Here is a 72,089-nt window from a genome sequence, read left to right as displayed (position 1 = left end):
GAATAGTAATTTTTACCCCTACGCTATCCAACCCTTTCCCTACTGTTACACCCTCTGGAGTTGGAATAGTAATTTTTACCCCTACGCTATCCAACGCTTTCCCTACTGTTGCACTCTCTGGAGTTGGAATAGTAATTTTTACCCCTAAACTATCCAATGCTTTCCCTACTGTTGCACTCTGTGGAGTGGGAATATTAATTTTTACCCATACGCTATCCAACGCTTTCCCTACTGTTGCACCCTCTTGAGTTAGAATAGTAATTTTTAGCACTACACTATCCAACGCTTTCCCTACTGTTGCACTCTCTGGAGTTGGAATAATAATATTTACAGCTAAGCTATCCAACGCTTTCCCTACTTTTGCACCCTCTCGAATTGGAATAGTAATTTTTACACCTTCGCTATCCAACGCTTTACCTACTGTTGCACTCTCTGGAGTGGGAATAGTAATTTTTACCCCTACGCTATCCAATGTTTTCCCTACTGTTTCACTCCATGGAGTTGGAATAGTAATTTGTACCCACCCGCTATCCAACGCTTTCCCTACTGTTGCACTCTCTGTAGTGGGAATAGTAATTTTTACCCTATGCTATCCAAAGCTTTCCCTACTGTTGCACTCTCTGGAGTGGGAATATTAATTTTTACCCCTACGCTATCCAATGCTTTCCCTATTGTTGCACTCTCTGGAGTGGGAATAGTTATTTTTACCCTTATACTATCCAACGCTTTCCCTGCTGTTGTACTCTCTGGAGTGGGAATAGTAATTTTTCCCCCTACGCTATCCAATGCTTTCCCTACTGTTGCACCTTTTGGAGTTGGAATAGTAATTTTTATCTCTACGCTATCCAACGCTTTCCCTACTGTTGCACTCTCTGGAGTTGGAATAGTAATTTTGACCCCTAAGCTATCCAACGCTTTCCCTACTGTTGCACTCTGTGGAGTGGGAATAGTAATTTTACATTCTACGCTATCCAATGTTTCAATTACTGTAGTTTTTTTGGGACTTTAAATAGTAGTTTTATTTATTTATGTATTTAATATTTTTTGTATTATTTTAGATAATGTTGTATTAAATTAAGTTTAAAAATATTGTAAGTATATAATTTTCTTTAATTTAATAAATATCATTGTTTATTTTTATTTATGTTATTATTTTGTGTGAAGCTATTTTTGTAATTTATAGTATATTTTAATAATTTATAAGTAATTAAAATAATTAATAAAATGTATTATTAAGTAAATATGTATTATATGTTATGTTTATTTTTAATTAAAATTTTATTATTCAATATGTATTATTTATTAATTTTAAACATTATTAAATATGTTTAAATATGTTTATTTTATTTATAAGTATTATTTACTTTATTTTACTTTTTTTTATAGAAAAAAAATACGATATTTGTAATTACGATAGTTTTAACATCTATATTTTGGTTTCGATATTTTTGTACTTACCATGTTGTAGATAGGGTGTCGATATACTTGCCTTCGATATTTGAGCGTCAATGTTTTGTAGGTCGATATTATGTCCGTCCATATTCTGTCAGAGATTCATTTTGGAAGTATCATTGTAACTGTATACCTCAGTCACCGATTCTGACTTACATTTTATACTCAATCCAATGATTTGCAACCTCCCCTCTGTCTTACACATTTAAATGTCAGCCTTAACCCCCACCCCAGAACCAAAAACCTCTGTTTCATCTATCAGAGTCTTGCTTCGATCTGCTGGTCAGTTGTTCTCATTGAGCTGAAATGCTTCTGCAACGTGGTCAAAAAAATATCACTTTCCATATAAGTCCACTTAGAGTCATGTAGGGGGTAACTATGTGTATGTCAGACTACTTTCCCTTAGTTTTCTTTTTACCTCTGTAAATGATCTCCTTTTCTTGTGTTTCATTACGCCAGGGTCAGGATTGAAAGAAATCCAGTTTCCGTTGAATTGTACATTCCTGTGTTGCCAAACTATTGCTAAAATGTTCATCTTGTCCTTATATCTTAGTAAACTTGAAATAAGTATGTGTGGTGGGGCTCCCAACTTGGGTTCTCCCGTAGTTCTGTGTGCTCTGTCAAATTGCAATCCCCCATTTCCTCCCAGCCCTGGCAGAATTTTTGGCAACCAAGTCTCTAGAAATAATTCCACTGGTGTGGATTCTGTCCCCTCCGGGAGACCTAATACGTACATTATTGGGCTGCGATCTCTCCTTCAAGTCCGTAAACTGTGGGTGTTTTTTCTGCTCCACCAGCTGGCTGCTATGGGTCCCCAATATTTTCCCTGCACTGTCAGCTCTTGTACCCAGATCCTTAATGCCCTCCCTCATTTTTTCCATGTCTTGGCGTAGCAGGGCTACTGAGATACCTATATTATTTGTTCTGGAATAGCTTTATTACCTTCCAGTATCAGGTTCTTGATGATCATGATTAATGGAGGTGTAGTCTCACCCACCATCAGTACCGCATTCAGATTTGCATTCTGAGCCATCCTAGCTAGGCCCTCCTCTAATAAGTAGTGTCCTTTATGGACAGTGCCCAGGCCTCTCCCTTGGGTTTGGGGAGCATTTGTGTCAATGATATGTTTAGTTCCGTTGCGGGGCTCAAACACTCTGCAGCAGTTCTCTCATCAAGTCACCTTACCACATCCTTCGAAGTGTGCTAAACAGCCTCCTGTACCCGGGCACCCAGGGCAGGAGTAGTACGTACAGTGCACCCTTCCCTAAATGGTCTCCTGCGCTCCTTAAGAATCATGTCATTCCTGTGGTAATAATATCTTAGAGTACAGGAGGAATCTAATGTGCACACTTTTCTCTTCAGTTGGTTGCTTTAAAGATCTGTTATACCTAGGGTATATTTGTAAGTGTAGTCATTTATGGCTTCTGTGTCTGCCCTCGATAACCGTGTAAACTGCTCTCGATGGGACCTGCACTCTCATGGAATGCCAAAGAGACGAGTTATTCTGTGGGCCGGTCACTACCTACACTCATCCCAAGTATGGTTTAGCAATACCATAATGTGCCTTTAAATACTGGCCCTTGCAAGCAGTGCTTGATTTGAGTAGGTGCTCTCAGGTGCTCAGCACCGGCACTTCTTTCACAGGGAAAGGGCTACGCTTTCTGGTCCTGCAGGTGGTGGTCTCAATATAAATTGCCCAACTTAAAATAAAAAGAACCACATACCTTGCATGTTGACGGGCTAGTATGTTTTCATAGGCAGGCATACATCTGTTCAGGCAGGCATAATTGTGAATCATCACTTTAGTGATGATAGAAAATAGGTGTGGGAGCACACTGCTTCACCTCCCAGCAGAGTCGCCCCTAAGCATCATGGTTGATGCAGTCCGACAAGCGAGTACACTTGCAAAGTCTTTAGAGTGTTTCACCAGGTGGGTGCAGATTAGTGCTGGCCATCTCTGGACACGTGTTTCTAGATTATTATCTGTCATCAGCAGAGATTAGGCATTATTTGGGGTTGCTGAGCAGGCTGCCGTATCCTTGGAACGTAGTATCTCTCCAGGCGCGCAGGTGCCTCTGCACGAGCTCGTCAGCCCACAGCGGCTCGAGGGAGCCTTTAAGTAGAAAATAGGTGTGGGAGCACACTGCTTCACCTCCCAGCAGAGTCGCCCCTAAGCATCATGGTTGATGCAGTCCGACAAGCGAGTACACTTGCAAAGTCTTTAGAGTGTTTCACCAGGTGGGTGCAGATTAGTGCTGGCCATCTCTGGACACGTGTTTCTAGATTATTATCTGTCATCAGCAGAGATTAGGCATTATTTGGGGTTGCTGAGCAGGCTGCCGTATCCTTGGAACGTAGTATCTCTCCAGGCGCGCAGGTGCCTCTGCACGAGCTCGTCAGCCCACAGCGGCTCGAGGGAGCCTTTAAGTAGAAAATAGGTGTGGAAGCACACTGCTTCACCTCCCAGCAGAGTCGCCCCTAAGCATCATGGTTGATGCAGTCCGACAAGCGAGTACACTTGCAAAGTCTTTAGAGTGTTTCACCAGGTGGGTGCAGATTAGTGCTGGCCATCTCTGGACACGTGTTTCTAGATTATTATCTGTCATCAGCAGAGATTAGGCATTATCCAGGGATGGCGAAGACAGCGAAGATAGCAGAAGATCGAAAGATGATTCATCGCGAACACTTTCCTACATTGACCAGAGTCCTTAGGGGCGACACCGCCGGTGTGTGAGTAGTGTGCGACCCCACCCCCATTTGTAACTTTAAAGCTCCCTTGAGCAGCGGGCTGACGAGCCTGGGATCCCGCACCTACGCGCCGGAGTGGTACTATACCTGGCAGATATTGGCAGCCATCGGCAACCCCAGAACACTGCCTATCCCTGCTGATGAGGGGTAATACCCCGAAACACGTGTCCAGGGATGGCGAAGACAGCGAAGATAGCAGAAGATCGAAAGATGATGCATCGCGAACACTTTCCTACATTGACCAGAGTCCTTAGGGGCGAAACCGCCGGTGTGTGAGTAGTGTGCGACCCCACCCCTATTTGTAACTTTAAAGCTCCCTTGAGCAGCGGGCTGACGAGCCTGGGATCCCGCACCTACGCGCCGGAGTGGTACTATACCTGGCAGATATTGGCAGCCATCGGCAACCCCAGAACACTGCCTATCCCTGCTGATGAGGGGTAATACCCCGAAACACGTGTCCAGGGATGGCAAAGACAGCGAAGATAGCAGAAGATCGAAAGATGATGCATCGCGAACACTTTCCTACATTGACCAGAGATCTTAGGGGCGACACCGCCGGTGTGTGAGTAGTGTGCGACCCCACCCCCATTTGTAACTTTAAAGCTCCCTTGAGCAGCGGGCTAACGAGCCTGGGATCCCGCACCTACGCGCCGGAGTGGTACTATACCTGGCAGATATTGGCAGCCATCGGCAACCCCAGAACACTGCCTATCCCTGCTGATGATGGGTAATACCCCGAAACACGTGTCCAGGGATGGCAAAGACAGCGAAGATAGCAGAAGATCGAAAGATGATGCATCGCGAACACTTTCCTACATTGACCAAAGTCCTTAGGGGCGACACCGCCGGTGTGTAAGTAGTGTGCGACCCCACCCCCATTTGTAACTTTAAAGCTCCCTTGAGCAGCGGTCTGACGAGCCTGGGATCCCGCACCTACGCGCCGGAGTGGTACTATACCTGGCAGATATTAGCAGCCATCGGCAACCCCAGAACACTGCCTATCCCTGCTGATGAGGGGTAATACCCCGAAACACGTGTCCAGGGATGGCGAAGACAGCGAAGATAGCAGAAGATCGAAAAATGATGCATCGCGAACACTTTCCTACATTGACCAGAGTCCTTAGGGGCGACACCGCCGGTGTGTGAGTAGTGTGCGACCCCACCCCCATTTTTAACTTTAAAGCTCCCTTGAGCAGCGGGCTGACGAGCCTGGGATCCCGCACCTACGCGCCAGAGTGGTACTATACCTGGCAGATATTGGCAGCCATCGGCAACCCCAGAACACTGCCTATCCCTGCTGATGAGCGGTAATACCCCAAAACACGTGTCCAGGGATGGTGAAGACAGCAAAGATAGCAGAAGATCGAAAGATGATGCATCGCGAACACTTTCCTACATTGACCAGAGTCCTTAGGGGCGACACCGCCGGTGTGTGAGTAGTGTGCGACCCCACCCCCATTTGTAACTTTAAAGCTCCCTTGAGCAGCGGGCTGACGAGCCTGGGATCCCGCACCTACGCGCCGGAGTGGTACTATACCTGGCAGATATTGGCAGCCATCGGCAACCCCAGAACACTGCCTATCCCTGCTGATGAGGGGTAATACCCCGAAACACGTGTCCAGGGATGGCGAAGACAGCGAAGATAGCAGAAGATCGAAAGATGATGCATCGCGAACACTTTCCTACATTGACCAGAGTCCTTAGGGGCGACACCGCCGGTGTGTGAGTAGTGTGCGACCCCACCCCTATTTGTAACTTTAAAGCTCCCTTGAGCAGCGGGCTGACGAGCCTGGGATCCCGCACCTACGCGCCGGAGTGGTACTATACCTGGCAGATATTGGCAGCCATCGGCAACCCCAGAACACTGCCTATCCCTGCTGATGAGGAGTAATACCCCGAAACACGTGTCCAGGGATGGCAAAGACAGCGAAGATAGCAGAAGATCGAAAGATGATGCATCGCGAACACTTTCCTACATTGACCAGAGATCTTAGGGGCGACACCGCCGGTGTGTGAGTAGTGTGCGACCCCACCCCCATTTGTAACTTTAAAGCTCCCTTGAGCAGCGGGCTAACGAGCCTGGGATCCCGCACCTACGCGCCGGAGTGGTACTATACCTGGCAGATATTGGCAGCCATCGGCAACCCCAGAACACTGCCTATCCCTGCTGATGAGGGGTAATACCCCGAAACACGTGCCCAGGGATGGCGAAGACAGCGAAGATAGCAGAAGATCGAAAGATGATGCATCGCGAACACTTTCCTACATTGACCAGAGTCCTTAGGGGCGACACCGCCGGTGTGTGAGTAGTGTGCGACCCCACCCCCATTTGTAACTTTAAAGCTCCCTTGAGCAGCGGGCTAACGAGCCTGGGATCCCGCACCTACGCGCCGGAGTGGTACTATACCTGTCAGATATTGGCAGCCATCGCCAACCCCAGAACACTGCCTATCCCTGCTGATGAGGGGTAATACCCCGAAACACATGCCCAGGGATGGCGAAGACAGCGAAGATAGCAGAAGATCGAAAGATGATGCATCGCGAATACTTTCCTACATTGACAAGAGTCCTTAGGGGCGACACCGCCGGTGTGTGAGTAGTGTGCGACCCCACCCCCATTTGTAACTTTAAAGCTCCCTTGAGCAGCGGGCTGACGAGCCTGGGATCCCGCACCTACGCGCCGGAGTGGTACTATACCTGGCAGATATTGGCAGCCATCGGCAACCCCAGAACACTGCCTATCCCTGCTGATGATGGGTAATACCCCGAAACACGTGTCCAGGGATGGCAAAGACAGCGAAGATAGCAGAAGATCGAAAGATGATGCATCGCGAACACTTTCCTACATTGACCAAAGTCCTTAGGGGCGACACCGCCGGTGTGTGAGTAGTGTGCGACCCCACCCCCATTTGTAACTTTAAAGCTCCCTTGAGCAGCGGTCTGACGAGCCTGGGATCCCGCACCTACGCGCCGGAGTGGTACTATATCTGGCAGATATTAGCAGCCATCGGCAACCCCAGAACACTGCCTATCCCTGCTGATGAGGGGTAATACCCCGAAACACGTGTCCAGGGATGGCGAAGACAGCGAAGATAGCAGAAGATCAAAAAATGATGCATCGCGAACACTTTCCTACATTGACCAGAGTCCTTAGGGGCGACACCGCCGGTGTGTGAGTAGTGTGCGACCCCACCCCCATTTTTAACTTTAAAGCTCCCTTGAGCAGCGGGCTGACGAGCCTGGGATCCCGCACCTACGCGCCAGAGTGGTACTATACCTGGCAGATATTGGCAGCCATCGGCAACCCCAGAACACTGCCTATCCCTGCTGATGAGCGGTAATACCCCAAAACACGTGTCCAGGGATGGCGAAGACAGCAAAGATAGCAGAAGATCGAAAGATGATGCATCGCGAACACTTTCCTACATTGACCAGAGTCCTTAGGGGCGACACCGCCGGTGTGTGAGTAGTGTGCGACCCCACCCCCATTTGTAACTTTAAAGCTCCCTTGAGCAGCGGGCTGACGAGCCTGGGATCCCGCACATACGCGCCGGAGTGGTACTATATCTGGCAGATATTGGCAGCCATGGGCAACCCCAGAACACTGCCTATCCCTGCTGATGAGGGGTAATACCCCAAAACACGTGTCCAGGGATGGCGAAGACAGCGAAGATAGCAGAAGATCGAAAGATGATGCATCGCAAACACTTTCCTATATTGACCAGAGTCCTTAGGGGCGACACCGCCGGTGTGTGAGTAGTGTGCGACCCCACCCCCATTTGTAACTTTAAAGCTCCCTTGAGCAGCGGGCTGACGAGCCTGGGATCCCGCACCTACGCGCCGGAGTGGTACTATACCTGGCAGATATTGGCAGCCATCGGCAACCCCAGAACACTGCCTATCCCTGCTGATGAGGGGTAATACCCCGAAACACGTGTCCAGGGATGGCGAAGACAGCGAAGATAGCAGAAGATCGAAAGATGATGCATCGCGAACACTTTCCTACATTGACCAGAGTCCTTAGGGGCGACACCGCCGGTGTGTGAGTAGTGTGCGACCCCACCCCCATTTGTAACTTTAAAGCTCCCTTGAGCAGCGGGCTAACGAGCCTGGGATCCCGCACCTACGCGCCGGAGTGGTACTATACCTGGCAGATATTGGCAGCCATCGGCAACCCCAGAACACTGCCTATCCCTGCTGATGAGGGGTAATACCCCGAAACACGTGTCCAGGGATGGCGAAGACAGCGAAGATAGCAGAAGATCGAAAGATGATGCATCGCCAACACTTTCCTACATTGACCAGAGTCCTTAGGGGCGACACCGCCGGTGTGTGAGTAGTGTGCGACCCCACCCCCATTTGTAACTTTAAAGCTCCCTTGAGCAGCGGGCTAACGAGCCTGGGATCCCGCACCTACGCGCCGGAGTGGTACTATACCTGGCAGATATTGGCAGCCATCGCCAACCCCAGAACACTGCCTATCCCTGCTGATGAGGGGTAATACCCCGAAACACATGCCCAGGGATGGCGAAGACAGCGAAGATAGCAGAAGATCGAAAGATGATGCATCGCGAACACTTTCCTACATTGACAAGAGTCCTTAGGGGCGACACCGCCGGTGTGTGAGTAGTGTGCGACCCCACCCCCATTTGTAACTTTAAAGCTCCCTTGAGCAGCGGGCTGACGAGCCTGGGATCCCGCACCTACGCGCCGGAGTGGTACTATACCTGGCAGATATTGGCAGCCATCGGCAACCCCAGAACACTGCCTATCCCTGCTGATGATGGGTAATACCCCGAAACACGTGTCCAGGGATGGCGAAGACAGCGAAGATAGCAGAAGATCGAAAGATGATGCATCGCAAACACTTTCCTACATTGACCAGAGTCCTTAGGGGCGACACCGCCGGTGTGTGAGTAGTGTGCGACCCCACCCCCATTTGTAACTTTAAAGCTCCCTTGAGCAGCGGTCTGACGAGCCTGGGATCCCGCACCTACGCGCCGGAGTGGTACTATACCTGGCAGATATTGGCAGCCATCGGCAACCCCAGAACACTGCCTATCCCTGCTGATGAGGGGTAATACCCCGAAACACGTGTCCAGGGATGGCGAAGACAGCGAAGATAGCAGAAGATCGAAAAATGATGCATCGCGAACACTTTCCTACATTGACCAGAGTCCTTAGGGGCGACACCGCCGGTGTGTGAGTAGTGTGCGACCCCACCCCCATTTTTTACTTTAAAGCTCCCTTGAGCACGGGCTGACGAGCCTGGGATCCCGCACCTACGCGCCGGAGTGGTACTATACCTGGCAGATATTGGCAGCCATGGGCAACCCCAGAACACTGCCTATCCCTGCTGATGAGCGGTAATACCCCAAAACACGTGTCCAGGGATGGCGAAGACAGCAAAGATAGCAGAAGATCGAAAGATGATGCATCGCGAACACTTTCCTACATTGACCAGAGTCCTTAGGGGCGACACCGCCGGTGTGTGAGTAGTGTGCGACCCCACCCCCATTTGTAACTTTAAAGCTCCCTTGAGCAGCGGGCTGATGAGCCTGGGATCCCGCACCTACGCGCCGGAGTGGTACTATACCTGGCAGATATTGGCAGCCATGGGCAACCCCAGAACACTGCCTATCCCTGCTGATGAGGGGTAATACCCCGAAACACGTGTCCAGGGATGGCGAAGACAGCGAAGATAGCAGAAGATCGAAAGATGATGCATCGCAAACACTTTCCTATATTGACCAGAGTCCTTAGGGGCGACACCGCCGGTGTGTGAGTAGTGTGCGACCCCACCCCCATTTGTAACTTTAAAGCTCCCTTGAGCAGCGGGCTGACGAGCCTGGGATCCCGCACCTACGCGCCGGAGTGGTACTATACCTGGCAGATATTAGCATCCATCGGCAACCCCAGAACACTGCCTATCCCTGCTGATGAGGGGTAATACCCCGAAACACGTGTCCAGGGATGGAGAAGACAGCGAAGATAGCAGAAGATCGAAAGATGATGCATCGCAAACACTTTCCTACATTGACCAGAGTCCTTAGGGGCGACACCGCCGGTGTGTGAGTAGTGTGCGACCCCACCCCCATTTGTAACTTTAGTGATGATGTTGTCACGCCTGTCATGAATCCAAGAAGTCATCATTAACTAATGGCTTGCATCCTATTCCCCGACTCTGCTGCACCCTGCCACTGCAGAGCCTAAGCCTCCCATTGGATAATTGTAGTGGGGGGCCTGCAGCCCTGCATTGCTACTATCCTCAACGTGCTTGATGTGCCAGTGGCCCATCTAAACTTTTCGGCGCTATGGAGTCACCTGCAGTTTCCGTGCGCTGCCTCCAAGCATGCTAATTGCTGAGTGTGCTTGAGCCCAGTAGGTGCAACAGCCATACTCACGTCCCACAGGCACTGCAGCATTGTGGCTGGGGTCAATGCTTGTGCTGTAGCAGACAGGGTAAAAACACGCTGAGCAGTGGATACTGATGCCGTCGTCATAACTGGACCAGACTCATTACAGGCAGCACTAGCCGTGACATGACCTGCTGTGCTCAAGCAGTCTCCTGACCTGCAACAAACCCAGTCAGACCGCACTGATTAATATGTTAAAAAAAGCATTTTCATTTGGTGTTTTTTTTGTTTTTTCGCACTCATTTGTTGGTGTAGGTAAAGACGTAAAACACATGTCTTAGGGGACAGTCAGCAGAGCATTGTTAAAGGATAGAGACTGAGGCAGTGCGGGTGTTTAAAGTTGGGCACAGCGGAGGTAGAAGTGGACTGTAGCCTCCTTGGCAGCATTTTCAGCCCTGGCACTTCATTTTTCACAAATTAAGCACTGCTTGCAAGCCCCGTTGCTTATTAGATGAGCCTACAGTGCTTTCTGCTTCGAGACACAGCTCCCGGCCGGACTGAGAACCCAAAGCAGCCCTGGCAATTTTGTCGGGCCAGCCCCCGGGGAGGGGCCCAAGTGTGCACTGCTGTTTTTGTTAGTGGGGGCCGATATTGCAGCATCACTGCAAAACCAACCCCAGTAGCAAAACCAATCAAACACAGCTGAAATACTGAAATACTGACCCCACCAGTCCAGCCTCCCCCCTGGAAAAAGCCAGATGCCCGGCCCTAAACAGCTACTCCTTTTCACACACAACTCAACTTGTCTCCGCCCCAGTATTAGAATTGTCCTTTTCACAGCAGCTCATATGCATCAGTGAACGCTGCTTGTGTTAACTGCTTTGTTTGCTCACGACCGATTCACATTTCTTCATCCGCGGAAACGTGCTCTCAGTCTCCTCACTCTCCTTGCCTTCAGTCACACACTGAGGACACTTCTACCGAATCCCTGCAGAACCTCTTCTTCAGGCTCCCAGCTGGGCTAATTACTCGTTAGTGCTTAGCATACATTTTATTCAGTGATTAAATTCTTAAATGGGTACAAAACCAGGGGCGCCCGCCTCTGGTTTTTTTTCTGCACTCTAAAAGTTGTTTTTTTTTAAATTACATCACGAGCAAAAATGTATCCCATTGGGCACCACCTGGGAGAGCGGTCTGTAGATCCCCAATTAGATGAGATGGTCATTTTAGCAAAGTGTTTGTTTGTGGTTATTATGGTTATGCATTCAGTATAATGTGTCTTCAGCCTATTTTGTTAGACCATTAAAGAAGAACTTTTTCCCTCACTCTGAAGGTCGGAATCCAAGGACTTTCTACAGGAACAACCTTTCCTGCCCAGGCGTGAACTCTACGTGCAAAGAAGACGAAAACAGCCAATTAAAGTATCCCTGGGTCATGTGCAGCTTTTTGCTGCAGTCTTGCACGATACAATGTAAATACTGACGATGCTGAACATATAGATAAGAAACCTTATTTGAACAAGCAAAATATTTTTCTGTCAAAAGAGAGCGAAGTATCATTCTCACTCCAATGTAAAACTACACTGATATCAGTGTCCCTTACCTATAAAAAAAAAACACGATTCATTCATTGTATTATAGTCCAGGCTCTGCAGAACATGTGACATTGTTTACAACCAGATTTTTTCCACTCAACGATCCACATCGCAGTTTAGTTTCTTCAACTGATGGATTCCCTTTTGTAGACCAGTCTCTACAGTGCATCATTCCCTCTTGCAATTTTGAAGTTCTAGCTCACTAGTCTCCGTTTCGGATCAGTTAATGCAAGTGAGACCACGAGCAGATCAGCTCAGATTGTAGATGCTACAGGCCAAGGCTTTCTGTTGCAGAACTGTTTCCATCACCAGACTCAGTTGAAGTGAAAACACTACATATTCACATGGCCGGGTTCACACTGGAATGGTATGGGGAGCAAAAAAAAATGATGAATTTAGGCCCAGATCTCTGGACTGGGGTGAATGTATGACAATGTTCTGCATTCTGTTCATCAATAGTTCTTTTTGCAGTTATCTAAAGGTGGCATTTTCAGAATTGTGCCGTAAAAATTTGACTTTACCATTACAGAAGGGCTTAAATTACAACTCAACTCATTAGAGACCAAATATGACATTTCCATCTGTTGCCATGCAAATGTTATCATTAAGGTAACCCAATGTTATCCTATGAGAGAGGCAGGCCGTGAAAAATGAATTTAAGTGTTTTCTCATTACCAGTACATGTAAAACTTAAAAATACATGCTCAACTGTTAACATGCATTGCACCCTGACCTGTGGGATGTTTAGGACCTAAAAAATGGGGTAACATATGAATAAAAAAGGTTTGGGTCTAGTAAAAGGTAAGTTTTGCCAGGTCAAAATAGCAGTGTAAGACTGCACACAGGCTGCAATTGCAGGCCCGAGACATGTCAGTCTGTCAGTCTAAAAATAACTTTATTTGGTTTTCACAAACCATAAAGCATATAAAACATAAATCATATACAAAACTTTTTCAGTTCATAAAAATTCTACTTAGTTCCTTTGTGGCACTGAGCCTTCAGTCTTTGCCCATTTTTATAAGTAAGCTTTCTACCGCTATCATAAATTTTATCCCCCTACATATTAAAATGTTTGATGCGGCGCCCATCCAACTTGTCCCCGCCTGTCTGCAGGTGCGGATATTTAAATCGTTAAAAACCCTTCTCAGCAGTTTCCTTCTTTCTGATTTGACAGACTCACAGACACACAGCAGGTGGGTCAAAGTTTCAATGTGATAACCGCATAAACGGCATGCCTTTGTTTGATGCTTATTCTTCCAGGTGGGCGCCAAGTCTAATGAACAATGATCTCCAAATCTGTATGCCATGAATCTCCTTTTCAAAGACAATCGGAAGTGAGCTGCTAGATAGGGTTGCGGTCTTAGCCGTTTGTAAGAATTTGTTATGATCCATGCGTGGTGGCATCTTAGTAATCCCCTTTTATCCTCCACGAAGGATAATGCTTTTGCTTTGTTTTTGCAAGCTTTTTTGAATGTAGACTTTTCCATCTTGCTGTTCCAGAGCCCATTGATCTCTAATTCTTTCAGTGCTATCCGCAGTTGGTCCCCCCACGTGTTTGGGATTCTTTGCTCTAGTTGTTTTATTTCCAACCCGCATAAGTTATTCAAAGTTCCCGACTCTGCTGCTCTGAGTTTCCACCATAGGTTTACCATGGTTGCCTTCCTTTGGAATTCCTGGTTCTGTAATCCGAATTCCAAGCGAATTTGTGCTGGCGAGGAACCTTTACACAGATTGAATACTAATTTATAAACCTTGGTTTGTAATTTGTTTTAGATGTTACTTTCTTGGCCATGCCAGGTTTCCAAACCGTAGGACAGGGTTGGTAGCAATTGGGCTGCCATGATTTTTAAAAGATGCCCATGTGAAGGGCTTTCCAGTTTCTTGGACAATTGTTTGTAGGCAAATATTAAGGATTGAGCTTTTGCTGTGATCTCCTTTTTCTGCTCAACCATTGACAGATTTCTTGCCATTCGGATGCCCAAGTATTTATGAACTCTTGCTTCCTCTCTTTGACAGTTCTTTGCATACCATTTGTAGTTTCCTTGTCTTGGGCCCGCTAATCTTACCACCTTGGTTTTGGATTTATTCCATTCTAAACCTTGGGCATCCAGGTAGTCTATCAGTTTGTTTATTGTCCTTTGCAGCCCTATCGGAGTTTGACTTACCAGGACAATATCATCTGCATACTGTAAGTATTGAACCAATAAGCAACTAAGGGTTGGCTCTAATCAGTATGGCTGAGCCGTCATAGTAAATAACAAAAGGGAATTGCCAGTACTGATAACACAGAAGTAATATGAATTCAGACACAGTACTTGAGAAAACATTCAAGACTGGGGGCTAGTCAATAGCTTTTATTCTTATTTATGATTTTATCATCAAGGAAAATTTACAATTTTTTGGTAACTTTTGTAGCTCTCTTATCTAGTGTACCCCCTTCTCCCCATGAATGGTTGCATGTTGTATGGTTGTGATATGTTTGATACGATGAATGACTCCCTTTTTTGACTTCTTGTCAAATATGTTTTATATGTTTGCTATTTGAATATGAAAAAAAGTTTTCCTTGATGATAAAATCATAAATAAGAATAAAAGCTATTGACTAGCCCCCAGTCTTGAATGTTTTCTCAAGTACTGTGTCTGAATTCATATTACTTCTGTGTTATCAGTACTGGCAATTCCCTTTTGTTATTTAGTAAGTATTGAACCGGCTCCTTTGCCAGATTCGGTGGGTGTCCATTTATTTGTTCTAAGTGACTGTGCAAATCTGCTAAGTATAAATTAAATAAGCATGGCGAAAGGACACAGCCCTGTTTTAGACCATTTGTTATGTTTATTTTTGAAGAGACTCTTTGTCCGTCCCCAAGTTTAACTGTGGCCCATGTTTCGCTGTATAGTGATTGTATTGCATTTATCAGTGGCTGTGACAATCCCCATGCGTTCAGTTTCTTCCACAAACGGTCCAGCGGCACTCTATCGAAAGCCGCTTTTAGGTCGATGTAGCTAGCCACTAAAACTCCCTTTTTCCTTTCAGCTTTTTCCGTAAGAATTGTCAAGGCTGTTAGATTTGTGATGGTGCCCATTCCCCGTCTGAAGCCTGTTTGATGTTTAGGGATAATGTTGTTTTCTTCTGTCCACTCTTGTAGATGTTCCAAAATATATGAAGCATAGAGTTTGGCCTCTACATCGATCAGGGCGATCAACCTATAATTCCCGGGTTCTGTTCTGATGCCGCTCTTATAAATTGGGTGGAACACGTTACCGCTCCAGGACTGTGGGATCTTGTTGTCTCGGAAGACCTGGTTAAAAAGAGGTGTTAGATATTTTGCCCAAACGTCCAGATCTCGTTTGAACAGGGCATTAGGTAGCCCATTTGGGCCTGCTGCTCCTTCCGCTTTCAAATTTGTTATCAGTGTTTTTATGCGTTTAACGGTTGTCAGGGTTTGATCATCTGCTTCCCAGCTAGACTGGATTTTTCCACTTTCTATAGTAGTACTAGTTGACTCGAGGTAAGATTATTTTTCCTTTTTGTTCAGTTTCCTTACTGCATCCGCCTTTTCTAATCCTAGTTTGGGGTTGTACAATTTGTCAATGTATTCTAACCAGGTGTTTTCACTTATTCCGATGTTATTTTGCTTTCCGTAGCCTTTCGTTAATTTATTGATTATACCCCAAGGAGACATGTTTAACAAGGCTACTTAAGGGGGTGGCATAATACGTACAGCAGGCCCACTAGTAGCATTTAATTTACAGGCCCTGGGTACATGTAGTGCTTCTTTAACCCCTTCCATGCTCATGACGAGCTCAGCTCGTCATGCAGTACACTGCTTGTGTGCTCATGACGAGCTGAGCTCATCATGAACAATGGGATTCAGAAATCATCAGCACAGAGGGGGAATTGCTGTAGCAGCGATGGTGTTAATAGGGACTTATAAGTAAATTAAATGTGCTAATTGGGTGTAAGCTAACTTTGCCATGTTTAAAGAGGAGAGCACGCGCATTTTAGCAATGGTTATCAGTGGTAAAGTGCACAGACCCCTAAAACCCAACAAAAATGGTTTCAGAAAACATGAAGAGTGAAGGCAAAATGTGTGGGGATGACCCTGCAGAGAGGGCCATTTCTAACATGATCCCCTCAGCCTAAACCCAGTGTAGACTTTTGAATACCTTGATTGGCTTCCCTGCTTTGGCAATCAAACATGGACAATGGTCCTTTTCTGCAGTGGTACAGGTCAGTTCTATGCCTCTCTGAACTCAGGTGGATCCCTCTGTTAACACTCGGCCAAGGCACTAGACTGACCGAGTGGACCCCTACTCTTCCCCTGAGGACCCCATCGGTGAAGATCATAACCCTAACTTACTAAAAGATGCATACCAGTCATCAGACAGTACTACCTTTGCAAACAAAGTGATGATATCCTATCCACCACTTGGAACAGGCTTTTGTCCCAAGTCTAAGGAAAATTCTGCCCCTAAATACAGCAACCAAAAGAGGTCACTGACATCTGAAGGTGCCAACAGCCAGGCCCCAGGCCATTCACTCCGATGTGAAGGCTCCAAGCAGGGGCCTTGGGCATGCCTCACTTCTAGTCTTGGTGCTGGCAAGGAGCTCCATTACTACTCTTGAGCGTTCTCTGACCTTTGAGGTTTTGCAGAGAGGGGCAACAGCCCTGTGTGTTAGGCACCCTACTTCCACTCTCCCTCCCACCAGTCGAGTGGTGGTATATTGTAACTGGACACTCAGCCCAGGGTTGATACCCTAAAGCTGAACAGGTGGCTGGCAAGACAGGACTTCTAGGGAGGAACCCCCCTCACATCAAGAGTGACACACTCTGTTGGTGTCATGCAGGGGTCTGCCTAGTGCAGGTCTCCCGCCCTCCGTATATGTCATAGGTGGCATCACCAGGGTCAGTCTTTGGGGTGCTCTTTCTCAGACCTGGCAACCATTGATCTACTGGTCCTCCCATTGTGAACTGTCTCCATCGCTTGCCCTTCAACCTGGGCCTCCGTGCTCTCCTGTTAGGAGAAGCACCCCCAGAGACCACAGCATTCAGAGGACCCTGGGCAGTCACCCCTCCCAGCTCTTCTGACACTGTTGGTAGCTCATTACCCCGAATGCAGTCAATGAGGACCTGGGAGCTAACTTTGACCCTCCTCTGGGTCACCTTGCCACCTCATTGCAGGGACACCAGAGAGAAATAGGTTGGAAGAAGTCTTGCACATCGGCCTGAGTTACCCTACACACCTGTCCATTGCATTGCTCCAGGGAAACCAGTCTTTCCACCACCATAGTCTGACTGGTACAGGTATCTCTTAGGGCAGTGACAGGGACCCCACTAATTTTTACCTAATGATAGTGCTGACTCCCACTCTTAGGGATCACAAGTTTACCATTTGAATCCACCTCCCAGCCAGAGAACACCAGAGCATGCTCTACCCTCTACTCTACTCCTGAGGACTATCTACATGTAAAACCATTCTGGCCACTGCTGTAGAGTTTCCTCCAGTGGGTGGTTTCTTGGGACAGATAGAGTCCTCTGCTTGCGTCCTAATTGGGATCACTCAAAGCAATGCAGTCATTAATGGAGTGCCCTGGGCCACCCCCGCCAAAACCTCCTTCCTGTTTCTCAGAAGGGGCGTGGGGACCCTTTCCCTCCACTTTACTCTGGGACGTGTCTGTGTCAGCTTGGATCTCCCCCTCAGTCTGCAGGGGGAGAACCTCAACTATCCTTCTTGGGGTCACTCTAATGTACCTTCTTATGGACACTGGTGCTGAGCCAGTGGTCCGACTCATTGCCAAGCTCCCTAGGGCTAGTGAGCTTGTTGTCTATCAGGTACTGGCATATCCCTAGAAAACTATGACTGAGCATGCGCTTTTTGGAAAACAGTTTAAACTTCCCTCAGCTATCTAGTTCCGTGCCGAAATACTCCACAAAGACTACCCAAGACTGGTGGGGCAGTGTCTGTCTGTCCCTGAACTTTAGCTTATACTTTTCAGGCCTGCGTCCCTACTTTTGGATTAGTGGGGGCTTTTGGGGGAGTATGTCATCCTGTCACCCTTTCCTACGGCCATCAAAGAAGCTTTCCCCTCTGTAGGTATATGCCTCCAAAGACTTTCTCCCGAATCTCCCTCTGGGGCCCTGTGCATTTCTAAGGCTACCTCATATGCCTCAAATCACTTATCTATGTTGTTCCCCCATTGTAAAGGTATGCACCGTGTTGTTATGTGAAGTCTTCTTTCCTCACGAGACACTGTGGTTTTGCTACAACCACTGTTGTTGGACCCTGTGCTTTGTTTGGCCCTGAGGTTCGGCTCTTTACTCTTTTCCTGAGTCAGCAGAATGTATTTTCCCTCCGGGCCAGATTATTTTATTATATGGATCTTTGGGCTTCTGTCTTCTCCCTGGCCAAGGCTCTCTCTGCCTTAGCCTTCTCCCTTGCCAGCCTCTCTGTCTCATCCTTTCTTTCCTCTGCAGCCCTCTGGGCAGCTGCTTCCATTTTAGAAACCTCCCTGTTTGCGGCTTCCTCCTCCATCCTGACTGCGGCTATTTGTAGCCTAAACTCGCTTCCTGCTTTCTGTCTGACAGTTTCTCAGGGGACAAGTTGTGGGCAGAGATGCAGCTGCATTCTCTTGTGGACCCTCCTCTCTCCTCTGCGGCCACCAGCAGGTGGTTGTCATACTCCCCTTTCTTTCCTTACTCTTGTTCCTCCTCAAAGTCCACCTCTTAATACTCCTCCTGTGCTGTAACTTGTAACTGGTTGGCCTCCTCTCAGGATTGCGGTCCTTCTGGAGGTTCTGCTTCTTGGAACTCTTATTTGCCGGAAGCCCCCTCTGCCTGCAAAGCCCATTGAGCTCAGCCACAGTGTAGCACTCCAGGTTGTTGAGCTCAATCTCCATACTTGCAGGTAGTGTCACAGACTTGCAAAGTCAAGTGCAATGGGAGTGAATTTGGAAACAGTAAAAGAATTTGACAAAAGGTTGAATCTTATGTCAGATTATTTAGAGGATTGTTTTGTGTTACACTAATCACTGTATGGTACTGCACAAATACAAGTACTGGATCCCACCACTGAGCACCAATACGAGAAATTGGGTTGCATCTTGAGGGGAGTGTGAGACTTTCTAAGCAGCAACCACAAGGTGAACCACAAAAGCTACTAAAGTACCCTGTGCTTAATCCTCTGGTAGCTAGGCACAAAAGCAATCAGGCTTAAATTGGAGACAATGTATAAAGCATTTATACAGCACATAAACAGCAATTAAGTAAAACCACAACACAAGAAAAATCCCACATAAATTTAGAAAAAGAGTAACATTGAATAAACTAATTGTCACAAAAAATCAACCAGTAGACCCAGAAATATGCACTTTCAAAGATCAAAAGTAATTATAGCACCTAAAACAACAGAACGTCACTTGCGCTTATTTGAGCATGCTAGACTGTGGGAAAGTCACAAGTTCAGTCCAACCACGATGAAGCACGAGACAGATACAGGTGGCAGGTTTGTCCTGCTGAGAAAGTTACCCCTCCAAAGTCTGGTGTGAAGAGTCCAGTTTGCGCTAGGGAGGTCATGAAGAGAGCATCACGGATAGTCGGAGCTGTAGCACGAACATCGCGGACATTGCGGTTGGTTGTTGCTCGACCTTTTAATTGGCATTCACCTTGGGCGGTCATCGCTATACCGCAAATTGTAGATTTCACTTTGCAGGTCGTCATTGGTAGTCGTAGTAGCGTGAGGAGCCGGGTCCATGGTATTTTTGTGGTGGCGGTCATAGTGAGCAGCAACATTTCAGCCCTTTCTCCACTACTTACTTTGCCCAGGTGAGACTGCCACTGCTTCAATTCTCTCAGCACGCTATGAAGGTGCTAGCCCTCTGTCGCAGCCTCCCTTCTGAACTTGCCCATCATGATCACATGATCCCTTATGGTGATAACATGGTCGAAAAGGTCATGTTGATGCTCCAGGACATCTTACATATTGCGTTCCCATGTCCTTGACATGTTAGGCATGAGGATTGTCTAACGTATAGACAGTTTTATTAGTAATACGGTGAAACCTGTGTATATGCTGAAAGGGCATGTGTGTAAAATACGCCCCCGTTTATCCATCATGTTAAATTTGGATGCCATCTAAAAATAAAAAAAGAAATGGTCTTCATTACATATATGACAGCTCCATTCTTATTACTAAGTGAGAAACAGAGCTACTATTTATTTATTTGCATGTTTAAAATTTTTATCATAGCATATCCTCGATATTTGGGTACATTATTAGTGTTTAGAGGGGACCAATTTTTCCTCATTATTGAGCTGATGGCCTGCCCTATGGGTGCACCACTATACAATAAGATGAATAATAGTACAGATGGTCCAATTTTTATGGAACCGTAATAGATTTCCTCTCACAATGCTCACATTCTGTTCTTTAAAGTAAATTCCACTTCTATGGTATGTTTTCAAAAGTCCCTATCTTACTCTGGGGTTGTTCTTCAGTTATTATTCAGTTATCTTTGGGGAGGATATCAGGCCGATTGATCTACCCCTAACCCTCAAATTCCATGCTCCCTTTAGGGAAATGGGGGGAAGGGTTAGTATATGGGATCTTATTAGGGGGTCACAATCTATTCAGTAAATTCCACTGGATGTCACCATTCAGGCCTTTCTCATTGCCACAGAGCCTGTATATCCATTTCTGTTCTCTTAGTAGTAGGTACTTCTTGGTATCTCTTACTGTGCATGGGATATTTTGTGTGTCTAGCACTGCCCAAAAAATGTCATCCATGTGTGCTGTTTCTCCAAGTATTGTGTAGTAAATTTTGTCATACTTTCTGACATCTGATGTTGTTCCTATGTTCCATGATCCATAGTTTAGTATTTTGACTTGTCATCCCTATGTACCCCAATCCACAGGTGTATATAATCAGTTAGATAACATTCTCCATGTTACAGTTTGCATGTTTCTTCTGAACCCAGGGATATTTCAGTCTTACGTTAATGCATTTGGTCTACTTGGTCAGGTTGCGTACATCACATGATCCACACCTAGGGTGGCCTTTCACTGGTGGAAGCTTGTTGTTGGTGTTGTCCTGATTAGATGCCCCTGAGGATTGTTGTACACATAAACTAGGTGACTAGTTAGCCATAACCACAGTATGGTAGCACAAGGAGAAACAATGAGTGTGTGGCATTATCGTGTTTGCGTTCAGTATTTACATCATGTTTTGTTTGATGTAATACACAGAGATTTATATCTCTCATATGTTCAAATAGCGTGTGGTCAATATTATTAATTTTCCATTTGCAGGTACTACTGCAGCGCGTATAGAAGTCCACAGACCAGAATGGATCAGACCTCAACCTACAAGCAAAGGAAGGTAAGAGTAAAGGGGAATTAGGGGAGCTTAGGTCCAAATGGAGGGTGAAAGACTCTTTCAGTGCTAAAAGAAATCTTTTGAAACATGTTGACAGAGATGTAGATAGAAGGGGTGTGAGGCCATTCATTCACCCGGACACCACCATCCTATACACATCTAATTTTGGCACTACAATTCATTTTTTATCTCTAGAACGTTTTGTTCGTATTATCTTCCCCTTTTCCTCTGCTCTTGCCCAGGCATTGGTCTGCGCAGGGGTGTCCACAGCAAGCCCAATGATAAAGCATGCCACAATTTGTGGGTGAGGGCAGTTTTAAAAAACAAAGCATGTGCTATACACTACATATTTTATGTTTCTCTGTTCTCCTACTCCTTATTTGTATGTTTGGATATTTGATGGGGATATTGGTGTACAAGTGAAACCTCTTTCACCTTAGTTGTGTGTGATTTAAATCCGGAGCTCACTTCAGCAGAGGCCAGCAGGGCCCAGGCAGATCCTGTTACACGTCCAGTGCAGCAGGTCAGCTGGGCAGTTGCAGGGAGGCCTCTGGAGCTTGTTATTTCCCTGTATCCTGTACAGGAGGTCAGCTAACTGACTGTTTCTGTCACTTCAGGTAGCCTGGGATGAAGAGAGCAGGTCCAGTCTTCCTTCTCAGACAGCAGAGCAGGCCTCAAGCAACATCAGGGCAGTCCTCAGGCAGCAGGGATGTGCTTCCTCTACAGTATCCACAAAATCAGGAGTATACTGAAGAGTTGGTCTGAAGGTTCAGTTTGTTTACCTGGTGCCAGCTTTTAAGTGAGATAAACTTCTAGACTACCCCCCATATCTGGTTCTGTTAAAATTATGTGTACGCAACCCATCAGTCCATCAAACCAACAGCGGAGGACGATCTTTTTTGCACCTGGCACTCATAACATGGAATCCCCTCCCCCTGTACCTCAGGACTGCCCGTCATTCCAGCAATTCAGGCAAAAAGTCAAGACCTTGATGTTCGAATGAAAATCCACCATGCAGCAGCCAACATCTCCAGGAAGACCTTCACGGGTGAGTTGCCGCACTTTACAAATGTTTGATTGATTCATTTATTGATATTTGCAAGTGTTGAGGCAACTTCTTTGAAGTGGCAGTGTGGTAGGTGACAACTCCTCTCCGTCCATTAACGAAGGATGGCCCACCCTAGCAACACTCAGTCCCCCTTTGTGACACTGTCTGGTAGGAATACATGAAGGCCAACTATTAACCACCCCTGGTCCTGTGATCAAGGATACAGGCTGGAGGCACCACATGGTTAGGACAAGAAAATGCCAAATTTCTAAAGAAACAAAGTTTATCAGTTCTTAAATTTAATAAGGTAAGCCAATGGTATCCGATGGGAAAGTAATGAAAAAAATAATGTAAGAGTTTTTCACTGCCAGGAAATTTTAAATGTAAAAGTACATTTCAAAACATCACTGCACCCTGCCCTAATGGCTATATAGGGCTTACCCTAGAGGTGACACATGTATAAAAGGGAAGGTTTAGGCCTGGTGAAAGATTTATTTTGACAGGTCGAAATAGCAGTTTAAAACTGCACACAGGCTGAAATGGCAGTCCTGTGACATGTTTAATAAGTCGGTGGCACAATATGTGCTGCAGGCCCACAAGTAGAAGTTAATTTAAATGCCTTGGGTATATGCTGTTACACTTTACCAAGGACTTACTAGTAAATTAAATGTGGCAATTAGGTGTAAGCTAATTTGTCACCTTTAATGAAGCGAGCACAAGCACCTTGATGATGAAAGGAATTCATAGTGCACACAGTTACTCTGCACAAAAAGCATAGATCAGAAGGTGAATGACACAAGTTTGTCTTGTACAAAAAGCCACGTTTTAAGCTTTTTAACCCTTTCGCTGCTGATGACGAGCTCAGCTCGTCATCACCCACGGGTGTCGTGTGCTGATGACGAGCTGAGCTCGTCATGATAGCAGCAAAAGAGCAATTTGCAGCACAGGGGAAAAATCCCCGCAGCAGCCATGTGGTTAAAGCTGTTAAAGCTTTTTCTTGAACACTGCAACATCACTCACTGCATACAGCTCAAGAGGTAGCTGATTCCATGCCACTGAGCCCAGAAAGGTGAAAGACTTTCCACCCAATCATGTGCACTGAATTCTGGGAATCGCTGCAAAACGTTTGTTAGCAGGTCTCAACTTTCTGGGAGGCTTATGAGATCCAAATCTGGCTCTTCCCAGTGCCTGGCACTAATTTGAGTAGTGACAATCTTAAGTAGGGATCCCTCAGATCAACTGTGATTCCCCAATAGCAGCACTCTATATATTGGAACAGGAGGATGGTATTCTGATTTCAGGTTAGCACTCTAGCACTTCTGGACCCTGCAATGCAAGGCCTCGGGTGCAATTAATCCCACCTCAGACTATCGAGGGACCCTCCACTTGCAGTCTCAGAATCCGGGAGGGCTCACCGATGTTTCTGGGGAGGAGGGAGGCTTCCGACGTCAGCAGCACTATGTCTCCAAAAACAAGTGCCGATTCTGCTGCCTGTCCTACCCCCTCAAGGATAGAGACCCACTGCACCCACCACGGGGTCCCCACCGGCCTCCCCCAGATTCCGACTTACCACCGAAGAACTGGTTATTCAGTTAACCCTGAAGGGACTCTCACCTTTACTCCAGCCCAAGCCCTTGGATACCCTCACGGGTGATTAGCAGGCTCTACAAAATGACATAACAAAATATAACACTGTGGCAGCAGCAACATGAGGGAATACAGCTGCAATAAGGGGAGGTCTTGAACTACTAGGTCAAAACCTACAAAGCCAAAGGTCCAGCATCTGACTGTCGCAGAAACCTACCTATGCCGATAGCCCCCAGTGACCTAGGTGGGCCTTACAATTATTCGAAGCGGGAGGCTGAGGCCCACAAGGGAGAGGCCAACTTCATCTGCTGCTGGATCCCCAGTTCTCCTCAGATTTCAGGCACCTTTGGGCAGCCGCAGCCCATGCAGGTAAGATCAGTGGGGTGGTGGGGCTGGGTCAAAGGGCATTCTGACAGACAACGATAAGGAAAACTTCATTATTTCATTTCCACGTGTGATCGCCTGATCAATAACCCCCAACCTGGCCCCAACGCCCCACGCTCTTACCTGCACAGGCAGTGGCTGCCTCTGGGGAAGCGGCGCCATCAGAGAATCCAGGATCCATGAGGAAAGGCCGGGCTAATACTGCAGGCCCCTGGCATCCCTTCACTTGGCATGAAAACATATCTTTAGTTATTAGGTATTCTGGCCTCAAGATCAGTGGAATTTGAATCAGAATTGATTTCAGCAGTCCCGCAGTTTGTCAGTATTAAAACTGCTGGATCTCTCAGATTATGGATGGATTTGAGAGCGGTGAGCTGTGAGAGATCGGCTCATAAGTTTACCATGACAATCATCCAAGCCAAGCCCTCACTTCTTCCAAAATGAGGATAATATTGTCTACATGTTCCTGTTCGTGGCTGGGGTAATAGCTGTCTCTGCTAAATGGTATAGCTAAGTGTTAATACACAAGAGGTAAAGAAGATTGCAACCAAGAAAAATGTTACTGCCAAGAAAATGGCCAGTGAGAAATTGAAGCTTGGCACCACTGGGGACAACACTGGCTTCAAACACTCTTCCTTTTTTCACCAAGGTGAGCAGTGTGGCGTACCTGATATGCCCTCTTTCTGCCAAAAGGATTTTGGGCTCACCCTTGCATCAACAGTAACACCATCAAAATCAAAGACTTTGACTCAGTGCAGCATGACTGTAGTCACTGCAAACACCAGTCTGTCAGAAATTGCAACTGTAATTATATTTACATAGAGCTAACTACCGATACTGAGGCAATGCAATGCTTTATGGCATGTAGCACACTACTCTGGAACCCAAGATTAGAGGTTAATCTGGTATTTATTGTTGGTTATTGTGATTAAGCATGTGCTCTCAAGAAAATTGTGCAGGCATTTACTCCAGTTATTTTCTGACATATTATATTAATATCAGTTAGGTGTGATCATTAGTGGGAGTTTTGTGTTGTCAGGTGAATGGTTGATGAGATAGATAGGCTGGGGTATATTAGGTAATGTTAGGTCACAGAGATGGGGTTTCAAAGAGAAGAGTGTGCAATCTATGAAATGAGGTATCAACCAATTGTAGAATTACAGAAGAAGGATTAAGGTAGGCAGGTATGAGACTGAGAGGAGGCTATACTCAGAAATAAAAGGTAAGAAGAGGGTAACTCTGAAGATAGAAATGATGGAAGTCCCATGGAGGCAAGTCAAGGTCAATTTTTCATGTAGGCATTTAAGAGTGTAGTGGGAGAAGGCTTTCTGAGATAGCACGCAACCGGAGGATGTGCGCTGTAGAAAGAAACAACATTATACATTGTGCTCCATATCCGAGGCAGACACCTCAAACATGTGAGTCTGACTGTACACATCATTAAGAGCCCCAAGCCTGCTGTATGCCAAGCCTATGGCAGCACTTTCGAATATGGTCTGTAGTATCCTAACATTGGTACAGGGAGTATATGATGCACAAGGAAAGTTGGCGTAGAAAATAAAAGGTCTAATTTAAAGCTCTCTCCTCACTATTCTGTAATTAAAGCTTTTTTCACTAACTCCGTAAACTTTCGTCATTATTTGGCACTTGGTGAGAGTGTCCCATCCATGTGTATGTTGTGCATGTTTGTGTATATGGCCATTGTTGTATGTGCATTGTACATATAAGTAAAGCAGAGTGATGAAGGCCTGCTGGTTCTATCAAAGGCTCCTATAGAATAGGTCCTTCCTGAAGCACTGCTGCTTGGTAGGTGGAGGATGTGAAGGGATCTTTAGTCTCAGTTTTTCAGTGAGAAAGGGGTCCTTTAGGAAAACTCATTTGTTTGTCTCTTTCCTTATCACTGTGTTTGTGGCTGTTCATAGCCAGGAGCACATAGTTCAGAACTCGTTGTGCCTCTGTTGTGGGGGCTCCATGCTGAAGACTACCCTGCTGTGAGGAGCATCACCAAACACAAAGGATGTGTGCAACTGCAAAGACAGGCACTTAAAAAAGAAAGCTGTCTGTTCTACTTCCTGCGGATTTTTTTTTTAAATTGCACTTCCATGTTTTCAGAAAAGGTTGATGGAAAGCAGAGGAAGGCACACTGTTATGTGTTTCAAGGCAGGCACAGCTAGTAGCTCTTATCAAAAGTAAATCCTGTTCTCTGCACTCCTTTTTCACTGCCATTTGCCATGTTTGCCTATTCATGTTTAACCAAATTTGCTATATTTAAAAAACAACAGCTTGACTTCATTGCTGGCATCTCTTTTGCAAATGGTACAGGCCATTCCCTTATGCTCTCATGGTTGAAATGCGAAACAATAATGGTGATAATAATAACTATAACAAATAAAAAATATGCATTGAAAGACTTCCGAAATTATCCAATATGCTTGTAGATATTCCTTTGTGTGTGGTTTGAGCCACGATTGGAGAAGCAGCATGGGCTGTAAAGGGGTGGGTGCCTGCATCATCACTTGACCCTCCAAAACCACTCAGACAACTTGGCGTGGTGACTAAGGGGAGGGGTGTAGTGACCTGCGGCTCACCGGTCCAGTGTTTCTTGGTACCATTCAATCCACGAGGGCTGGCTTACACCCCAACCCATACCCATCCACCACAGGCGTCACAGGGCATATCACCCTGGAAATAAAAGGGGCCAGACACACTTGGCTTTGGCCATTTCTACCCAGTGATTACCAGTGTCTGTGTGGTCATTCCGAATACATGGTGGCCTAGGGCCCCGCACTATTACATTGGTAATGAGTGGGTGAGCCTGTGTGTGCAGCTGCCTTGTTAGTGGTGGATGGAGGAGGGTGCAGCCTGTATCGAAGGCACCCCCTGCTAGCAGGTGCAGGAAGCACCTGAGTGCCTACAGGGCATGAAAAAGCCTGTGGAGAGAAGGAGGTGATCGGGAGCCCACCCCACACCGGAAGTACCCGAAAGTGCATGGCGGTACCCAACAGAGAGAACGAGGGCCCAACTGAAGAGAGAGCAGAGTAGGAGCCCACCCCGCATCAAAAGAGCCCACTGAGTTGTGCACGCATAGTGAGACCAGGAAGTAGTGAGGTTAAGGGTGCTGGAAAGTGAAAGGCTCTGCGGGCCCATGTGTGACAATCATCCAAGAAGGAGAACTCCATGCACAGTAGGTGGCTGCATCAGGGGGAGTGGCCTGGCGTGTGTAGCTGGCTGGTACAGGCTGATGATTACCTGCCTGTCGGATGTAAGTGCCAGCGCGGGTAAAGTAGCTCATTGAGGCAGGTGCTGCAGCGAAACCGGGATGCCTTGAGGGCAAGCCATGGCAATCATCAGGGACGATAACCCAGCCGGCAAAGGAACCGCATGGCCGCTCTGGTGCCTGGGAGCAGAAGCACCCTGCAGCATGAGTAGCCAGCAGACCAAAAGTAAAAGAAAGCGCCCATGAGATGCCCGTTACAGCATGAGTGAGGCACCAGCAGCAGACGTGAGGAGGCTGCAGCAGAGTGGAACTGGCACACAGCCTGTGATGTAGAGGTTGAGAGGCGGAGCCGTTACACTCCAGCAGCAATGCTGAATCATGTGTGTGGGTTTCACCCCTCCCAGCACTGCCCGTCTTAAAAAAATAAAAAATTGAAAATCGTACTGTGAAGGGGAGGAAGTCCTGCTGCCTTGCAATAGTCCGGTTTAACAAAAAGGGGTAACCCTGTGTCCCTCAGAACCTGGGTATGCGCAATTAAACAAAACGTGGTTCTGTCGGGTGGCTAGACCAAATACTTTGAATGAGGCTGTGTTATGCTCATAAACAATTGAAAAGAATGATAATAAATTACATTCAGATACACCTCTCAAACACCAGATTTTAGTTCAAGGTTTTTATGTATGAAACAATCAACATTGTATTGTACTGGAATTACTTCATCCCAATTTAAATACAATAACATTTAAAAACATGTGAATAAGTGACTGTAGGTGAACATAGTGAATAGTGAAACAAATTGAGTGACACTTATTTACAAATATATACAATATTATACAAAGGTGAGTAGGAGAAGGGAGGGTTGGGGCAAAGTCTTTGTTTATGGTGGTCAGAGTTCTAAATGAGTGCTCCAAGGACACAGATGGTCACTACGCCTGTTCCTGGAGATTTCTTGACCAACGTAGAGCGTCGACGTTTCGACCCTATGGTGCCCCAATTGGTGGTCACGGCGGGTCTTTATCAAGACAGGGAGAGGGGGGAACCTAGAACAAAATGAAGGGGGGGAGGGTTTTAGAGAGGTGTCCAGTCCAAGTGTTGTAACAAAGTGGACAAGGTGAATCCGAAATACTCACAGAAGGTCGGGGAATCGATGGATGGAGTAATCACACCCTGAAGGAGAGCCTGTGGTCAATCTGGGGAGAAGGTAAACTGGATTTAGTACCCTAACAAATAAAACGGAGTGCAGGTGTGCCTTAAATTGCTAGGCATGCATCTAAGAAGTGGCCCCACGAATCAAGCGCATAGTGATTGTTAAATGCGCAGATTAAGGGATGGGGGGTCAGAAAACCAATTATCTTAACGCCTGTGTGAATGGCGTGCAGTTATGTGCTGGATTGCAGTAAAAACACCTCTCTAAAACCCTCCCCCCTTCATTTTATTCTAGGTTCCCCCTTTCCGCCGTAGTGACCATCTGTGTCCTTGGAGCACTCATTTAGAACTCTGACCACCATAAACAAAGACTTTGCCCCAACCCTCCCTTCTCCCACTCACCTTTGTATAATATTGTACATATTTGTAAATAAGTGTCACTCAATTTGTTTCACTATTCACTATGTTCACCTACAGTCACTTATTCACATGTTTTTAAATGTTATTGTATTTAAATTGGGATGAAGTAATTCCAGTACAATACAATGTTGATTGTTTCATACATAAAAACCTTGAACTAAAATCTGGTGTTTGAGAGGTGTATCTAAATGTAATTTATTATCATTCTTTTCAATTGTTTATGAGCATAACACAGCCTCATTCAAAGTAATTGGTCTAGCCACCCGACAGAACCACGTTTTGTTTAATTAAGCCTTGCAATAGTCCGGCAGAGTGGATTCGGGTGGCAGCCATCAGAGAAGGTGCCCTGCCCATGAGAGTGGGGAGTCCATGACTGGCAGGATTCTTGGGGCAGACCTCCCAGTACTCCCAGTCGAGTATGAGTCAGGTACTCGGCCGGTAAGGCAGATGCGTCTGGCGAAGGAAAAGTATGAGTGTGCGTTTGCTGCAATATTTAGGAGCCCTTACCGAAGTGGAATACTACATTTAGTGGTTAACCTGTCTTTTTATAGCATTCGAAGACTATTTATGCCAATTTTAGTATTCAGTAGTATTCTTTTTGGGAAGGCTAGTGCATGAAGACTACTGATATTTGAGTGGTAATTCTTGAATACTAACAGAATACTAAGCACATGCTTATTTGTAATCGCATAGTCTTCATTTACAATGCAGAACATTTAGTGAATACAAACAATGTGAATACTACTGGACTTTATCAAGACTACTATTAACATTCTGTTCAAGCTGCACGCTGAATGGTAGATTAATGGTGCCTTATTTATTATACTATTTGTATGCCTTATTTAGTATACTATTGTGATGTTTGTGTAGTATAGGGTAGTGTTTTAGTGTTTAGATTAGTGCTGGGGGATCGTGTAGGGTAGTGTTTGAGTGTAGGGAACAGACTGGGGGTCTGGGAGGGTCATGCTGGGGGTAGTGTTTTCGGGTTTAAAGTAGTGTTGTGGTGTTTGTGTAGTGTAGGGCAGTGTTTTAGGGTTTAGTGTAGTGCTGGGGGGTCGTGCAGGGAAGTGATTGAGTGTAGGGACTGGACTGGGGGTTGGGGGAGGGTCTTGCTGGGGATAGTGTTTCAGGGTTTAGGGTAGTGTTATGGTGTTTGTGAAGATTAGGGTAGTGTTTTAGGTTTTAGAGTAGTGCTCGGAGTCATGCAGGGTAGTGTTTGAGTGTGGGGACTGGACTGGGGGTTGGGGGAGGGTCATGCTGGGGGTTGTCTTTTAGGGTTTAGGGTAGTGTTGTGGTGTGGTACTCCACTCAATGCCACTCTGATTTACTCCATTTAACACCACTCTGCTTTACTCCACTCCAGTTTGCTTTACTCCACACAACTCCACTCAAAGCCACTTTGCTTTACTCCACTCAACAACGCTCTGCTTTACTCCATGCCACTCTGCTTTATTCCACTCCACTCAACACCACTATGCTTTACTCCACTCACTCTGCTCAATTACATTGTTTTACTCCACTCCACTCTACTCAACGCCACTCTTCTTTACTCCACTCAACGGCAATGTGCTTTACTCCACTCCACTCTGCTTTACGCCACTTACTCCACTTCATACTGCTTTACTCCACACCATTCCATGCCACTCTGCTTTACTCCGCTCTGCTGTACTCCACTCAACCCCATTCTGCCTCACTCAACGCCGCTCTGCTTGTCCACTCCACGCCGCTCTGCTTGACCACTTCACACCAGTCTGCTTTACTCCACTTCAATCAACATCGCTCTGCTTTACTCCACTCTGTTTTACTTTACTCCACTTTGTTTTACTCCACTCCACGCCACTTTGAATGCAAAGCATTGCAGTGTTCACAAGCATTCTGTCTGCTGTACGACAAGAAATCCGAGCACAAACATATAATTACCAACTGGGGGCTCAGGCCAGCAGAATTTCGAATTGAAAGACAGAATGGTTGTGACCACAGCAAAGTAAGCACTTCAGTTTCACCCCACACAATTGCTTGCTTGATGGATGAACCACCTATATTAAATACTTCAGCTGTTGTCAAAGAGTCATCGTGTTGGTGTAATGTGTGCCAGATGTGAAGTGCCCTGACACCCTACATTGGTATGAGCATAACTATTAAGCAAATGAACTGTTGGTGAGAGAGGGACCGAAAGATGTTAGAGTGCTTTAGGAATTAAATAGATGATATAATGCATATAAATGATTGGTACTACACAATGGTGTTGGGCCATATATGATAGACAAAGAACATTACAGTAGAAATTAGAGCAGTCACCAATAGTGAGTAACAGCAAAGCCATAGGTCAAATGCAGCAGTTTTAAGATGTTCTTAGAGTTTCTCGTTGCTCAAATGTGTGTAATTTCTGATATTTATATATGCTTCCCTAGTTTTCATTGCTTAATTTTGCTTGCGCGAAAGTGTCACTCAGTCATTGAAATGTCACTCATAATTACAATGAAATATGAAAATGTCACACTTAGGCAATCTGAAACCTTGGCAGCTATGTGAGTGGAGGGGTCATTTTTTTCATACTGCTGCCGGCTGTCAGCGACAGGTGTGCCTCAGTTACTATAGTGCTTACTTCTTGCCCAATCAATGCCTGTGCCTGTGTGTGGCGATGTCCACGTGCTGTGTTGACTGACTCTTAATTTTAAGTGCAGGCAGCTGATCTCACGTGCTCTCTGTGCCTGCAGCCTGGTTGTCCCCTTAGAAGTGTGAGAGGTACAGTAGGGCAGAGAGAGCGCCATAGAATTAAAGAAGGGCTAGAGGTCCTGATTAGTAGTGGTATTTAAGAAATAGAGCACATTCACACGTATAGCACAACCCTTGCATTAGCCCAACAAGGTGCAACAGCAGGAACAAGTCCCGCACCAGTGGCTCCGTGCAGCTTGTAGTTGTGGAGAAGCAGCAGCCCTACGGAACAGTGTGAGAAGCCGTAGCAGCGCTACCTACAGGACGCAGGAGGCACTGCGACCTGTCCCAAAAAAAATGTGTGTAATGGCCAGTGCAAGGAACACATAGAGCAGCATAGGGACAGCTACTGAGCCCAAAGTTAATGGAAACAGGAGGGGGAATGAGTATAAAAAAAAACTGGAGTGATAGACACCCCCAAAACCGATTAGTACCATGGATGCTAGACACATTGAATGCCAGCCAGCAAGTGAGCCCATAAGGGAACTTTAAGAGGGAAGGCTCGGCAACGGTAAATAAAGTATACAAAAGTGGGCTGCAGCAAAGGAAGGGCTGCTGCAACCACCTCAGTGAAGTTGAGTTTTACACAGGCAAGAAAGAAATTTAAAGAGAAAAGGCTGCTGATATTTGTGAGGAGGAAAGCAATGATACCTAGTGGCTTTGGGTGATCGCTGCTACCGTAAGGACGCAGGTGGCTAATGCACCAGAATGGCATGTGGTGTACCGTGCAAGAGCCCCAGCCAACAAGTCCACACAATACTAAAGAAAGTGTGCAGCAGGTGCATCCAGTAACGTAAGGGCAGCAGCGCAAGAGGAGAGACCGGGTGCGCAAGCAACACAAAGCACGAGTACCATAAGATGAAGGATGGAGCACGCAAGTAGAGAAGGGCGCATAAGATCGTTCCCTAGACACTAACAGTAAGGGCTGGAGCCTGAGATCTACTAATCAGTGAGGATGACCAGCAGGTCATACAGAGAAGATGACCTATGTGAGAAAAGAGATGACCTGCAAGAGGTCAGAGAAGACAACCTGCCAGAGGTCAGCAAAGACAACCTGCCATTGGTCAGCAAAGATGACATGCCAGAGGTCAGCAAAGAATACCTGCCAGAGGTCAGAGAAGAGGTGACCTGAGAGAGGTCAGGAAGATGACCGAGGAGTAGTTTGTGACGAGAACCAAGGAGAAGTCAGTGAAAAGGACCAAGGAGAGGACATTGAAGAGGACCAAGGAGAGGTCTGACAAGATTGACCGGCAGTCAAAGTATGAAAGCCTACGAGAAGTAGTGAAGGGAAGAAGGTCTGGTCACCGAACGAAGGGAGTGCATTGTCCTGGGAGTAGGACAGGGCCAGGGACACCCGTGTAAAGTGCACGTCACATGGAGAGGCCTGGTCAGAGAAGAAGTGCAAAACCTGATGAGACTAGACTGCATCGCAAAGTGAAAGAACCAGAAAGAGGAAAACATGAGGCATGAGGCAACCGCAGAAGAAATTTCAATAAAATAAAAAAGAGAGGAGTGTGTGATCAGACAACTCGCACATCAGAAGATAAAGAAGATGACTGAGTGCAAGAACATCTAGACTGGAGCACAGTACCTTGGAAACATTGGTGGCACCAGGTGAAGCTAGCCACCCAGGACTCTTCATAATGCCAAAAAAACCCGGTGAATGCAAAGGTGAGCAAGCTGAACCATTTGTGACATCAACCTTAGGGGACCCGCGGGAGAGTGGATGGTGAGACTGCTCAGACGTCCTGAAGAAAAGGATCGGACCACTCCACACCACACCGTGGTGACCCAGGGGCAAAGGCTTCAGGGATGCAGGTGAGAGCATATCCCTCTACGAGAGATGAGTCTACAGTCGCTCCCCCGTGCATCCCAGGAAGACAAAGATCTTGTATTAGGTGGAAGGAGTAATCCTATTAGGAAACAACTACCCTCCAAGTGTAGCAAGGGACTTGGAGATGGGACCCGTATCACTTCCTCAATGAACCTAGAGGGTGGCATTCAAGTGACACTGTGAAGTACTCCCAGTCCAGTAGAAGCCGGGTTAAGAGGGCCTCCGGAACATCCCGTGAGAGGGGAACACCCAGGAGAGGATCATCCAGATGAGAGAGGGATGTTTGTAATTACTCCACCATTCTGTAGCTAGAAGCAAGACTGCCTTGGTGAAGATGCAACAACAACCAGGACTGACTAGTGAAAACATGACATCTACCAGGTTACTATCACTCCACCTGCACAGTCACAGAAAACTGGACATAGCGAGACTTTGGTGACAACTTCCACACCTTCAGTTAGAAGAGAACCAGACCCACAGTGAACCACTGAACTGTGCTAAGCCGAACTGGTGATCTTAGCTGCAGTTGTACCATTGTCTTGTTTCTGCAAGAAGCTAAACAGACTCAGTGGAAGTTTCTGTAATTTTTTTATTCTCTCCCACTGGCTGGACTTTGTTGTCCCAGTTTGAATAAAGTTTGGGAGGGATGTAATGACCTGCTTGTCAATGGGCCAGTGTTTCTTGGTACCAGCTGGCTTATACCCCATCCCACACCCATCCACCACAGGCATTACATGGCATGTGACCCTGGCAATAAAAAGGGCAAACCTGCCCTGGGCCCATTCTACCCAGTAATTACCAATGTATGTGTGGTCATTCTGATTACATAGGGCATAGGGCCCTGCACTATTACAGGGGACACCACTTAAGACACAAAACACTTCACTTTGGAACTCACTGAACCACCAAAGAACCTGAAGAGACCAAGCCCAGTCCGAGAACTGACCACAGACTCTGACACACCCATCTCTGCCTTGCCTCTCATCAAGGACTGGCTCTCCACCCAGCACCCCCTGCATGGCCGGCAACATAACACAAGGCTCCGAATTCAGATGGTTAGACAACACATGGCAGACCTCTCTCAGCCCCCTTCAATTGCAGTGTTTCACAAGTACGAACTTCATGGGAAAGTGCATAATTACTAAGTCTGCCATTAAAGATAATCGGGCAACCCAGTAAACCTCAGAACCTGGGTAATTACAATATACAATACCAGTGGTTCTGTTGGTAAATTTAACTGATTTGTAATAGGTATTAGATACTGTTGGGCTTGGCCCTTTTGGCAGGTTCACCCCTGAACTTTTTGCCTTTTAATATTACTTAATTACAGTAATTTCTGGTCTTTGCGCACTTTAGCACTGTGGCCCAGTGTAAAGTGCGTGCGCTCTCTGAGTGTGTGGTGGTGAGATTGGCCTGCCCTCCCATAGGAATGCATGAGGAATTTCTGTGTCAATGGTAGTTCCTGATGTGTGGGGAGTGCAGGGTCGAGTTTGGTATGTGCAAACTTGTGAGATTAAATGCTGCGCGATGATGTGCGCAGATTTAATGTGTCTAGTGAGGAAGTGCCACTTTTAGAAGTTGGCATGTCTGTGCAGTGAATGTGAATTGACTGTCTGGCTTGTGATTGTCTGGAGCTGGCTGGTGTGCCTGGCTCCAGGAGTCAGGATGGGTCTGCCCGGTGGTGAATGGGGAGATCTGCATTCTAATGGCAGGGAGGGGTTGCACCTGGGACCTGAATAGGGCTGGGCCTTCCCTCCACAATGCTGGCTCCAGCCCCTGTGAGCCCCTGTGGTGTGTCTGATGTCCCTGGCCTGTCCTGTGAATAGGGAGAGGGGCTGAGCGACCTGGGTAATTACAATATACAATAACAGTGGTTCTGTCTGTAAATTCAACTGATTTGTAGTAGTTATTAAATACCCTGCGGAAAAAAGTATTGATCATGCAGCCAGGTAACACACCAAAGAAACAATTTCTTCAAGGTATGGGTGCCATCTTTCTTGCATGGTATGCCCCCATCTTTTGCTGAATTGCTGATGTGCTTTGCCTGAGTGTGCCCTGGGCTCCTGCCAATCAGGTGCCCAGGGCCTGTGTCCCTTCCCTAGAACTGTGTTGAAACTAAAACACAATTGGCATCTCTGGCCACATGTCAGCCCCTGGTAAATGGTACCCTAGGTACCCAGGGCATTGTGACCAGAAAAGACCCTGAAGGGCTGCAGCCCTTGTTCTGCCACCTTTAGGGGGCCTGCACCCTGACACACACACACTGCCTTTGCAGGCTGAGTGTCCTGGTGCAGAACTAAGCAAAGAGTTGACATTGCACACATCCCACTGTGCCATGCCCGCAAACCCACTGCCCTGACATACATCAGTCACCCCTCTAGCTGGGTGCCCTACGCCAGTGGTGTGGGTACCGGGGCATGAGCCCTGTGCCCCTACAGTACCCAGGGCCATTCCTGGACACTGTAAGTGCAGTGATGCCATTAAGAGTATATGGTGCTGGGAGTTTGTCATTACGAACTCCACAGCCACATAATTGCTACACTGAAGACTGACAAGTTGGATATCAAACTTCTCTGCACATTAAACCCACACTGATGCCAGTGTGGGATTTCATGTAACCTCAGGTGGGTAAAGCGAGGTGCAGTACAACTCCGGGCTCCGACAATCTTGAGGATGGGGAGCCCAGCCCATTAAACCCACACTGATGCCAGTGTGGGATTTCATGTAACTTTAGGTGGGTAAAGCGAGATGCAGTACAACTCCGGGCTCCGACCATCTTGAGGATGGGGAGCCCAGCCCAATCAGAGATAGGCTCCTGTCCCCCTACCACAGGAGAGGAGCAGGATTGGGGGTGCACTCACCCCAGGACCGGGACCCATTGGTCCCTGCCCTTACCTTACCTTTAATGCCCCTACATTTAGTATTTAGGGGCACCCTGAACCTTCCTTCCTCAGAGCCCAATTCCGAAACAAGAAAGAAGACCAAGAAGAAGAAGAAAAAAACCTGCTGTGCAGCTGCTAACAAGAGGACAACACCAACTGACTTGGCCCCAGCCCTACCGGCCTGTTGATCATTGAACCTGCTGCTGCTAAACCCTGGCGTCTCCTGTGGACAGCAACCTCGAAAACCCCAGAGGACCTGCCTGCCTTGCTCATCTAAAAGACTGGGACTCCCATGAGCAGTGTTTCTTCTCAAACAGCAACACCCTGGTGACGGCCAGGATCCGCAAATCCAGCACACTCTGCACCCGCCAAGCCCAGCCTGTGCCTGAGTGAACATAGGCCCTGAGGACGTCCCCCCAGCGATTGTGATCTGAAATCCAGTACCCAAGGACCCTCCTCAACGACCCAGACGATGCCTGCAGCCTCACAGTAAGGGACCCCTCCAACCGCGACCAGCAGAGGGTAAGATTTGCCGATGTCAAAAGTCACCCCTGCACCCGGCACTCCACCGCCCCCTGTGCCCAACTCCTGGGTGCCTACCTATCCTCCAAGAACCCAACTTAACCCTCGAAGGTTTGGTCGCTCCCGAAGAATCCGTCCCCGAGCCTGCAGCCTTTGTTCAACTTTCAAGTCTCTAATTGAATAACATTGAGCACCCAAAGGCCCAAAAGCACCCTGAACCCAGCCGCCTGAGTGCCCCTAGGAGTGCAATCTTTGTCCTAACACAGCCGTGTGGCCTGCTTGCCAGCCGCCACCAATCAAAGGCCCCCTGCGGACCATAGGCTAACATTGGGCCTAACTACCTTTGCAGCCGTCTGCCCCTGTGCCCCTGAGGGTGTACCAACTGTACCTACCTGACCCTGGGAGAACCCTGAGTCTGTGCCCAGAACCTTAACTCTGCCAGTAGAGTACTTATCCAAAAGCTGATAACTCACTTTCCTTCCATAGGGTAACATTGACTGGGTTCACTTGGAAATTTGTCTAAGTGTGGAGTTTTGAAACTTTAAAATATTCATCTAAAATAAGCCGAACAAGCAATTCTGATTTACTCACCTGGAAAGATCCCAGTGCTAAGTCTTGGTGCCCAGCACTGACCCTGAAAAGTAATTCTAGCTGTACTTACCAGTAACTTGAATTTCCTTCCATAGGATAACATTGCCTGCTTTTTACTGAAAACGTTTTGTGTCGATTTTTGAAACTTACAAATATTAGTTAAAAATCGCCTGTATGACATAAACAAATTCTTTCAATTATTTACAGGAGATGAACCAGTGCTGGATCCAGGATCCCACACTGAGTAGGAAAAAGTAACAATAACACTACTTACCTGCTAAGTGAATTTCCTCGCATAGAATATCATTGGTGATTCTATGTGAAAAAGTTTCTGTGTCAACTTTTAAAATACAATATTATTACTTAAAAATTACTACTGTAACCAAAACGCTTTTACTCAACTGTTTACAGGAGATGTCCCAGGACTGAATCTAGGATCCAGTCCTGTGTTTAGAAAAGTAATCCATAAAATAATTAATTGCATTTAACCAGAAATTCCCATTGAGCTCAATGTTACTTTGTGTTTCAAATTGCGTTGCCTCTTACAACAACTGTAACTACTGTACTTAAAAAGTGTATTGCCTATTTGAAAAGTATTTAACTAAGGTAAATCATTTTGAGAAAGTATATTTTGATACCTATGTTGGTTCTAAAATAAAACAACTATATATTTTGATACAAACCATTGGGCTAGAGTTCAGTTCTTGAGTGTGTGAGACCATTTGCTGACTGAGTGTGTACAACAAATGCTTTACACTGTCCTATGATACTGCCTTATTGTTCGACCAAGATTCCATTTTAGAGAGTAAGGGTATATCTAACTTTAGCCTCTGCCAGACCTCTGGGGACTGTGGTCTCTGTGCACACTGTACCTTACTTTGGTCCAGTATATCCAGAGCCACTTTCTTACAGTATGGAATTGAATTTCTTTACCTAATGTTCATATATAAGCAATCATAGAGGCTGTCCGTGACGTATCACACATGCACCGAAAGAATGTGATCAGTGACTGATCTTGGTAAGTATCACTAAATCAAAAGAGAGAGGGAGGACTAGGTAAGCTAGTCTGAATCCCCGCTTTTATATGTCAAGAAATCAAGAAAGACTAGCTAGGTTTATACAGGTTAGACTCAGTGGAGTACGTATGTCCAGGGAAACCAGTGGGTTTCTTTAAAAAGCCCTCACCCACCAACCTAGTTGGTGGCATGCTTCATCATCGGGCCCACCACAGTGGCACCTAGCGTGCCCCGGGTGTGCTTCGACGCCAGATTACTGCGGAGCTGGTATAATTGCTGAGAGTGCAATGTGGTGAGTGTGAAGGTGAAAGTTAAAAGACCATACAGAAATCCCAGCACCCGAGGGTAAAAATATTTTAATAAAACTGGGTATCTGTTGGTGCGTTAAAAAGGCAAATAGACACGTTGGAGTATGGATTATGACCTCCAGTGTCCTGTGTGGTCTACATGTTTCAGCCTGGCCTTTCTTAATTTAAAACAGGCTTTCCTCAGGACCAAGTGAGTATGTGTGGGGTTATTAAAACTAATTTATAGTGAGTGTGAAAGGATTTTATGTGTAGCACGCGATAAGGTGCTATATGGGGGAGAAGGGGGTTCCCTCTCGCTTTGCTACATATAACATAAAAGGGGGACATACAGACGTACAGGGAAGAGTCATATTAGCATATTGTTGCAAAACCAATCGTCATTCCACCGTCTTGTAAGGTGAGTGAGCGAACTATATATGGCTAAAGTGTGGTCTTGTCAGTGGCAAGACTCATGTGATCGTTATCTAGACGCCGGTTGTAGTGGTGGGCTAGAAAACGGAAATGCCAATGTGAGGATCAGGTAAGTGAAAGAAAATTATTCTTGTTGTTATCCTCACACAGTGTTTTTCTGTTCAAAGCCTCCTTGGGTCGCCTGGCAGAGAAACAGACCCTAAAGGAAGGCAGTATGGTTTTTAGAAAGATATCCGACCTGTAAGGGAAAAACCTCAACACCTTACCCCATTGTAGCTGTAGCGCGCAGCCTCTTTACTCACGCAACTGTCGATCTGGCTCCTCCTTGGACCTCTAATCCTTCTGCCGCGCCCGGTTTGTGAAAGCCAGGTTGGCCGAGCCTCTTATTTAAACCCTCCGTAATTATCTGCACCTGGATCGGAGTAGAAATAGAGGGAGGGGGGCCGCGCTGAAAGCGCCATGTCATGTGCGCTGTGAGCGTGCGGCCGCTAATGCGCATGCGTGCCGGAATAGCGGTCCTTCCTCGGCGCGCTGGTAGGCGCGTGCGTGCTGGAATAGTGGTTCTCCCTCTGGGCGCTGGTTAGCGCATGCGCGGAAGGAACTACCGCGCATGCGTGTAATGGGTTTATAGAAATGAGCATTATATCTCAGGGATGCATGTTAAATTATGAGCACAAGGCCAAATGCCCTTGTGAGAGGTGCTAAATCAAAGATTAGAATAAAGTGAGACCGAATAGGCTATACACAGACTGAAGAAGAGAAGGAAAATCCATACATTAATTGTTAAGAGAATTCCATGGTATGGAATCATTTAGCCCATCAATGTGGGTTGACAGACGATAGATCCAGCGTTGCTCTTTTTGGAGCAGGAATCTTTCATTATTTTCAGTGATGGGAAATTGTTCAATCACAGTCCAGGAAAAATCATTTGGGGTGTGATTGTGGGATAGAAAGTGGTCTGTAAGTCTGCTTATGTTTTTGCCACATCGGATGGTGCTGCGATGTTCCGTCATTCTTGTCCTTACTTTCCGGGTGGTCATACCCACGTATCGAAGGCCACATCTGCAAGTCATGAGGTACACCAGATTTGATGAATTACAGTTGGTAAACTGGCGCTGTGTCCATACCTTACCAGGTTCTAGGGCCAGAGTTTTTGAGGGGGCTGTAAGGTGGCATACACTGCAATTATTGCACGGTTGGTGTCCAGTAATTTTTGGTAAGCCCCAGGCATTGAGGACAGTGTTGTCGGGAGTCGCATTATTTGGTCTGGGTCTGGTGTGTACTAGGGAGTCTTTTAGATTCTTCGCCCTTTTATACGCGAACCTTGGTTTATCCCAATTTCGATTGCCTGAGTTAATGATCTTCCAGTTCCTATTGATTATATTTGAGACCTGGTTTGATACAGTGTTGTAAGTGGTGACGCATGTCAAGGTTGGTTCCTCAGGAGGCCTGGTTGTTACCTCAAGGAGTGCCTCTCTATTCTGGTTGCGCGCCCTCTTACAGGTGGTGTTCAGGATCCTGGTGGGGTATCCCCTGTCTTCCAATTTATGAATCAAAGTGGCTGATTGTTGTTTGAAGTCCTGGATCCGGCTACAATTACGTCTCAGTCGTAAGAACTGTCCGTAAGGGAGATTTTCCCTTAGAGGTCTGGGGTGGAAGCTGTCAAACCTCAAAAGGGAGTTCTTAGATGTAGGTTTGTGGTGGGTTGTAGTTGTCAGGCCATTCATGTCCGCCTTGATGTTAAGATCAAGGAAGGCCAGTTCCGAGGTACTGCTCATACAGGTGAACCTAAGGTAATTGTCACAGGTATTGATCCATGTGAGGAATTGGTCCAGGGAGTCTTGATTTCCTTCCCAGATGACCAGGATGTCGTCGATGTATCGACGCCACATTTTGATGTTACTTATGTACGGGTTGTTCAAGGATTGTATATGTGTTTTTTCAAAATGGGCTACGTAAAGACCAGCTACGCTGGGTGCGAAAACGCTCCCCATGCTTGTCCCATTAGTCTGTAAATACAGCTTGCCCTCGTACTCAAAATAATTGTCTTTCAATGCCAAGGTGGCACATTCCATTACGAAACTGCGAGGAATGTGATGGTTCCAAGTAGTACCCCTTAGGACTGCCTCTAGTACTTCTAGTGTTGCGTCCTGGGGTAAACTGGTGTAAAGGCTCTCAATGTCCAACCCGACAAGGATTTGAGTGGTCGGGTTGTAGTTGATTTCTTTGATTACATTGAGGAGATGTTTAGTGTCCTTGACGTATGATGGTGTGAGTTGTACCAAAGGGTTCAGAAAGAAATCACAGAAACGGGAGAGGGGCTCTAGGACAGATTGGTTCCCAGACACGATAGGTCTTCCCGGTGGAGGAGTTACTCCCTTGTGTACCTTTGGGAGAATGTAGAAATATGGGATCTTGGCATTTTTGCTGCACAGGTAGTCAGCCTCCTGTTTTGAGATGTGTTCTGCGTCCCGGGCATTTTTCACCAGGATCTGTATTCTCATGGTCAGTTCCTCGGTGGGATCCTTCTTGAGTGGTCTGTAATTTCTAGTGTCGCTGAGTAATCTGCGACATTCATTGTCATAATCCTTTTTGTCCATGAGCACAATACCTCCGCCCTTATCGGCAGGTTTGATGACAAGGGCGGGGTTGGCTTGAAGGCGTCTTATTGTCTCACGTTCCCGATGGGACATGTTGTTGAAGGTGTTCTTCTCCTGTATATGCTCCACTTCATTGTAGACTGCCTGTTCAAAAGCGGCAATCTCGACAGGAACACTGGCGGGTGGTGGAATGAACGTGGATTTCAGTCTGAGACCTGTCTCGTTGGGGACTTCCTCTTGAGGGTCGTTGGATTCTGTTCTCTTTTCGAAGAATGCTTTCAATTTAAGTTTTCTAAAGAACTCCGCTAGTTCCATGTGTAGTTTGAAGTGATCCAGTTTGGCTGTAGGGACAAAGGATAGGCCCTTATTCAGAACTGCTAATTCTTCATCTGTCAATTCTGTGCTTGAGATGTTGAACACCAGCTGGTCCTTGGTTCTCACAGCTGTAGCTATTTGCTCGGTCCTGCCTGTTCCTTGGTTTTGTTCCTCGTGTTCGAACTCACTGGTTCCGCTTCTGGTGTCCAGTGGACCTGTGGTGAATTTCTTCTTTTTCCGCGATTCCTGCGGCCCTGCGATAAAAAAGGGTATCTTTGGTTTTGGTTCCCCTGAAAGTAAGGCATCTGTCCTGGTGCGTACATTGGGGGGAAGCCATAGAAGGGAGGCGGTATTGGTCCAAATTGTGGTGGCCCAAAGTTATGGTTCTGTGGTGGACCCTGCCAGGGTTGCTGCCAGTGTTGGCCTCGTCGTCCTCTCCCTCTGGATTGGTTTGATCCGGTGCTGGAATTGCTGGAGACAGAACTATTGTCCCCGGAGCTGTCGGAGTCTTTTCTCGCTGGGGTATAGGTGTCGTCTGAATAAGGGTATGTCTTTGTGAAACTAAATCTTTTCAAATCTTTCTCAAAATTTTTAATTTTTGTCTGAGTTAAATATTCTTTGTAGTCAGCCATCTCTCGGTTTTGATCTTCTAGTTTCTTTTTGAAACCAGTTAGAGTGGTCTTGAAATGATTCTCAGTGGCCTGAATTTCAATCAGGATGGCGTCGGAGAGTCGTTTGGCGGTTTTGATAATGAGGACGAGCCAGTCCCTGGTACAATGCCAAGCGATCTGGGCCCAATCCTTCCTGAAAGTAGCGTCATCTAGGAAGATTCTGGGAGCGTTGGTGACAATGAGGCCTTTGGGAGCAGTGTTGGTGCGTAAGTACTGTGCTAGAATCACGCCATGTAGAATGGTTCGTATTTTGTTCCTTTTCTTCTCAGTCAGTGCGTCCCAATCAGTGGACTGTGCAATGGTGGCGGGGATATTGAAGTCTGCCGCAAGGGACGGGTCGGATAAGATTTCACTGATGTCATCTTCAGTGTACGTAAGACCGGTGTTTTCTGCCATGTTGTTTTGGAAAAAATTAAACTCTCACAGCTGTGCGCTGCCTAAATATCACTAAATCAAAAGAGAGAGGGAGGACTAGGTAAGCTAGTCTGAATCCCCGCTTTTATATGTCAAGAAATCAAGAAAGACTAGCTAGGTTTATACAGGTTAGACTCAGTGGAGTACGTATGTCCAGGGAAACCAGTGGGTTTCTTTAAAAAGCCCTCACCCACCAACCTAGTTGGTGGCATGCTTCATCATCGGGCCCACCACAGTGGCACCTAGCGTGCCCCGGGTGTGCTTCGACGCCAGATTACTGCGGAGCTGGTATAATTGCTGAGAGTGCAATGTGGTGAGTGTGAAGGTGAAAGTTAAAAGACCATACAGAAATCCCAGCACCCGAGGGTAAAAATATTTTAATAAAACTGGGTATCTGTTGGTGCGTTAAAAAGGCAAATAGACACGTTGGAGTATGGATTATGACCTCCAGTGTCCTGTGTGGTCTACATGTTTCAGCCTGGCCTTTCTTAATTTAAAACAGGCTTTCCTCAGGACCAAGTGAGTATGTGTGGGGTTATTAAAACTAATTTATAGTGAGTGTGAAAGGATTTTATGTGTAGCACGCGATAAGGTGCTATATGGGGGAGAAGGGGGTTCCCTCTCGCTTTGCTACATATAACATAAAAGGGGGACATACAGACGTACAGGGAAGAGTCATATTAGCATATTGTTGCAAAACCAATCGTCATTCCACCGTCTTGTAAGGTGAGTGAGCGAACTATATATGGCTAAAGTGTGGTCTTGTCAGTGGCAAGACTCATGTGATCGTTATCTAGACGCCGGTTGTAGTGGTGGGCTAGAAAACGGAAATGCCAATGTGAGGATCAGGTAAGTGAAAGAAAATTATTCTTGTTGTTATCCTCACACAGTGTTTTTCTGTTCAAAGCCTCCTTGGGTCGCCTGGCAGAGAAACAGACCCTAAAGGAAGGCAGTATGGTTTTTAGAAAGATATCCGACCTGTAAGGGAAAAACCTCAACACCTTACCCCATTGTAGCTGTAGCGCGCAGCCTCTTTACTCACGCAACTGTCGATCTGGCTCCTCCTTGGACCTCTAATCCTTCTGCCGCGCCCGGTTTGTGAAAGCCAGGTTGGCCGAGCCTCTTATTTAAACCCTCCGTAATTATCTGCACCTGGATCGGAGTAGAAATAGAGGGAGGGGGGCCGCGCTGAAAGCGCCATGTCATGTGCGCTGTGAGCGTGCGGCCGCTAATGCGCATGCGTGCCGGAATAGCGGTCCTTCCTCGGCGCGCTGGTAGGCGCGTGCGTGCTGGAATAGTGGTTCTCCCTCTGGGCGCTGGTTAGCGCATGCGCGGAAGGAACTACCGCGCATGCGTGTAATGGGTTTATAGAAATGAGCATTATATCTCAGGGATGCATGTTAAATTATGAGCACAAGGCCAAATGCCCTTGTGAGAGGTGCTAAATCAAAGATTAGAATAAAGTGAGACCGAATAGGCTATACACAGACTGAAGAAGAGAAGGAAAATCCATACATTAATTGTTAAGAGAATTCCATGGTATGGAATCATTTAGCCCATCAATGTGGGTTGACAGACGATAGATCCAGCGTTGCTCTTTTTGGAGCAGGAATCTTTCATTATTTTCAGTGATGGGAAATTGTTCAATCACAGTCCAGGAAAAATCATTTGGGGTGTGATTGTGGGATAGAAAGTGGTCTGTAAGTCTGCTTATGTTTTTGCCACATCGGATGGTGCTGCGATGTTCCGTCATTCTTGTCCTTACTTTCCGGGTGGTCATACCCACGTATCGAAGGCCACATCTGCAAGTCATGAGGTACACCAGATTTGATGAATTACAGTTGGTAAACTGGCGCTGTGTCCATACCTTACCAGGTTCTAGGGCCAGAGTTTTTGAGGGGGCTGTAAGGTGGCATACACTGCAATTATTGCACGGTTGGTGTCCAGTAATTTTTGGTAAGCCCCAGGCATTGAGGACAGTGTTGTCGGGAGTCGCATTATTTGGTCTGGGTCTGGTGTGTACTAGGGAGTCTTTTAGATTCTTCGCCCTTTTATACGCGAACCTTGGTTTATCCCAATTTCGATTGCCTGAGTTAATGATCTTCCAGTTCCTATTGATTATATTTGAGACCTGGTTTGATACAGTGTTGTAAGTGGTGACGCATGTCAAGGTTGGTTCCTCAGGAGGCCTGGTTGTTACCTCAAGGAGTGCCTCTCTATTCTGGTTGCGCGCCCTCTTACAGGTGGTGTTCAGGATCCTGGTGGGGTATCCCCTGTCTTCCAATTTATGAATCAAAGTGGCTGATTGTTGTTTGAAGTCCTGGATCCGGCTACAATTACGTCTCAGTCGTAAGAACTGTCCGTAAGGGAGATTTTCCCTTAGAGGTCTGGGGTGGAAGCTGTCAAACCTCAAAAGGGAGTTCTTAGATGTAGGTTTGTGGTGGGTTGTAGTTGTCAGGCCATTCATGTCCGCCTTGATGTTAAGATCAAGGAAGGCCAGTTCCGAGGTACTGCTCATACAGGTGAACCTAAGGTAATTGTCACAGGTATTGATCCATGTGAGGAATTGGTCCAGGGAGTCTTGATTTCCTTCCCAGATGACCAGGATGTCGTCGATGTATCGACGCCACATTTTGATGTTACTTATGTACGGGTTGTTCAAGGATTGTATATGTGTTTTTTCAAAATGGGCTACGTAAAGACCAGCTACGCTGGGTGCGAAAACGCTCCCCATGCTTGTCCCATTAGTCTGTAAATACAGCTTGCCCTCGTACTCAAAATAATTGTCTTTCAATGCCAAGGTGGCACATTCCATTACGAAACTGCGAGGAATGTGATGGTTCCAAGTAGTACCCCTTAGGACTGCCTCTAGTACTTCTAGTGTTGCGTCCTGGGGTAAACTGGTGTAAAGGCTCTCAATGTCCAACCCGACAAGGATTTGAGTGGTCGGGTTGTAGTTGATTTCTTTGATTACATTGAGGAGATGTTTAGTGTCCTTGACGTATGATGGTGTGAGTTGTACCAAAGGGTTCAGAAAGAAATCACAGAAACGGGAGAGGGGCTCTAGGACAGATTGGTTCCCAGACACGATAGGTCTTCCCGGTGGAGGAGTTACTCCCTTGTGTACCTTTGGGAGAATGTAGAAATATGGGATCTTGGCATTTTTGCTGCACAGGTAGTCAGCCTCCTGTTTTGAGATGTGTTCTGCGTCCCGGGCATTTTTCACCAGGATCTGTATTCTCATGGTCAGTTCCTCGGTGGGATCCTTCTTGAGTGGTCTGTAATTTCTAGTGTCGCTGAGTAATCTGCGACATTCATCGGAACATCGCAGCACCATCCGATGTGGCAAAAACATAAGCAGACTTACAGACCACTTTCTATCCCACAATCACACCCCAAATGATTTTTCCTGGACTGTGATTGAACAATTTCCCATCACTGAAAATAATGAAAGATTCCTGCTCCAAAAAGAGCAACGCTGGATCTATCGTCTGTCAACCCACATTGATGGGCTAAATGATTCCATACCATGGAATTCTCTTAACAATTAATGTATGGATTTTCCTTCTCTTCTTCAGTCTGTGTATAGCCTATTCGGTCTCACTTTATTCTAATCTTTGATTTAGCACCTCTCACAAGGGCATTTGGCCTTGTGCTCATAATTTAACATGCATCCCTGAGATATAATGCTCATTTCTATAAACCCATTACACGCATGCGCGGTAGTTCCTTCCGCGCATGCGCTAACCAGCGCCCAGAGGGAGAACCACTATTCCAGCACGCACGCGCCTACCAGCGCGCCGAGGAAGGACCGCTATTCCGGCACGCATGCGCATTAGCGGCCGCACGCTCACAGCGCACATGACATGGCGCTTTCAGCGCGGCCCCCCTCCCTCTATTTCTACTCCGATCCAGGTGCAGATAATTACGGAGGGTTTAAATAAGAGGCTCGGCCAACCTGGCTTTCACAAACCGGGCGCGGCAGAAGGATTAGAGGTCCAAGGAGGAGCCAGATCGACAGTTGCGTGAGTAAAGAGGCTGCGCGCTACAGCTACAATGGGGTAAGGTGTTGAGGTTTTTCCCTTACAGGTCGGATATCTTTCTAAAAACCATACTGCCTTCCTTTAGGGTCTGTTTCTCTGCCAGGCGACCCAAGGAGGCTTTGAACAGAAAAACACTGTGTGAGGATAACAACAAGAATAATTTTCTTTCACTTACCTGATCCTCACATTGGCATTTCCGTTTTCTAGCCCACCACTACAACCGGCGTCTAGATAACGATCACATGAGTCTTGCCACTGACAAGACCACACTTTAGCCATATATAGTTCGCTCACTCACCTTACAAGACGGTGGAATGACGATTGGTTTTGCAACAATATGCTAATATGACTCTTCCCTGTACGTCTGTATGTCCCCCTTTTATGTTATATGTAGCAAAGCGAGAGGGAACCCCCTTCTCCCCCATATAGCACCTTATCGCGTGCTACACATAAAATCCTTTCACACTCACTATAAATTAGTTTTAATAACCCCACACATACTCACTTGGTCCTGAGGAAAGCCTGTTTTAAATTAAGAAAGGCCAGGCTGAAACATGTAGACCACACAGGACACTGGAGGTCATAATCCATACTCCAACGTGTCTATTTGCCTTTTTAACGCACCAACAGATACCCAGTTTTATTAAAATATTTTTACCCTCGGGTGCTGGGATTTCTGTATGGTCTTTTAACTTTCACCTTCACACTCACCACATTGCACTCTCAGCAATTATACCAGCTCCGCAGTAATCTGGCGTCGAAGCACACCCGGGGCACGCTAGGTGCCACTGTGGTGGGCCCGATGATGAAGCATGCCACCAACTAGGTTGGTGGGTGAGGGCTTTTTAAAGAAACCCACTGGTTTCCCTGGACATACGTACTCCACTGAGTCTAACCTGTATAAACCTAGCTAGTCTTTCTTGATTTCTTGACATATAAAAGCGGGGATTCAGACTAGCTTACCTAGTCCTCCCTCTCTCTTTTGATTTAGTGATATTTAGGCAGCGCACAGCTGTGAGAGTTTAATTTTTTCCAAAACAACATGGCAGAAAACACCGGTCTTACGTACACTGAAGATGACATCAGTGAAATCTTATCCGACCCGTCCCTTGCGGCAGACTTCAATATCCCCGCCACCATTGCACAGTCCACTGATTGGGACGCACTGACTGAGAAGAAAAGGAACAAAATACGAACCATTCTACATGGCGTGATTCTAGCACAGTACTTACGCACCAACACTGCTCCCAAAGGCCTCATTGTCACCAACGCTCCCAGAATCTTCCTAGATGACGCTACTTTCAGGAAGGATTGGGCCCAGATCGCTTGGCATTGTACCAGGGACTGGCTCGTCCTCATTATCAAAACCGCCAAACGACTCTCCGACGCCATCCTGATTGAAATTCAGGCCACTGAGAATCATTTCAAGACCACTCTAACTGGTTTCAAAAAGAAACTAGAAGATCAAAACCGAGAGATGGCTGACTACAAAGAATATTTAACTCAGACAAAAATTAAAAATTTTGAGAAAGATTTGAAAAGATTTAGTTTCACAAAGACATACCCTTATTCAGACGACACCTATACCCCAGCGAGAAAAGACTCCGACAGCTCCGGGGACAATAGTTCTGTCTCCAGCAATTCCAGCACCGGATCAAACCAATCCAGAGGGAGAGGACGACGAGGCCAACACTGGCAGCAACCCTGGCAGGGTCCACCACAGAACCATAACTTTGGGCCACCACAATTTGGACCAATACCGCCTCCCTTCTATGGCTTCCCCCCAATGTACGCACCAGGACAGATGCCTTACTTTCAGGGGAACCAAAACCAAAGATACCCTTTTTTATCGCAGGGCCGCAGGAATCGCGGAAAAAGAAGAAATTCACCACAGGTCCACTGGACACCAGAAGCGGAACCAGTGAGTTCGAACACGAGGAACAAAACCAAGGAACAGGCAGGACCGAGCAAATAGCTACAGCTGTGAGAACCAAGGACCAGCTGGTGTTCAACATCTCAAGCACAGAATTGACAGATGAAGAATTAGCAGTTCTGAATAAGGGCCTATCCTTTGTCCCTACAGCCAAACTGGATCACTTCAAACTACACATGGAACTAGCGGAGTTCTTTAGAAAACTTAAATTGAAAGCATTCTTCGAAAAGAGAACAGAATCCAACGACCCTCAAGAGGAAGTCCCCAACGAGACAGGTCTCAGACTGAAATCCACGTTCATTCCACCACCCGCCAGTGTTCCTGTCGAGATTGCCGCTTTTGAACAGGCAGTCTACAATGAAGTGGAGCATATACAGGAGAAGAACACCTTCAACAACATGTCCCATCGGGAACGTGAGACAATAAGACGCCTTCAAGCCAACCCCGCCCTTGTCATCAAACCTGCCGATAAGGGCGGAGGTATTGTGCTCATGGACAAAAAGGATTATGACAATGAATGTCGCAGATTACTCAGCGACACTAGAAATTACAGACCACTCAAGAAGGATCCCACCGAGGAACTGACCATGAGAATACAGATCCTGGTGAAAAATGCCCGGGACGCAGAACACATCTCAAAACAGGAGGCTGACTACCTGTGCAGCAAAAATGCCAAGATCCCATATTTCTACATTCTCCCAAAGGTACACAAGGGAGTAACTCCTCCACCGGGAAGACCTATCGTGTCTGGGAACCAATCTGTCCTAGAGCCCCTCTCCCGTTTCTGTGATTTCTTTCTGAACCCTTTGGTACAACTCACACCATCATACGTCAAGGACACTAAACATCTCCTCAATGTAATCAAAGAAATCAACTACAACCCGACCACTCAAATCCTTGTCGGGTTGGACATTGAGAGCCTTTACACCAGTTTACCCCAGGACGCAACACTAGAAGTACTAGAGGCAGTCCTAAGGGGTACTACTTGGAACCATCACATTCCTCGCAGTTTCGTAATGGAATGTGCCACCTTGGCATTGAAAGACAATTATTTTGAGTACGAGGGCAAGCTGTATTTACAGACTAATGGGACAAGCATGGGGAGCGTTTTCGCACCCAGCGTAGCTGGTCTTTACGTAGCCCATTTTGAAAAAACACATATACAATCCTTGAACAACCCGTACATAAGTAACATCAAAATGTGGCGTCGATACATCGACGACATCCTGGTCATCTGGGAAGGAAATCAAGACTCCCTGGACCAATTCCTCACATGGATCAATACCTGTGACAATTACCTTAGGTTCACCTGTATGAGCAGTACCTCGGAACTGGCCTTCCTTGATCTTAACATCAAGGCGGACATGAATGGCCTGACAACTACAACCCACCACAAACCTACATCTAAGAACTCCCTTTTGAGGTTTGACAGCTTCCACCCCAGACCTCTAAGGGAAAATCTCCCTTACGGACAGTTCTTACGACTGAGACGTAATTGTAGCCGGATCCAGGACTTCAAACAACAATCAGCCACTTTGATTCATAAATTGGAAGACAGGGGATACCCCACCAGGATCCTGAACACCACCTGTAAGAGGGCGCGCAACCAGAATAGAGAGGCACTCCTTGAGGTAACAACCAGGCCTCCTGAGGAACCAACCTTGACATGCGTCACCACTTACAACACTGTATCAAACCAGGTCTCAAATATAATCAATAGGAACTGGAAGATCATTAACTCAGGCAATCGAAATTGGGATAAACCAAGGTTCGCGTATAAAAGGGCGAAGAATCTAAAAGACTCCCTAGTACACACCAGACCCAGACCAAATAATGCGACTCCCGACAACACTGTCCTCAATGCCTGGGGCTTACCAAAAATTACTGGACACCAACCGTGCAATAATTGCAGTGTATGCCACCTTACAGCCCCCTCAAAAACTCTGGCCCTAGAACCTGGTAAGGTATGGACACAGCGCCAGTTTACCAACTGTAATTCATCAAATCTGGTGTACCTCATGACTTGCAGATGTGGCCTTCGATACGTGGGTATGACCACCCGGAAAGTAAGGACAAGAATGACGGAACATCGCAGCACCATCCGATGTGGCAAAAACATAAGCAGACTTACAGACCACTTTCTATCCCACAATCACACCCCAAATGATTTTTCCTGGACTGTGATTGAACAATTTCCCATCACTGAAAATAATGAAAGATTCCTGCTCCAAAAAGAGCAACGCTGGATCTATCGTCTGTCAACCCACATTGATGGGCTAAATGATTCCATACCATGGAATTCTCTTAACAATTAATGTATGGATTTTCCTTCTCTTCTTCAGTCTGTGTATAGCCTATTCGGTCTCACTTTATTCTAATCTTTGATTTAGCACCTCTCACAAGGGCATTTGGCCTTGTGCTCATAATTTAACATGCATCCCTGAGATATAATGCTCATTTCTATAAACCCATTACACGCATGCGCGGTAGTTCCTTCCGCGCATGCGCTAACCAGCGCCCAGAGGGAGAACCACTATTCCAGCACGCACGCGCCTACCAGCGCGCCGAGGAAGGACCGCTATTCCGGCACGCATGCGCATTAGCGGCCGCACGCTCACAGCGCACATGACATGGCGCTTTCAGCGCGGCCCCCCTCCCTCTATTTCTACTCCGATCCAGGTGCAGATAATTACGGAGGGTTTAAATAAGAGGCTCGGCCAACCTGGCTTTCACAAACCGGGCGCGGCAGAAGGATTAGAGGTCCAAGGAGGAGCCAGATCGACAGTTGCGTGAGTAAAGAGGCTGCGCGCTACAGCTACAATGGGGTAAGGTGTTGAGGTTTTTCCCTTACAGGTCGGATATCTTTCTAAAAACCATACTGCCTTCCTTTAGGGTCTGTTTCTCTGCCAGGCGACCCAAGGAGGCTTTGAACAGAAAAACACTGTGTGAGGATAACAACAAGAATAATTTTCTTTTACTTACCTGATCCTCACATTGGCATTTCCGTTTTCTAGCCCACCACTACAACCGGCGTCTAGATAACGATCACATGAGTCTTGCCACTGACAAGACCACACTTTAGCCATATATAGTTCGCTCACTCACCTTACAAGACGGTGGAATGACGATTGGTTTTGCAACAATATGCTAATATGACTCTTCCCTGTACGTCTGTATGTCCCCCTTTTATGTTATATGTAGCAAAGCGAGAGGGAACCCCCTTCTCCCCCATATAGCACCTTATCGCGTGCTACACATAAAATCCTTTCACACTCACTATAAATTAGTTTTAATAACCCCACACATACTCACTTGGTCCTGAGGAAAGCCTGTTTTAAATTAAGAAAGGCCAGGCTGAAACATGTAGACCACACAGGACACTGGAGGTCATAATCCATACTCCAACGTGTCTATTTGCCTTTTTAACGCACCAACAGATACCCAGTTTTATTAAAATATTTTTACCCTCGGGTGCTGGGATTTCTGTATGGTCTTTTAACTTTCACCTTCACACTCACCACATTGCACTCTCAGCAATTATACCAGCTCCGCAGTAATCTGGCGTCGAAGCACACCCGGGGCACGCTAGGTGCCACTGTGGTGGGCCCGATGATGAAGCATGCCACCAACTAGGTTGGTGGGTGAGGGCTTTTTAAAGAAACCCACTGGTTTCCCTGGACATACGTACTCCACTGAGTCTAACCTGTATAAACCTAGCTAGTCTTTCTTGATTTCTTGATCTTGGTAAGTGACATAGTGTTGTGCACAGGTGACATAAATAACATATATAAAACACATATAAACCAAAAGGTTTTTTTGAAAAATCAAGTTCAAAGCATAAATCCCAACAATAGTTATGAATTCCTATTCAAGTCAGGGAAATTGCGAGGATCAGTTGCGACAATAACGTCAACGTTTTGGCCCTAGACTTTTGTGCTCTTAATTCGGCATCAGAGGCGGGTCTTCATCAGAATATGGGGGAAGGTAAGGCAGCCAGAAGTTTGGTTCAGCCAGTTGTAACCAATAGTTCAGGAAGGTGTCAGCCGACACCTCCAACACACATCAGTTGATTGTGGTCCGTTCGACAGTTGAATGCTGGTCTTCACCAGCCAGTGGAAATGGTTTGTTGAGTATACAAGAAACAACAAAGGAGTGTCTCAATAATATAAAGAGAGCAAGCATGTAACCATATTCACAGAAGCGTTAGACTAGTGAATTAAACCACTTTTGGTTCTTCTGAAGGCCCTCACTCATCAACCTGGTTGGTGACATGCTTCATCATCGGGCCCCACCAGGAGTGGCCGAATGCCACCCTAGTGTGCTTCAACGCCAGTTTACTGCGGAGCTTGTTCAGTGAATAGTGAGAAGTGATGAAAGTGAATTTAAAAATGCCCAATTGTGTCAAAAAAGATTCTTTATTAGTTTTGTCAATAGAACATGAGTAGAAACAAAAGTGTAGGATAAAGGACCAAATTATAAGTCAATATTGTATCCCAAAAGTGTTGGTCAACATTTTTCTCCAAACATAACGGTTTATCAGGCTTTCGTCAGGACCAGTGTAGTGTGAAGAGGACCCCGGCGGTATGGGCGCGCTAAGGCCCACCCGAACCTGGGGTTGCTAGTGTAAAAAATTGTCAAAAACACTAGAAAGATTCCCTCGAATTTGGATAGAAACCGAGTTTATTCTAAACAGCGGGGAGACAGAAAAACATATAATAAGACAGAGAGAAAGAAAAAACCACATAGTTATTTCAATATGTTCAGATTGAATGTCTTTTAGAAAGTAACATGCTCAAGTGCTCAGCGAGCGCTCTGGAGGCCATAACAAGAGATACGAGTGTCAAAACTAGTGTACTCCTTCTCCTATTTAGTTTACAAGGATCCCATAACATTTTACAGGATCTCAAAACCTCATCAGTGTAAGTGGTTTGAGTGCTAAAGATAATGAATCCAAATCGTGGGCAAAGTGGTGATTATCAATGCCTCATTTAAAACTATTGACTAATATGTGGTCTACAAAAAATGCTGGTTCAAAATGGTGCTGTACCGGGCAAAATATACGAGAATCAAACAAGGGTAAAGTTTCTTACAAAAGGTGCGAGCACCTTGGGTCTAGGGGGGGGGGGGGGGTGATGGCAACTTGGGTCACCCTAGGAGGCAAATAACACAACAGAAGGAACTATCATTAATAAATATCCCCAAGAGAGTACTTATCTGTTGCGTGTTGCAAGCTCTACTTACGCCCTTTCTGCCAAGCACCCATTCGGAACCTGGATATAACCTCTCTGACTGGACCCAAAAGTGTGTCCCCAGTAAAGAGAGCTGACTTAATAAAGCTTACAGGAAGTGGAAAAACGCCTAAGGCGGTATGCTCGTGGAGCTCGAAGTGGGCGTGGCGAGGCACGCAGTGCAACCAATCTATGCTGCAATCACACGGGATTGGGTGAGAAGGTAAACATAGCAACAGAGGCTGCACATGTCACTAGCCGGGCCGTGTGTGACTACCCTGGAAATAGAGAAGCATAGCCACTACAATTGTATGAAAGCAGGTGATTTGGAATAGTTGATTAATGCTAAATATTTCATGTGGCACGAAGAGGGGCTTAGCAAAACCTGCAAGTCTAGGTAGTGTGTGCTTTTATTTTTATAACAAGTGTACTACATAGAATCTATTTACGGAAGAAACCTCCTGACTTGTATGCAAGTCTATAATGGTCCATAATTTGCAGACAACTTATAAAACATTGTTATGGTTGATATTTGGGCATCTTTTTTATTAAAAGAATATTGAAACAATTTACTAAAGACTTTACACTTCTTAGAAGCATTGTATCTATTGACCCTGGGATCAGTGTAGGATTTGCCACTGCCTCTACTGTTTTCCCTGTGCATGCTTGTTATTTCTTTGGGCAAAACCCCTGCAGCAATAGCTACACACATGTATTGGTGGAATAGACTGCCATCCCAGGTCATTTGAGACAGAGGAGTGTTGCTTGTCTTCAGTGGATGACTGCATAATACAGTGGTATCAAGTCTATGGTGAGTGTATCATCATTTAGTGGTGCCTTCAAAGCGGAGGACAGTATACAGCTTTTATTGGAAGAGGTTCAAGTGGCAAGTCACAAAACAGATTTCTGACGGCAATTGTGACTCATATGATAGTCCATCATAGTGATGGCCTGGAAAAGGAGCATGTGCAGAGAGTTTGAGTGAATGATGGAATTTCTTTGCATTTCTAATAGGGCAGGTTTAAGCCTCTGTCAATAAACTGACATTCTCTTCTGTTACCCTGGTTGCAACTGGTTAGCAAACAATACCTGCAAAGCAAACCACTAAATTAATAAAGAAGGTTAGCATTATGTATAAGGCAACAATACATTTATTTGACAAAAAAATCAACCAACTCGTACCAACCTGCAGAAAAGCCACTCTTTTACCCCTGATCATAAAAAATACACACAAATGATCTAACCCATCCCTAACACATAATTCCACAAATCCTGTAACAGACCTACTCCCTCTATCAACTCTAAAAAGCATATAAACATAATGTAAACCTTTTCCAACACAACACAACTGTGCCACCCACAATACACTCCTTCCAAACCCAACTAAACTACAACGGAGCCTTCCCTAACTCATCGCACCCACTAACTCCTCTCCTTAATCCCTCCCAAACAAGAACAAAAACTCAACAAGGCTAGGAAAATTTACAAAAACATCCCTCTAAGAAATAAAGGGCTTTTAATGTTATCCTGGACCTGAGCCAAGGTCCATCATAGAACTTCCACAGGAGGGCTTCAGTGCATGTGGAGGAGGGAGGTTGTAGCTGATTGCTGTGGGGTGGCAGTGTAAAGCAATGCCTGTCATGTCAGCTGCAACAATGCTGCTTCTCCTCTGCCAGTTGGGAGGTGGTAGGAGTACCTGCTGGTACCTCAGAATTCTCCTCCAAGTCCCTGACCTGGGAGAAAGCAACCATACTGACCTCTACCTTTTTCAGCTGCAGCTGTGATGCTATCCCCTACTGGCCAGTACCAACAGGAGCAGCAGGTTCTTTTGAGAGAAGAAAAAAAAACTGAAATGTACTACTCACTTCAAACATATCTTTTCTTACAAGTCCCACAAAGTTGCATGCTTCTCAACCTGGGACACTGGAAGTATGTTGTTCTATGTGGTTCTGTTTGCAAGACTTTTTGTCAACAATTACTGTACATAGTACTTGCCATAAATTAATTAACACACCAGCACCTGCAAACATTTTTTGATCATAATTAAAACACATTTTAGAAATGGAAAAAAGTTACAAAAATGTCACATGTGGCATAGGCGAATATTGAGTAAGGTTTAACCCCTTGCATGCTGCCGCGTTTACGCGCCTGTGCGGCAAAATCGAGATTGGTGGGTTTATGACGGCCCCCAACCGTCATCAGCACATGAGCGCCTTAGTGCATGACGGATGGGGGCTGTCATCAGCATGCAAGGAGTTAACACAAATCAGTAGGTGATGTTCAAAAAGGAATTGACTTACCACCCACCACAGTACAAATTTACTGTCGTCCCTCGTTACCACTATATTGGTCCACATGGGTTGTTCCTACAAGAAAAACACTAATTTAAGTCAAGTCAAGTCAAGTTCGAATTTGTATAGCGCACTACTCACCCAGAGGGTCTCAAGGTGCTTGCAGGAGGGGGGAGCTTTACTTATCGAATATCCAAGTTTTTAGTTGTTTTCTGAAGGAGAGGTGGTTCAGTGTAAGGCGGAGGTGGGTGGGGAGTGAATTCCAGGTCTTGGCCGCTAAGTAGGAAAAGGATCTTCCCCCCATGGTGGATCTTTGGATGCGTGGGATTGCGGCGAGGGCTTGATTGGACGATCATAGTTGGCGGCTGGGGGTGTAAAAGGACAGGCGCGTGTTGAGGTATTCGGGTCCTAGGTCATAGAGGGCTTTGTGTGCGTGCTTGAGGAGACGGAACGTTATTCTCTTGTTGACGGGGAGCCAGTGGAGGTCTTTCAGGTGACCGGAAATGTGCGCTTGGTGGGGAATGTCTAGAATGAGTCTGGCTGAGGCATTTTAAATGCGTTGAAGTTTTTTCTGTAATTTGCCTGTGGTTTTGGCGTAAAGGGTGTTTCCGTAGTCCAGTCAGCTTGTGACCAGTGCATGGGTGATCGTCTTTCTTGTTTCGGTGGGGATCCAACTGAAGATTTTTTTGAGCATACGTAGGATGTTGAAGCATGATGATGAGACGGCGTTGACTTGTCTGGTCATCGAGAGGGAGGAGTCCAGGATGAAGCCCAGGTTACGTGCGTAGTCCGTAGGTATGGGTGCGGTTTCCAGGGCCGGTGGCCACCATGAGTCGTCCCAGGCAGAGGGGGATGATCCTAAGATGAGGACTTCCGTTTTGTCCGAGTTCAGTTTTAAACGGCTGTTCTTCATCCACTCGGCTACTTCTTTCATTCCTTCGTGTAGGTTGGTTTTGGAGGTATTAGGGTCTTTGGTGAAGGAGAGGATCCGCTGGGTGTCGTCTGCGTAGGAGATAATGTTGAGGTTGTGTTGGCGCTTGATGGATGCGAGGGGACTCATGTATACGTTGAAGAGGGTGGGACTGAGTGAAGATCCTTGTGGTACGCCGCAGATGACTTCGGTGGCCTCTGATCTAAAAGGGGGAGGCGGACTCTCTGGGTTCTTCCGGCGAGGAACGAGATTATCCAGTCCAATGCTTTTCCTTGTATTCTGACGTTGCTGAGGCGTTGTATAAGGGTGCTATGACAGACTGTGTCGAAGGCTGCGGAGAGGTCAAGTAGGATGAGGGCAGCTGTTTCTCCGTTGTCCAGTAGATTTCGAATGTCGTCTGTTGCTGCGATGAGGGCGGTCTCCGTGCTGTGTTTGTCTCTGAAGCCGGAATGTGAAGGGTCGAGGGATTTGTTGGATTTGAGGAAGGCGGCGAGTTGACTGTTGACGGCTTTCTCAATGGCTTTGGCAGGGAAAGGGAGGAGCGAAATGGGGCGGTAGTTCTTGAGTTCAGCGGGGTCTGCTGTGGGTTTCTTCAAGAGGGCGCTGAGTTTGGCATGTTTCCAGCTTTCCGGGAAGGTAGCGGAGTTGAGGGAGCAGTTGATGACGTCTCGGAGATGGGGTGCGATAATGGAGTCTGCTTTGTTGAAAATATGGTGGGGACATGGGTCGGTTGGTGAACCCGAGTGGATGGTAGCTGTTATGTATGTCAGCGATTTTGTTGTAGAAGAATGAGGCTAGAGAGTCGCAGAGGTCTTGGGAGGGAGTGATGTCGTTGGTGCCGGCGGTGGGGTTGGTAAACTCTTTGACGATGTTGAATAGTTCCTTGCTGTTGTGGGCGTTGTTGTCGAGTCGATCCTTGAATGCTGATTTCTTGGTGGATCGGATCAGTTGGTGGTGTTTGCGGGTGGCGTTCTTGAAGGTGGCCAGGTTGTCAGTGGTTGGGTTTTTTCGCCAGGCTTTTTCAAGGGTGCGACAGATCTTCTTGGATTTCCTAAGGTCATCATTGAACCAGGGGGCTTTTTTGCTGCCTTGCTTGATGTGATGGTTTTTCAAGGGTGCTAATTCGTCAGCGCTGTGGGTGATCCATTGTGTGAGGTTGGTGGCTGCTTGGTTTGGGTCCGAAGATTTTGCAGGAGGGTTTTGGTGAAGCGATGTGAAGAGCTGGTCGGTGGTAATTTTGTTCCAGTTTCTCCGGGGAATTGGTTGTGGGTGGTTGTGGGTCGTAGTCTTTTTGTAGTTGAAGTGAACGCAGCTGTGGTCCGTCCAATGGAGAGCTGTGGTGTGATTAAAGGAGATGTGCTTTCTGGAGGTGAAGATTGGGTCGAGCGTGTGCCCAGCATTGTGGGTGGGGGTGTTAACAAGTTGTTCGAGTCCGAGATTGGGGAGGTTGTCCAGGAGGATGGTGGTGTTGCTGTAGTTGTTCTTTTCCAGGTGGAAGTTGAGGTTTCCCAGTAGAATGTAGTCCTCTGAGGGGAGGGCGTGAGGGCTGATGAAGTCAGTGATGTCTTCGCTGATTTGTGTGCGGGGTCCAGGTGGTCTATGGATGAGGGTGCCTCTGAGTGTGGTCTTGGGGTCGGTGTGAATCTGGAAGTGAAGGTGTTCGGCGGATGTGAGGTTGTCATCGGACCTGGTCGTGATGCGGATGGTGTTCTTGTGGACGATGGCGATGCCTCCTCCTGTTTGCTTGATGGGGTCCTTTCGGATGATCTTGTAGCCTTCCGGGATGGCTATGGCGATGTCGGGCGTTGATGAGAGGTTCATCCAGGTTTCAGTAAGAAAGGCGACGTCCGGCGATGTGGTGTCGAGTAGGTTCCAAAGTTCAATGGCGTGTCTGTGGACCGAGTGAGTGTTGAGCAGGATGCACTTCAGGTGGTTAGTGTTGGAGTTCTGTGTGGAGTCTGAGGATTTGGTGTGGATCCTGATGCAGTCGAACTTGCAGGAGTGACAGGTGAAGGGTCCATGGGTTTGTCCTGGGGCGGCTTGGTTGCAGTTTGAGAGTCGGCCGGGGTTAAGTGCTGAGAGGGGTGCGGCGTCATACGATATGCGGGTGGAGTGGATTTTGCGGGGGCCAGGGGGTCTGGCGCTGGGCGCGGTCCGGGCGTAGACGGGCGTAGACGGGCTCACCTTTGGCGCACCTTCTGCACGCATTGGGCGCGTCCGCTACGCGTGAACGCTGCGGGCAAATGCATCTGTCATAAGTGGAGAGTGGAGTGGGGCGGAGCGAGGGAGGAGCAGCTGGGAGTCGGGAGCGGGGTGGAGAGCCGGGCTGGGAGGCACAACAACAAACAACAAAATGGCAGCAAGCCAAAAGCCAAGCAGGACGAGATTGGGGCACAAGTTTGATAATGACAATGAAATGGGCAGTGGTACCGGCACAATCAGGCACAAATAGGTTAAGCAGGCAAAGGCAGCAATGCACAACAGTATATTAATTAATGCAGTCTAACAGTATAGCGCTACGATATAAATCGATTCAGGAATCAGGCACAAATTATTGCAGGAGCGATGCGAGCAATACGATATTGATTTTAAGGCAAAGAGCTGTCTTGCACGATAGCGCTACAATACCAGATTCTGGGCTGGGAGGAGCGTGGGGAGCGACCGCTTCTGAGGAGCTCAGGACTGTCACAGCGCTTACTCCGGAGGGTAGAGCCTAGACTTTCAGTGGGAGGGAGGAGCAGCTGGGAGGCAGGAGTGGGGTGGAGAGCCGGGGTGGGAGGCACAACAACAAACAACAAAATGGCAGCAAGCCAAAGGCCAAGCAGGACAAGATTGGGGCACAAGTTTGATAATGGCAATGAAATGGGCAGTGGTACCGGCACAATCAGGCACAAATAGGTTAAGCAGGCAAAGGCAGCAATGCACAACAGTATATTAATTAATGCAGTCTAACAGTATAGCGCTACGATATAAATCGATTCAGGAATCAGGCACAAATTATTGCAGGAGCGATGCGAGCAATACGATATTGATTTTAAGGCAAAGAGCTGTCTTGCACGATAGCGCTACGATACCAGATTCTGGGCTGGGAGGAGCGTGGGGAGCGACCGCTTCTGAGGAGCTCAGGACTGTCACAGCGCTTACTCCGGAGGGTAGAGCCTAGACTTTCAGTGGGAGGGAGGAGCAGCTGGGAGGCAGGAGTGGGGTGGAGAGCCGGGGTGGGAGGCACAACAACAAACAACAAAATGGCAGCAAGCCAAAGGCCAAGCAGGACAAGATTGGGGCACAAGTTTGATAATGGCAATGAAATGGGCAGTGGTACCGGCACAATCAGGCACAAATAGGTTAAGCAGGCAAAGGCAGCAATGCACAACAGTATCTTACTTCTCCTCATTAATTCCTCTTTCTATGTGTGCTGCATTCTACACTATCAATTGTTTTTTTGCAGGAAGGTACCCATTCTGCATCCTTGTTTTATTATGTAAAGGATGTCAATACAGAATTCAGATCACTGCAGGACTTGAGACCCAGAAAACCTGTCTCAGGAAAGCCATAATCCTGGATTTACACTGCCCAACATGGTTTGGCTCTGCTCTGCATTTTAATGTGTTTACCGACCCAGGGCTTTGAGTCTACAGCATAGGGCTACAAGGGCTAGGAGCGGGGGATCTAGGGCACACAACACTGGAGCATGGCTGCAATGAGGCCTAGTGTGGGGTGGGAGGGGTTGGCATCCATTGTCCAAGCCCACTTCTGGGTCTAACAACACTACTTTATGCAGCAGGGTCCTGGGCAAGTACAAGTAGTCATTAAAAGCCAGGACTATGAAAGGGGACAGAGTTTTCAGTGAGGCTGGTCCCTCTGGGTCTCAGGCCCTGCAGTAATTAAAATCTGAGTTTGAAAGGAGTCCATATTGTGCTCTATTTTGATATCCTTAATAGTGTAAAACACTGATGGATATCTCAACAATGACTGTAGAAAACATTACAGTAATCCATGACAGTCATGTCAGTAAGGTTGAGCATATTTACATTTCACATGTCTTGCCTAATTTACTTCCTTAAGAGCGCTCATTTTTCCTCGATTTTCTTTTTAAGCATTTGTTTCCATGCAACATTTCAACCTATTATTCAACATACTGAGTATTGACACTCCTATAGGTGTTTGTGTGAGTTCAAGTTCAGGTTCTCAGAGTGTCTGCCAAAGGATCTCAAATGTGCTTATAATGCCTGCTCAACCCATCTTGCTTGGCCCCTCTGTGGATGGCAGAGAGCAATGGTGGCATGTGCTAATTATACTTATGTGCAAAAGTGTGTGAAAGAGGTACAAAGCTCCTGTTGAAATATTTACATGGCAAATAAAAATATAGTCTTCACGGGTGAATGACTGTGCTGTGTATATGTTCAGGAGGATGTGTGAGTGAAGCAGATGCAAGACAATTTGAGCAAAAGGAGAAATTAAAAAGAGGGTTCGGAACGGAAAGAGTTGAGGTCTGAAATAAGTAGACAAAAGATTTCAGAAAGATGTGGGTGGAAAAGAGTATAAGTGTCATACTCAGGGAACAACTTTATTGCGTGATTAAAAGAAAAATCATTGCAAATACAGAATCTTAAAATTTGTAAAAGATACATTTAAAATGCATATAAAAAGTGGCGACTGATTGGGATCCAATGTGGATAGGGACAGCCGATGGGGCCTGCCAGAACTTTAAGCCAACGACGGATCACTGGCTTTTGGCCCCTCGCAGAGTTTTTTTTCTGCGAGCTCCATAAATCTTACCAAGGCACAGTTTAATATGATGTTCCTGGGGTCAAAGCAGGCCAGAACTGCTGCTCTGCACGATCTGATCTTGTTTGTGTTCCAAAGGTGCTTCAGAAGGAACCGTCTTTCATTCAGCAGTTTTGGACAAAGACATAAGATGTGCATGATGTCTTCTTTGTGATTCCCACAAAGTCGACAAGGTTCTCGTCCATGATCTCTTTTCCATTTTGGGAAATGGGCCAACAGATTAATAACTCCCTGTCTCAATTTTAGGAATTTTGATTTAGTTTGTGCAGTAAAAGATACGGTTAAATACTGCTGTGGAATCAACAGAGCATAGGAATGCAGAGTCAACCACCCATGACTTCTTTTTGCCAGTTGTGCCTTATCTTCCACAATTGACAACTTTTTTGTGCTTAGTTTCACTAGCCGTTTAAATTCCATTTGGATTACATGCATGCTCCAAAGTTCATTTAAGCATAAGGTTGTTAGGCCTTTTTTCCAATAGTCGTTCCCTGCTCGCCATGAGTTCGTATCGAGACTAACCCAAAGGTGGTCTGCTAGACTGCCTTCCTTAGATGATCTCAGTTTGTGACAGCACACAAGAAAGGTCATGGCTCTGGCATATGGTTGATGGAAGATTCCCAGTTCCAACCTGATTTGTGCCGGAGATGTTTGAATTGGTAGTTTGAACACTGTTCTATAAATCTTTGTAAATATTTTGTCCAATTGGCCACTGTCCAGTCCTTTTATGACTTCGCTACCGTAGGTTAATGTGGGAATGATTTTTGCCTGAGCGGCCTGTAAAGTAGGTGCAAAAGTTGGGCCTTTTAGTTTCTTGTGAACGGATCCAATTGCGAAGGCAAGTGCTGCACCCTCCCTTTTTTGTTCTTCTAACTGAGATTTATATCTGTTGTTGTTGTTAAAGATGACTCCAAGGTACTTATGGCACTTAGATTCGACAATGCTTTCCTTATTAAGGGTCCAAGACAGTTTCTTAGCTTTCCCTGAACGGACCGCCAATATTTTTGTCTTATTATTATTAATCTGTAGGTTATTCTTATTAGAATAATTGGAAGTGGCGTCCAGGAGCCTTTGCATGGCAATCTTAGTTTTACTAAGAAGAACAACATCGTCGGCGTATAGTATGTTTGACAGCAAGAGACCAGTTACATTGGGAGCATGTGAATTGACCTTGTTAAGAGCATCAGGAAGGTTGGATAGAAATAAGTTAAAAAGTGTTGGGGCCAGGACGCAGCCCTGTTTTTAGACCTTTTGTTGTTGGAATTGGGCGTGACAAATGTGAGCCATCCCCGATCTTGATCCTGACCCATGTATCCTGATGTAGAAGTTGTATGGCTCTTAGGAGGTCAATTGGAATGTTGAGACTAGACAGCTTCTGCCAGAGCTTGGCTCTATTCACGTTGTCGAAGGCCGCTTGGAAGTCAATGAATCCCATGTAGAGTGGGCAGGAGCTGTATTCAGCCAGATCAATCAGGCAGGAGAGGGTCCTGAGGTTGACCGAGGTTCCGGTATTGCTTGTAAAGCCAGTTTGATTTGGAGGAATGATAGCGTTGTCCTCCGCCCATGCCCTAAGTGAGTTGAGCAAAACTCCTGCAAAGTACTTTGCTTCATTGTCGATTAGGGCAATGAGACGGTAGTTCCCAGGGGATTTTTTGTCCCCACCTTTAAAGATTGGAGCGAGGACTGATCCACGCCAGGAGGGCGGTATGATGTTTGTCTGCAGAATGGAATTGAAAAAAGTGCATAGTTTCCCAGCCCAGAAGGGTACATCCTCCTTAAACAAAGCTTGAGGGACTCCACTTGGACCTGGCGCCCCGACCTTCTGACCCCTTTTAATCAATTTTCCAATATCTTGCTCCTGCACTGTTACGAGATCTTTGCTGCTCCCAGTTGAAGAGCACTCATTTGGTGATACTATTTTTTGACCGTCATTGAGGGATTCCTTCATAGAGGGATTGATACTGTTCAGGTCTTCATAGTCTTCAAGGGTGAAATTCTGATGTAAGATTTTTGTTTTATGATCATTAAAGTGAAGATTAAGGAAATCAACCCACTCCGACTCCAATATGCAAGAAGAAGCTACTTTGGGTACTTGCCCTGATATGCTGTTTATAGTTCGCCAAAACCTGGCAGTATCAGTGTCATACAGAGAGGTGGCAGATGAAAGTGGTGTGAAGACACAATAGGAGTGGTTAAAGCCCTCTAAAGGCCACTAACCCATCCACAGGCTTCAGTGATGTTTAGCTCAGTCTCATATTTTCAGAATTCAAGCTATTTAATTTCTAATTTTTCTCAACAATGTCAATCTTTTATCCCATTTATCTGACATTGTTAATGAGCGCTAGATGGACTCAGTTCATTTCGAATTTTTGTATTTTATTATGCTACTAATATCCACTGTAGGTCACTTCAGCACTGCCAAAGAAGAAGAATAGTCCTGCATTGTCACTTTCTGTGATATTACATCAAATGAAAATGGGGGGGCCTCCTTCCTTTCCTCTCTCCCGGGGTGCCAAATGTCCTAGGACCAGGACTGCAATAAGGCATCATTTGCGTAGTGATAAAGATGCATTGGGTGATAGTCAATGTGGGTGCACGTGCAGATTAAAATGTTCACCAGCACTGCTGCATTCAATGTGACCTGGAAATGTCAGTGGAAAACTGCACCAGTGCCATTTAGATAACTCAGCTCCTGGGATCTAATGGTCGGGGGCTTGGAAAGCAAAGACGGACCACATAAGGGCCCGCGATGAATGACTACTGATGGCAGGGGTCAGCAGGAGTGGGAGGAAAAGCCCGCAAAAATGCACACCAGTGATTAGGTGTCGTGCTTTGAATCGCCCTATGCAGTAGCAGGGGCTTGGAGGTGGGAAATGTTATAAGTGAGGGCACGGGGACCATCTGCACAATTGACCGCTCCACATGAAAGCCCATCCACCCACACCACAATGCAGATGTCACAGCTGCAAGGGAATTGGGAGAAAGGGCAGTGGAGACAGCACACACAAACAAACACAAAAGAACAGTAGCCCAGTAGAAAGAGTGGCCCAAACAGTGTCCTTGGGATGCCTCGCAGCAGGGGCACTGGGAGCAATTGATTGGTCAGCAAGAGTCAGGTAGCACTTGCAGCCCAGCCACCCTCACACATCACGGTAGTAAGGGGAGCCTAGAATCCACAAACACTAGACACATGCTAAGGGATCATCACACAAAGCTGGGACAAGTCATGCTGTCAAAGTAATAGTAGGGTCATTGACTGTGTAAATGGTTACAATGACCAAGTAATGTGTTTTATGATCAACCATGTGTTACTCGAGATATAATAAACGGTGGCCTATTTGCACCATAAGTCTATTCAATAAAGTAGAAGGGTGCTCAGGTCGGCAGGGAGGGACCACTCGCACGTCTGGAAGGGGTTTACCATTTACGGTTCGTGAAAGATGTTTTAGGAAATATAGGCTTAGTAGCTAGCCTGGGATACACATAGATTCTTTTATGGCAATTCTAACGTTTTCTGTTGCCAATGTGTATATTTGTGCTGTGTATGTAATGTAAATGTATAGGCATTTATATAGCGCACTACTTACCCGTAGGGTCCCAAGGCGCTTCGACCACTGCGAAACCCTTCCTGGCTTCCCTGAGAGATGGTCCCTTAATGGGTATCTCCAGGGTGAGACCAGGCATCCCCGGCAGTCTGGTGGGGCCGTTAGTGAAGATGAGGCAAGCTAATGCCCAGAGTTGCCGAGTGTGATCGCTGATCAGAGTGGGCACCGAGGCGAGAGAATTAACGAGTCCGCTGACCCTGGTCCAGAAACCTGCCGCGCCCGGAATCGAACCCTGGTCCCGGGCCGTCCTCTGCTCTCGTGTCTGCCGCCTCTAACCAGTGAGCCACACTACTTCACTCAGATTTAAAACATGTTAAAGCAAATGGAGTAGGTTAAAATATAGAAATAATCACAAGCAGCCTAGAACGCATAACGTCGCTCTGTTCGCGTGTGTCCAAAATAAAGTGCATTGCTTCACGGTTTGATGCAGGGTTAGTGGCTGCAAACTCTATAGGTTACTGTCTCAGATCTGGCACATGTTGGTTGTGACAGAAAGCCATTACATGAAATGGAAAGTCATTATCTCATGTAAATGAGCTGGTAGTCACAGTCCAGATTCCAGTGATAGGTGCCCAGATCACAAAAATGTCAGCACTAATTGCAAATAAATTGACAGTCTCAGCAGAGACATTAATGATTAGATGGGAATGGAAAGTGAGCGGCACTCTCAATTTTATAAGGCAGCTGAGACGCTTTGACTGGGCGATGTGTGTGAAGACAGTTCTCTCTTTGCCTCCGCAGCATTTAATCAGGGGATAAAAGAGGTGCTTTGCCTGATCGTCAGCTGTGCTATTTTCCATCCGGAAGGCAGATGCCGTAAGATTTTAATGTAATCAGGAGCCCTAATAACAAGGAGAAAATGATGGTCTCCTTAGAGAACAGAGCTACGGCTGTTCATAAATAGCATTATTAAGTGCCAACTGTACCATTTGTACTACGTTCAGAGAAACTGTAACCTTTGCCATCCTCGCCATCTTGAACTGTCTAGGGACTCCCAACGAGCCATGACATAGACCCTATTTGAAGTGTCTGGTTCCTGGGGAGTCGCACAGTTCTGCTTATGTACAATAAACACATATTAGAATAATCCTCCCTGCCTATTGACACAGCGTGTCTTCCAAAATGTTAGACTATTTAGAATGAGATACCAGGAGTCAACACATACTTGGGCCTCATTTATGTTTTTTTGCCGTAGGGCAGCGCCGTGCAAAGGTGCCTGCGTTGGCCCACAGCAGCCTATTATGCACCGGCGCGAGGGGAAAAGACAGGAAAGCGCCCTATCTGATAGATACAGCGCATTCCTATACTTTTCTTTTGCCATAGTGCAGCGCAGAGGGAAGGCCTGCCATGGTGTAAGGGTGCCTGCGTTTGCTGGATGATTGTTTTTGTGCAGGAATGGCAAGCTTCCTGGACAAAAACAACCACAGGAGGCTTTTTCCTCTTTCCATGTGTTCTGCAGAACGCAGCACACATAGAAAAAGGAAAAAAGAGGAGAAATAAAGAAATATCTCAAAGATCGTATGTCAATATCAAGCACAAAAGTATGATTGCCAGAATGTCGACTTACAAAATGTTGTGAAAGGTTCTAGTTATAGGTAGGTATTCATTGCAATTAATAACTGTACATCCATGTACCATGAAGATAAATAGTGCACATTCATATGTGCAGGGTGTAATATGCAATTTAATGCCATTGTTGAGTGTGGGGAGGGGCCATGAGTCACAAGAGATGAAGAGTTGAGTGAGCCATGAGGTAATGGCTGTTTCATTGAGACGAAAAGGAATTGACCCCCTACCCATTGAGAGCCAACACATACTCATTATACAGGGTCCTTTTCCTGTATTTTAATTATGTTTTATTTTTTTTAACGGATGCTGTGCTCTTTTATTTGAGTTGTGGACTCAGAGTGAGGGCAAGGTTGGGGCTTGATTAAGAAAGCAATGAGTATGGATAAGTAGTTCTAAAGTGAAGTGTGCATGTCAGGTTGGTTGGACTGGTGGCTTGCTGTGCCTAGCCCGACATGCACACTTTGCCACTCTCCTACCTGCACAATATTAGGAAGCCAGGGAGAAGCACCGCCTTAGACCCCCAGTCTCCCAATGGGTGATAGGCTTGACTGCCTGAGCCAGTCCTGGCACAGCTCCCAAGCTGTTTACAAATATAAACAGCAATACAGTCTGGATTGACTTAGAAGTTAGGTGTAGGTGGCACACAGGAGACAGTGCAGGGTGGGAGGTTTGCAGATCATGGTATGGATCATGTCACGCCCGTTTTTAAATGACTGCAAGTGGTGCAAAATAACGTGGCCTGAACAATCTTCATGCTACCAAATTGCTCCTCAGCCAAAAATGTCTTGTTATCCCTGTACTGATTCCCAGTGGAGAAGAGAATAACTTTTAAGGCATTATGTTTGGCTCACAGAGCAATTCATTTCAAGGGACACCACATGATCAGAGCTCTTCAGACATCCTACACCATGAACAGGACTTTAGGATCTTCTAATACAGGTCTCTTTGGGGTTCCATGCCAGATGGGGTGGAAGATCTTTCTCCTACCTGTCCCCTAAAGTATGGAATTCAATGCCAATTGGTTTGTGAACTGAGCCCAATGAAAGCAAATTCAGAAAGCTTCTCAAAAGTTACCTCTACTCGAATGAATCCTAGCACAACTTGACTGAATTGAAGGTGCATGTTTTGACTCACACAGCGCCGGGAAGCCTTCGGGAAGCTATATACTCTACAAATCAGCATACGAAAAGATGTCCAATCACTGTATAGCTTTCTTGTGAAGCTATGCAATGGTTGGCCATGTTCACCCCCTTGAGGTGAATGCAATGATCTCTTCTCTTCCCATGCATTAGCAATGATGGCATTGTGCATGAGAGAGAGAGAAGTGGTGTCCTGCAATCACGCTGGCCTGACCCTCAACAGGCCTCCAGATGAAAGTTGAAACACTGATATGGAAGACGTGATGCTCAACAGGACAGGAGCGTTAAATCTGAAAAGTTGTATCCTGGGCTCAGACTGCTGACAGCATCTCTTGCTTAACAAGATTAAAGTAAGTCCCAAAATCCTTCTGCTTGTCTCCTGGTGAATGGCACCTTATCAGACCCTCCGAAAATCACGAGGGGTACACGTCAGGGCTGCCATCTCTCCCCTCTCCTATTTAATTTATACATCAAGCCTTTTGCCCAACTATTGCGAGATGATCTTAATATCAAGCCTTTTGGGTATGGAGAGTGGGAGAGAAAGGTAGCCCTATATGCAGATGACATTTTGATTTTTTCTTCTGATTTATATACTCCCTTTCCCTTGGTGGTTAAGCTTGCCCAGGATTTCGGTGAGGTCTCTGGGTACGAGATCAACGCATCCAAAACAGAAGTTATGGCCTGGAATATGGGGGAGATTCAATCAGAAGTACAGCCGAGCTCTAGGATGAGATATCTCGGAATTAACATCTCACAAAACATATCTAAAATAGTTGGAATCAACCTCTCATCTGTGGCGAAGGAGTGTAGTAAACTTATACGTGCTTGGTCATTATTACCCCTTTCTGTCTTAGGTAGAGTAAAAATGTCAATTCTGCCCAGAATTACGTTTCTTTTTCATACCATTCCCCTCCACTTTGAGTCTGTACCTCTGCTTAAACTACAGAGTGAAATCAATTCATTTATTTGGGCTTACCACACACCTAGGATCGCCTGGAAGAAGCTAAGGCGACGTAGAGAGAAGGAAGGCCTAGCTGCTCCGGATCTCCAGTTGTATGCATGGGCTTTTCAGCTTTCCCACTCACACCTGCTATTGAAAATGCCTACTAATGATGGGGCAGGGTGTATGTTTCGAGCCATGCTCACAGGAACCAGGTTACCACAGGAGGGTCTTTTGTTTAAGTTTGGAGATTCAAAATTCTTTAAAAAAATAAAACTAAAGGTTTTGCAGGGCCTGGCTAGAACTTGGGCTAAGTTGTGATGCACTGTAGCAGTAGGATATTTTTCCAACATGGCTCACTTGTGGGATACACTTGGTGGCCCGGGATGGATTAAAGATAGACTGGCTGTACCGCTGAGGGAAGCCGGTGTGGAAGTTTGGGGGGATCTATTTGTGGAAGGATCCTTAATTCCATGGGAATCCCTTAGGGAGAGGGTGGGTCCTGGCCTCTCTAGGTTTAAATACCTGCAGATGGCAAGCTGGGCTCAGTCGCAGCCAGTTACCCAGAGCAAATTCCCAGTTGGAGGAGGAAATCATCTAGAACTTCTGCTTACTAGTAAACCCCGACAAAGAAGGACGTCTCCTACTGGTACCATGCAATATTGGAAGAGGTAGAGGGTGAATTTCAACTGGCTGGCAAACTCTGGGATGGCCTTTTTCCGGACCAGGATAATGAACAACTGTGGCTAAATTCCTGTAAAACACTTTGGGAAGTAGTTAAACCAGCCTGGCTACATAAAAACCATCTGTTCACCCTGCACAGGGCTTATTATTCACCACAGAGACTCTCAAAATTTTCAAGGGGCCCTCCGCTATCTTGTATGTCGTGTGGGACGATTGCAGCATCTGACACTCACATGTTTTTTGACTGTCCTGCCCTGTTTCCTTCCTGGGACGCTATCGGGCAATCATTACCATCATCTCTCGAATGTCCCGTAAAAATTGATCTCTCGCTGGTAATATTTGGTCTGGTGGAGGGAGTCACAGGCCTTGCTAAGCACTTTCTTTTTTATGTAATCTTGCTGGCGAGAAGAGAGATTTGTAAAAAATGGAAGGACCATTCATCTCCGTTGCTCTCGGATTGGCAATCATCAGTGCTGCAAGTTTCTAGGTTGGACCTTTTGAGATCAGGCAACCAAAGAATGCGGGCTTTCTGGAAATGTTTGCAGAGGGGCTAACTTTGATCTGGCAGATGGGTTTTTTTGTGTGTGTTTTTTTCCCCCCGTCCTATGATTACGCTGCCCTGCTACTCTGTAGTTGTCTCCGGGGAAATCAGGTGGTGCCCTGATACCAACTTGTTGGACGTATCCGGTAAGGTGGCCCCCCATGGGTTCCTAATTTGAGCCTTTACGAGTATCCTGAAACACTGGTAGGCAAGGGCTATAACCTTCAGGTGTCTACATATCCAGTAAACTGAGACGGTGCGTGAATATCTCTAAGGTAAAATGGAACTAGTTGGGTGGAGAATGAGGACAAAAAAAAAAGATTGTGCATGTCTACATTTGTGTGTGTTAATGTTTGCCTCTGTGTCTGAGTGTGCATTGTGTATACAGGCATTCATGTGTTGATCTGTTTTTGGGTGTGCAGGCATGCTTGTGTTTGTGCCTCTCCATTCTTGTGTGTTCATGGGAGTATGTTGTCTCTGTGCCCGACTACCTCATTCTTCCAATAATTCCATCTTTCATTGTTTTTTTCATTTCCATAGTGGTATATGTGTCTGGAGTAACACGCTTATCGCCTCTCCTATTTGAGGTCACAGGCAGGGGAAAGGCTGTCTGCTGTTTTATAAACATGAGTCTTGCCTGAGTGGCAAGGTTAATTCAATTATTTAGTTTGGGCGATTTTGGCCGGTCAGCTATAGCTCTGAATCACTTTTTTGTTTCAAAGAACAGTTATTTTCTAGATGGGCCTTTAATGAACCTTGAAAGATGGACACATTGATTTTAAACTCGTATACTACT

Source organism: Lissotriton vulgaris, chromosome 8 (assembly GCF_964263255.1).
Source record: "Lissotriton vulgaris chromosome 8, aLisVul1.2, whole genome shotgun sequence".
In the NCBI taxonomy this organism is placed as follows: Eukaryota; Metazoa; Chordata; class Amphibia; order Caudata; family Salamandridae; genus Lissotriton; species Lissotriton vulgaris.
The sequence above is the reverse complement of the archived record's forward strand: the minus strand, read 5'-3'. Positions refer to the sequence as shown.